General features: G+C 33.0%; 1 long non-coding RNA gene across 1 annotated transcript; it reads right to left on the bottom strand.

The window, feature by feature from the left end:
• Positions 1 to 5,458: 5,458 nt before the first annotated feature.
• LOC103791423 (uncharacterized) lies at positions 5,459 to 33,293 on the bottom strand. Its single transcript, XR_001910283.4, has 5 exons — positions 33,155 to 33,293; positions 29,995 to 30,132; positions 26,683 to 26,760; positions 7,198 to 7,286; positions 5,459 to 5,810 (listed from the first exon to the last, which is right to left on the bottom strand). It is a non-coding gene; the product is annotated as an uncharacterized LOC103791423 (long non-coding RNA).
• Positions 33,294 to 72,089: the final 38,796 nt, after the last annotated feature.

Here is a 72,089-nt window from a genome sequence, read left to right on the forward strand (position 1 = left end):
ATTATGCAGCAATCAAAAACAATGAGTTTGTGTCCTTTGTAGGGACATGGATTAACCTGGAGAACATCATTCTCAGCAAACTGACACAAGAACAGAAAATGAAATATCGCATGTTCTTGCTCATAGGTGGGTGTTGAACAATGAGAACTTATGGACACAGGGAGGGGAGCACTACACACTGGGGTCTGTTGGGGGAAATAGGGGAGGGACAGTGTGGGGTGGGGAGTTGGGGAGAGATGGCATGGGGAGAAATGCCAGATATAGGTGAAGGGGAGGAAGGCAGCAAATCACACTGCCACGTGTGTACCTATGCAACTATCTTGCATGTTCTTCACATGTACCCCAAAACCTAAAATGCAGTTAAAAAAAAGTCCATACCTATTCAGTACAGATGCAATTATTTAATGAATATTTTTCTATCCAAGAGTGATCGAATCCATTGATGGAGGATGAACCCATGAATATGAAGGACTAAGGCACATAACAAAATTGTACACTAAATTAAGTCTCACAAATTTTTGGACTCTTTAGCATTAGTGGCTATGGAATAAATTCTAATGAGGCGCTCATAATTTTGTATTTCTTGAAGAACTTTATTTACGTTTTTAACTTCGTGGTTGTTTTTTGTTTGTTTGTGTGTTTGTTTTGCTAATGTGTGCTCTAGGTTGAGGGTTACTGAACTTTAACAACAAAACAGAATGAAAGTATTCATTGGAGGATGTTAAAGCATAAGGATAGTATCTAATTGGGAATTTGGTGTACCCTATCATTTGCTTATCCTTTTTAAAATCTTCCTTGGCATTCTCAGTTTTGTTCTGTTTTGTTGTTTTGTTTATATAAAAAGAATATTGGCCTGTAATCCCAGCACTTTAGGAGGCCGAGGCGGGTGGATCACGAGGTCAAGAGATCGAGACCATCCTGGACAATATGATGAAACCCCATCTTACTAAAAATACCAAAAAATTAGCTGGGCGTGGTGGTGCATGCCTGTAGTACCAGCTACTCAGGAGGCTGAGGCAGGAGAATTGCTTGAACCTGGAAGGCGGAGGTTGTAGTGAACCAAGGTTGCGCCACTGAGCTCCAGCCTGGCTCCTGGTGACGGAGTGAGACTCTGTGTCAAAAAGAAAAAAGAATATTGGCGCTTTTTTAATACCTAATATTATGGGACTTGTACATCACATTGCATAGGTTTCTTATCCCTAACATCACAGCCTATCCCTGACTGAATTAGCAAAGGCAGTTTCCACATGAACTTACAACTAATATAGTAATTATCACTTTTGCCAATGTTTGTTCTTGTTCACATATGAATGTTAGCTAAAACACCTTTGATTATTGCCAACATTAACCCGTTAAATACATATTTGACTCTTAACAGTCAAAATAGAATTTGAGTTTCAAGGCATTTTCAGAATCTTTTTATCCACTGATATTCTATAACAATATCTTGAAGCTTGTAGATTTTAGCCAGAAAAGCACTAATTTCAGTAGCCATTGAGAAAACATGGTTTTTTTTTTTTGTTTGTGTCTGTGGCTTAAAAACTGGGAATAAGCCTTTGTCATCTTCTGATTTTCTTATTTCACTGTGGATAATTTTGTAGACTCCAGAACTCAGTAAATCATTACATATTGTCTCATTCGTGGCCACTTACAAGCAGAAATCTTGTCTCAATGTTTGGCCACAAAAATAGTAAAATAAAAATTGTTAAGATTCTCACATAGAGCTAATTGAATATTGACATATTGCATAGCACTCAGCAAAGAGATATGTTTATTTTTTGAAGAAATTGGTATTTTCTATTTCCTTTTAAAATGTATAAAACATTACCATTTCTGTGCATTATTGTTGCTGACAGGCAAATATATATTTATTGAAGCAAACTCATTTTTCACTCCACTATTTGAAATTAAATTAAAAATTTACTTATACAGCATTCAAGTGTACCTTATGTGCAGAGCAATACTTAGGGATCAGTTTTTACAAATTAAGAGTGGGTCCTTAAATATTTGTACAATGTAAAATGTCCATTGGCTGTAAAATGATGTTTCTCTCGAAGATAAAGGATTATATCAAGACCTGAACCAGTAGTAAGAATTGTGTAACTGTAACTATGATTTCCTTCTACTTTTGGAATTTTACTAACTACACACTTCGTCGACTTTATACATCCATATGACATCCTTTTCCTTCAAATTTTGAGGCACTGTGAGTCTGTGTCTCTGTGTGTGCATTTGCACACACAATTGCCACAAAAGAAGCTACCAAAAATATGCATCCAAGCATATTTAAAAACTTTTGTATAAAGCACTTTTAAACATAAATCAAAAAATATGTGGCTGTCATGACTGGTTATTACAACACAAATCATGTGCTGGCCTATAGCTGTTGAAATCCCTATCTGCTGAATGTCCTAGAAATTAAATTATATTTTTCTTTTCCTGCACTCTATGGAATTTGAGGCCGAACTCTGAGGTTAAATCACTGTTTTGACCTCAAAGATCTTTCAAGAAGTATTCATAAGAAGCTGTCTCTGGAGCCTTCCACTTTATAGTAACAAATGATATGAACTGTGTAGCTAGTAAAAAAAAAAAAATAGCAAGTAAAGTTTAGCTAATAGAATCTAATATCAGGTGAATGAGATTTTCTTTTGCCACATATTTGTTCTTTTTTCATTTTCATATCTAAAGCAATTATTTTACCAAAATCAAATAATATTCTATATCACCTTCAAAAGACGTATGATTTTACTTAAGGTAATAGCCAGAGATATTAGGGGAAACATCTCTCTCCCCTATATGACTTTTATGAAAATAGATTTTCTTTAAATACAAAAGTTTCAGTTGTAATTTTCACTTCTTTAGACAAAGATGCCCTGAGTTATCTGGTAAGTCAGCAATAGTATTTAAATTTCTTAATTGGTAAAAATTATTTTATAATTTGTCAAGAGTTCTGGATATGGAGTAAATTTGTTTTTCTGTTTTCTTAGATTGCTGTGAGAAGGAGCCATGTAGGTAAGGCCTACAAATAATTTTTTAATTGAAATTTACAAATACAGGGTTTAGTGAACATATTTTTCTCACATTAGATGATTTTTAACCTTAAAATCAATTTTATCAATAATATGTAGGTGATACTTGGATTCTCTGTTCATTTTTTTCTTATTAAAGTATATTTGAGGAAATGGTTTACTTCCTTTTTGTAAATTATACTTTAAGTTCTGGGATACATGTACAGAATGTGCAGGTTTGTTATACAGGTATACACGTGCCATGGTGGTTTGCTGAGCCCATCAATCCATCACCTACATTAGGTATTTCCTCTAATGCTATCCCTCCCCTAGCCCTCCACCACCTGATAGGCCCCCATGTGTGATGTTCCTCCCCTGTGTCCATGTGTTCTCATTGTCCAACACTCACTTATGAGTGAAAACATATGCTGTTTGTTTTCTATTCCTGTGTTAGTTCTAAGAATAATTGTTTCCAGTTTCATTGATGTCCCTGCAGAGGACATGAACTCATCCTTTTTATGGTTGCATAGTATTCCATTGTATATATGTGACACATTTTCTGTATCCAGTCTATCATTGATGGGCATTTCGGTTGGTTCCAAGTCTTTGCTATTGTGAATAGTGCTGCACTAAATATACATGTGCATGTGTCTTCATAGTAGAATGCTTTATAATCCTTTGTGTATATACCCCTAAGGGGATTGTGGGGTCAAATGTTATTTCTGGTCCTAGATCCTTGAGGAATCACCACACTGTCTTCCGCAATGGTTGAACTAATTTACACTCCCACCAACAGTATAAAGGTTTTCCTATTTCACCACATCCTCACCAGCATCTGTTATTTTTTGACTTTTTAATGATTGCCATTCTAACTGGCATGAGATGGTATCACATTGTGGCTTTAATTTGCATTTCTCTCATGAGAAGTAATAATCTTTTTTCATGTTTCTTGGCCACATAAATGTCTTCTTTTGAGAAGCATCTGTTCATACATTTCGCCCACTTTTTGATGGGGCTGTGATTTGTTTTGTAAATTTGTTTAAGTTCTGTGTAGATTCTGGATATTAGCCCTCAGATAGATAGATTGCAAAATTTTCTCACATTCTGTAGGTGGCCTTTTTGATTATAGTTTCTTTTACTGTGCAGAAGCTTTTTAGTTTAATTAGATCCCATTTGTTAATTGTGACTGTTGTTGCAATTGTTTTTGGTGTTTTAGTCATGAATTCTTTGCCCATGCCTATGTCCTGAATAGTATTTGTGTAATTAAAAGATTTTAAACAATATAGGGATAATTAAGTAAACATTTTATTATTATGATAAGTGCAGTGTTTGAATAGGAAGTAATTCCCAGTGAATAGGAAGTAAATGGAACAGAAGAGAGGCCTCAGAAATAACACATTTACTTGATACCTAAAATTAAAAACAAGGATTCAAATAAAAAGACAAGCTATACAGTAAGAATGATTTTATCATGCTGACTTTGATTGCCATAAAGCACTATACTAACAATATTACTACCACTGCTACTTCTACTAAGGAAATAAAAAGAGATATTTAATTGGGCCTATTTCTTAATGGTGATATTGTATTTTGTTATCCACTACCACTCAGTTGGGTTATTAAACATCACTTTGTCTGGCCTTCCAAAATTATTTATGAATCTAATCATTTTATCTTGTTTCATGATATATTACTGAGGCTCAGAGTTTTTCATAAAAAGAGCACCAGAATTTGGTTTTAATTCTCTCCGAACTGTGTGAAAATCTCAGTCAGAATAGGAATTTGATTTCTCCTTAATGAGGGAGTAAAATAGGATACAGAAATGTCTTAGCATGCCCAGCCTGTCATGATGATGCTCACTCCCTAAAAGACCTCCTGTGTCCACAAGCACCCCCCACAAGTGCATTTTGGAGTTTTTGTCCTGATAGTCAATGTTCTGCTCTTGAGGCTGGTGTTCATATTCAGTTCTTGGGCTGTTATAAACCTCTCGGTTTGGATTTATTATGTGGAAAGCACAGAAATTTGGGGTTTGGAGATCATAACTCAACATTGCTGTCTAATTTATCTTCCATTTGGGGAAATCAAAAATTTCAGTATATGTGTTTCCTATATTTTATACCTGAATTAATAGTGACTCATGGAAACTGAGATGAGACTATGGGGCCATACTTGTTTTGCTCACCATGTAAAACTAAGAAAGTATTCATTGGTGTTTAATTATTGCTAAAGCATCCTAATGTTTTGCACAGGTTTATTGTAATCAAAATAGCTTGTAATAGGAAAGCAATGACTTAGCAGATAGTTGAACTGCTTTAATTATAGGAAACAATGTCCCTTAGAAAGAAGTTAAAATTATATCTAAACCTATATGAAGGAGTGTGATATGATATTAAAATTTAAAAATTGAGCTGAAACAAAAATTATGTATTTGGAAGTGAATAGCTACCATAAAATATTTCAATATATTTTCTTTATTAAAACTTCTGAAGCTAGGCTAAGCTTGAGTTACAGAATATAATAGCATCTATTTCAGTTTCCCTTGCTTTTAGGCATAGCAAGATAAACAGGTTCTAGTAAATGGGATGAATCAATAACTGGAATTGTGTAGCTTCTGGAAAGTGTTCTTCGTGGGAGATAACTCTTTTATTCTCCTCGTTGCTGGATTTTCATATTCTCACCCTGTAGACTTTTCATGTGGTCTGAAGTCTGTCATGTGTTTTGTGGGTGGCCACTTCCAGATGCAGATGTCATTATGATTCCAGCCAATGAGGGCTACATTTACGTAGATGATGGGATAGAGAGCTGGAAGAAACACAGATCTTTAGTGAACCATTGATGTTGACTAGGTACCTTGTAACATATTACAAGAGATATATTAAGTTCCAACTTCATTTTTCTGGGGCCTTGTGGCAGTTACTACCTTTCCTTCTAGCTGGGGTGCCTTTGGAAACCCTATCAGTTTCTCTCTGCCACTTTCTGCCTCTGCTTTTCTCTGACTTTTCTTTTCCTTTCAAACTCTTTGGTTCTAATACACACTTAGGGGTTTCCTTATTCCGTCCATATTTTCTGAACTCCCCCTTCCCAGATTCTGTGGTTGAAATAAATAATCTAGAATGTTTTGGAAACATTTCCTGACAATTATTGCTGCCATTTTATATCCCCCAGGGTTCATTTACTTATTGGAAACTTATTTAATAAGCTAATTTTAGTGAAATTTTTATCAGCTGTTATTGGACAACTATACATTAGTTTCTAGATAACATTATAATGCTACTTTAGTCTTTATGTTCATTAAAAATAAAGGTCAGGGCCGGGCGCAGTGGCTCACTCCTGTAATCCCAGCACTTTGGGAGGCCGAGGCGGGTGGATCACAAGGTCAAGAGATTGAGACCATCCAGGCAAACATGGTGAAACCCCGTCTCTACTAAAAATACAAAAAATTAGCTGGGCATGGTGGCGTGTGCCTGTAATCCCAGCTACTCGGGAGGCTGAGGCAGGAGAATTGCCTGAGCCCAGGAGGCGGAGGTTGCGGTGAGCCAAGATTGCGCCATTGCACTCCAGCCTGGGTAACAAGAGCGAAACTCTGTCTCAAAAAAATAAAATAAATAAAAAATAAAATAAAGGTCAGATTAGTGTGAACATTTTAGAACACAGGCTTAGCAGCAGAGAGAATTAAATACCTCTTACTTTTTTTACAAAGGAATGGTTATCTCTTCTGCCCGTCTGTATGTCCAGAACTATTATAAAATAGGTGCAAATTAATTTAATAAATTTAAAATATAAATTATCTTGCAAATATGTATATACACAAACACATAAATTGACCTTCACCTCAGGACAGATCCATTACTCTATAAGTATTGAATTCTCATACTTCATGTATACAGCATTGACTGTTATTGAGGAAAAAGTCAAAGAGAACAGGTCCTTGTTTGGCAAACTAGATGACAGGAGAAATACTCAGTTCACCGTGACATAGTAGGCAGTTCTAAGATAAACAGCTCCTAGCAATGCTTTGGAAGGGAAATTTTCCTTAGATGGCTCTATAGAAACTCTGTGAAAAAGCTGTTATATCTTTTACAAATCTGCCAGCTACTTTTTATGAGCTTCAGTTGCTCTTTATGACTATAATAAAAGGAGAGTAGAAGCCATGTATATATCCCATGGTCCCCGAAGCAAGCATCCTTACACAGAAAAGGTAATGAGATCTTTGGATGTTCTTTTCCTTCAGCTGCTGGCTGCTCTCTTAACTCGTGTTTTGACACCATTTTATTGTGCCTGTAATAATAAAGTATGTGTGAAATATGTTTGACAGATTTCAGTATTGCTAATCTAGTAATTGGCAACATAGTATATCTACTATCAAGAAAGAATAAACAAATCAATAAGAAAATGAAAATTTTAAATATTCCATTCCATTTGATAGACACCTTGTCATTCAGATATGTATTTGTTAACAGTGTAATCTTAAAATATCTTCCACCTTTAAGCATAAATTCAATATAAATTTTAAAGGACAGTTAACACCATGTATATAAAAATATCAACTCATATTTTATAACAGTGATAGATTTATAAAATTTGTACCTTAAATTCTACATCAATGTAGATATTCTCATAATTTTAACCTCCATAGACATTTTACCAAACTATTGTTTGCCATTAACAAAGTAGATATAAGCAATTTCAAAAAATTTTATTAATGTCCTTCATAGTTACTATGTATCATAATATATTGTTTAAATAACATGTAAGAACTATGTCTTTTGGGGTTTAATTCCAAAAATTGGCATGGTTACTTTAAAACTTTTTATATTTTAGGGACAATGTTTTTTAATTTACTAATATTTATCTCTTTGACATCTTGAAAACCCACAGCTACATTATCTTCTTACAAATATATTTTAACCTTATTTTTCCTCATTTCAATTTTCTGATTTTCTGTTTATGTGTTTCCTTTTTTTTGCTTTTTAAAATCCTAGCAAATATAGTAGTAAGCATTTCTATGTCATTGCATACTTTTTCTGAATAATGTTTCGGTGTAATGCAAATAAAGATGTAAGAATTCAGCGCATTTTATTCAAAGCTATTTCTTTCTCTTCTGAGGTCAGCACTGTGGTGTTTATTACTCTCTACCTATGTCTTCATTTTTAATTAAAAAATCTAAACATGACAATTGAGGTAAAGGTAACTCTATGGCATCCTGGTCTCCCTTGCTACTGGACTACTTTCAGTTTGAACCATGCATTATACTTCAACATCATTAAACAACTTTTAAATCCTCATAGACAGAAACATTTTGCCTCCTTGTTCACCTTCCCTACATATATTCACTTCTCTTTATGGTTACATAGTTTTAAGATTTAATTTTGACATCATTTTTTTCACTAAAGATGTGACTTCGTTTTGAGCACAGTGTCTTGAGCACATTGAATATTTTCTCCTGTTGCTCTTATGTCTGTACAATCAGTGCTGTCACATTATTGGATACGTAAGTATTGACACAACTCACCCTATATCACCTTTGCCAAAAATAAACAGCATTTATTTTGTTTTTCTGCCTTTTCATTATCTGTTCATTTTACGTAAAAGCTTCATTTTACATAAATAAGACTTTTCTTTGTCTTATTTATCATTCAGATCTTATCTTCTCCATCAACTCTTCATCAATGTCCAAGATTTTTCTCTTTATTCTTCTGTACTCCTACGTCATTACTGGTTATGCTTTTCATCTGGCAATTTGAATCTTCTTCATGTTGTCATTAGTCTTGTTAATTGCTTAAAAACATGTCCTGTATCCTCAACTAGGCTGAAAACCCTGAAGGAAGAACTGGCTCTTAACTAAGTTCATGGCTGACCTGGGAATGTTCTTATGTAGACCTATGAATCTTTTGAACTTATAGGTAATACAGTGTATTTATGTACATTTCTAGGTATTTTTTTTCAAAACACAGTGGCTAAAAGTCTTTCTCTATATAATGAAGGCCTTCATATCTAAAATCCACTGACCTAAAATAATAAGAATCATAATTTATACTTTTATTTCTTCCATAAGGCATATAAGTTAAAATACTTAAAAAGTATTTGTAATTAATTCTCCAAACCTTAGGCTCCTAGTTGGAACCCCTGGAGTGATACTCTCTAGAAGTGTAGAAAAACCATAGCTAGACAAAACTAATAAGCAAATGCAGTGAAGCTCTAAGTTAGCCCCAATCCATAATGGTCCTGTCTCCTATTGGGTTGTATTGCTTATGTTATTTTTTTAAAGAATACTTTTACATATTTTCTCATGAAATTACAAATAATAATTTTGCAAAATATGTATGTATATTTTAAGAAATACTTGTAAAGAGAATATCCACATAAATACCATGAAGCTCAAGATCTGGATAATTGCCTACAAATCAGAAGCTTCCTGGAAGTCCCTCCATATGTAAATATTCTTCTTTTCTCCTAGAGATTTTATTCTTTCCAAATCTAGATATATTAATGTGTAAATAAACATTGATATGCCATAATTGCTGAAAGATTCCTCTTAGTAAAAAACTACTCATGCCCCTCTCTTGTTTCTGCGTGTTATTCATTCAGAATCATAAACTCTATTTTTTCCAACTATTTTAAGGCTATTTGTTATTATATTAATACAATAAATATCCAATGTAAAATTTATCATTCTATATAATAAAGATAATGTCCCCTTCTCAGGCAAGAGTTAGACAGGCTAACCTTTGCCCAGTATAAAGTATGAATTATTCAAGCCAGCATTCTTGAAACTGTGGCAGGCAAACTGGAGAGCAGACACATAAAATAAAATTTCAGACCCTTTAGAGTTCTTGGCAATCCTACCTTATAAAGATATTATGTCTCCACAGATTTTTATGTGTATGCAGTATAATTCCAGTCAAAAAATATTTTTGTTGAACTTGACAAATGTATTCATATATTGTATACATATAAATTCAAAAAAAGTCTATCAGGCAGAATATTTTTGAAGAAAAATAAGATGGAAGGAGATAATCTATAAGATATCATAACTTTTTATATAGCTAAAGTGATTAAGAAAATGTGGAATTGGCACAAGCATTTGGAAAACGGATGTTGGAACAGAAAAGAGAGCCACAAAATAGATTTATACTTATATGAACCCTTGATATATGAGAGATATATCATGGTAGATAAATAAGGAAAGAACAGATATTTTAATAAATTGAGATACCATATTTTTATATCAATATAAAAATAAAATTGAGTTCCTACACCACATCATTTCCACAGATTAATTCCATACTTATCTGAGAAAAATATAAAGATATTAAGCAGTTGTATAATCATGAACTTCTTTGGAATTGAAAAGAGTTTTTAAACAAGATGAAAAACAAAACTCATAAGGGAAAATATTCTAAATATGAATGTATATCTATATCTATATATTAGATGAATTCAAGGTTGGTATTTTTTAATTGATATGGGAAGTGTTATTAGTTATGCCATGTAGAAATGAAAGTCTTCTGCTTTGCTGTAGAGAGTAGACAATGGCTCAGTGACTTTGGCAAACATTTCGGCAATATTGATGATCCATGTATGGTATGACCCATCAATTCCAGATAGATACTCCAAATAATCTTTAGTCTTTGCACAGGTGCATCAAGGTGTTAGAAATGTTTATGACAAATTTGTTTATGAATATCCCTGAAGCTAGAAATGACTCAATGACTATCAGCAGTAAGATGGAAAATGAACTAGAGTATAATACGGCAATACTTTCTAGCAATGGAACTACGTGAAATATGGCTACATGCAACACAGACGTATCTCAAAACACATTTAGGAAACCAGTGCAGAAAAAAGGGAAATGGACAAGTTGTCTATATAAACCAAAACTTAGTGACAACTAAGTGCTATTATATGTGTATATGAGATAAAATGATTATGCATATTCTGTTAAACCTTTCAATCAATGGCCAAAGCATTTAGCTCATAGTCAAATAGAAATGACATTGGTGTGCATCTTTGTTTCATTCCTGATCTGAGGAAAAACTTATATTTCCTGGTTAATAGATTTACTATTGGAGGTAAGTATTTTCATATTGTGGAAGTTTCACTCTTATTGCTGATTTGCTAAGAGCATTTTCTGTATTAATACATATTGCAGTTAATCAAAAGCTTTTCCTGCATTTATTGTGACATATATTTTCCTATTTAGCATTTGAGATGAATTACAGTATTTGATTTTCTAGTGTAAAACTGAGTTGGATTTAAATCAAGGAAGCTATAATGTATGTTTTCTCAGTTTCATAACATTTTGTTTAATATTTCCACTGTGTTCTTGAATTGGTTACTTATAATTTTTCCTGCATTGTCATCTCAGTAATTGGTAAAAAGGGTATGTTAGCATGATAAAATGAATTGTGACATATTTTCTATTTTGCTGATACTCTGACAGGGTTGATAACGTACATGTGTTGCTTTTCCTTTAGCATTATTAGAGTTTGCAGGGCAAATCATATAGGCCTGTAATTTCTTTAGTGGCAAATATTTTTCATATTTCTGTCATTATATTAATATAATTGTTTTATAGTTGAATTATTATTTGCATTGTGAATCATTAAATAGTCCATATTTGTATATTTTTGGTATTACAAGGGTAAGGAGTTGAATTATTTTATAATTGAATTAATTTATAAGTTGTAAGATTTTATATATTTTCCATTGCATCTTTATTTAAAGTTAAGTTTTTATTTCATTAATAAAATATGATTCATAATATGTTTTCATTTTGGCAGAATCTGTTGCTAATGGCCCACTGTCTCCTCATTTCAGTTGTATGTGTCTTCTACCAACTAACCATGATCAGCCTTCCAGCAAAGGAATCGTTTTGTCACTTGAAAATGACAATATTTTCAATGATATATTTATGCTTAGTTTTCGTTTCATTACATTAGTTCCTACTCTACACGATTTTATTTTTCTTTTAAACTTTACTTTAAACTCTTTCTGGTATTTCTATTTGGATTCCATTTAATATAGTGAGTTTCAGTCTTTCCTTTTATAATACACACATGAGATGCCCCAAGTCTGTTAGGTCTGGATTTGGTTATGCTACAATGTTTAGCTGTCATTTAAAAATATTTTTTAATTTTCATTATAATTTCCTCTATGACTTATTTTCTATTTAGAAGAACGATGACTATCACAACACCTGAAGACCTTGTCTGGACATCAGCATAATTATTTTTCATTTCCTACAATTACTGCATACATTTTTTTATTATAATTGAAGTCCAGGGGTACATGTGATGTGCAGATCCTGTATGTTTGTTACATAAGTACTGTATACATTTTTAAACCTTGGAAGATAGCTGAAATTGCATAATGAACCATTAAATAATCAATATTTGCAAGTTTGGTGTATTATTGGTATAACAGGTAGTGATATTTTCTTATGTTTTATTGGATCTATTAAAAACGTTTCATTAGAATGATGAATTTGCATCTCTTTCTATTCTATAATTTTAATGATTATGTACTGAAGTGGAATGAATATTTTGCTAGCATATTTACCATTTGGTTTAATATTACCACTGTGTTCTTGAATTAGTTACCTAAAATTTTTCCCTGCACTGTCATCTCAGTTTTAGGTAAAAAGGTTGTGTTAGCCTCATAAAATGAATTGTGATGTATTTTCTGTTTTCTTTATACTCCGCAAAAGTTTCTAAAATTTGTGTTATTAGTATTAATTTATAGATTGATACAAATATTGATGGATATTATTAATTTATTAAAACAATAATTTTATTCAAATATTAATATAAATATGAATGCATTAATTATGGTGTATAAATAGCAATATTTAATATAATAATAGGACAATTTGGAATTATTCTATATTTTTTATATTTCTTTCTTAAATTATACTTTAAGTTTTATGGTACATGTGCAGAATACAGGTTTGTTACATTAAGTGTACACATTCCATAATGGTTTGCTGCATCCATCACCCCACCACCTGCATTAGATATTTCTCATAATGCTATTCCCTACCCACACCCAACAGGCTACAGTGTGTGATGTTCCCCTCCCTGTGTTCATGTGTTCTCATTGTTCAACACCCACTTATGAATGAGAACCTGTATTGTTTGGTTTTCTGTTCTTGTGTCAGTCTGTTGAGAATGATGATTTCCAGCTTCATCCATGTCCCTGCAAAGGACATGAACTCATCCTTTTTAATGGCTGCATAGTATTTCATGGTGTATATGTGCCACATTTTCTTTATCCAGTCTGTCATCGAGGGGCCTTTGGCTTGGTTCCAAATCTTTGCTGTTGTGAACAGTGCTGCAATAAACATATGTGTGCATGTGCCTTTATAATAGAATGATTTATACTCCTTCAGGTATATACCTAGTAATGGGATTGCTGGGTCAAATGTTATTTCTAGTTCTATATCTTTGAGGAATTGCCACACTGTCTTCTACAATGGTTGAACTAATTTACACTCCCACCAACAGTGTAAAAGCTTTCCTGTTTCTCCACATCCTCTCCAGCACCTGTTTTCTCCTGATTTTTTAATGTTCACCACTCTAACCGGCGTGAAGTGTTATCTCAGTGTGGTTTGATTTGCATTTCTCTAATGACCAGTGATCATGAGCTTGTTTCATGTGTTTGTTGGATGCATAAATGTCTTCTTTAAAAAAGTGTCTGATCATATTCTTTGCCCACTTTTTAATGGAGTTTTATTTTTCATTGCATATTTGTGAAGTTCTTTGTAGATTCTGGGAATTAGCCCTTTGTCAGATGGGTAGATTGCAAAAATTTTTTCTCATTCTGTTGGTTGTCAGTTCACTCTAATGACAGTTTCTTTGCTGTGCAGAAGCTCTTTAGTTTAATTAGATTCCATTTATCTATTTTGGCTTTTTTTGCCATTGCTTTTGGTGTTTTCATTATGAAGTCCTTGCCCATGCCTATGTCCCAAATGGTATTACCTAGGTTTTCTTCTAGGGTTTTCATGGTGTTATGTTTTATGTTTAAATCTTTAACCCATCTGGAGTTAATTTTTGTATAAGGTGTAAGGAAAGGATCCAGTTTCAACTTTCTGTATATGGCAAGCCAGTTTTCCCAACACCATTCAATAAATAGATAATTCTTTCCCCATTGCTCTTTTTTCTCAGGTTTGTCAAAAATCAGATGGTTGTAGAAGTGTGGCATTGTTTCTGAGGTCTGCGTTCTGTTCTGTTGGTCTGTATCTTTGTTCTGGTACCAGTACCATGCTCTTTTGATTCCTATAGCCTTATATTACAGTTTGAAGTCAGGTAGTGTGATACCTCTAGCCCTTCTTTTTCTTGCTTAAGTTTGTCTTGGCTATGCAGGCTCCCCAGCCTAGCAAGGCAGAACAACATTCAAATTCAGGAAATTCAGAGAACACCACAAAGATATTCCTTGGGAAGTTCAACCCCAAGACACATAGTCGTCAGATTCACCAGGGCTGAAATGAAGGAAAAAATACTAAGGGCAGCCAGAGAGAAAGGTAGAGTTACTCATAAAGGGAAGCACATCAGACTGACAGAGGATCTCTTGGCAGATATCCTATAAGCCAAAAGAGAGTGGGAGCCAATATTCAACATCCTTAAAGAAAGAATTTTTAACCTAGAATTTCAAATCCAGCCAAACTAAGCTTCATAAGTGAGGGAGAAATAAAATCCTTTAAAGACAAGCTACTGCTGAGAAATTTCATCACCACCAAGCCTGCCTTACAAGAGCTCCTGAAAGAAGCACTAAACATGGAAAGGAACAACCAGTACCAGCCACTGCAAAAAAGAACTAAATGGTAAACACCATGGATACAATGAAGAAACTGCATCAACATACAAAACAACCAGCTAGCATCAAAATGGCAGGACCTTTAAATGTAAATGGGCTAAATGCCCCAATCAAAAGACACAGACTGGTAAATTGGAGAAAGAGACAAGACCCTTTGGTATGTCATATTCAGGATACCCATCTCACCTGCAAAGACACATGTAGGCTCAAAATAAAGGCATGGATGAGGATTTCCCAAGCAAATAGCAAAAAACAGCAAGGGTTACAATCCTAGTCTCTGATAAAACATATTGTAAGCCAACAAAGATCAAAAGAGACAAAGAAGGGCATTACCTAATGGTAAAGGGATCAATGCAACAAGAAGAGGTAAATATCCTAAATACAAATGCACCCTATACAGGAGCACCCAGATACATAAAGTAAGTTCTTAATGACTTAAAAAGACACTTAGACTTCCATGTAATAATAGTGGGAGGCTTTAACACATCACTGTCAATATTAGACAGAAAATTAACAAGGATATTCAGGACTTGAACTCAGATCTGGACCAAGCGAACCTCATAGGCATCTGCAGAACTCTCCAACCCAAGTCCACAGATTATATATTCTTCTCAGAACCACATCACACTTATTCGAAAATTGACCATGTAATTGGAAGTAAAACACTCCTCAGCAAATGCAAAAGAATGGAAATCATAACAGTCTCTCAGAACACAGTGCAATCAAATTAGAACTCAGGATTAAGAAACAAACTCAGAATCGCACAACTACGTGGAAACTGAACAGCCTGCTCCTGAATGATACTGGATAATGAAGTAAAGGCAGAAATAAAGATGGTTTTTAGAAATGAATGAGAATGGAGACAAAATGTACCAGAATCTCTGTGACATTTAAAGCAGTGTCCAGAGGGAAATTTATAGCACTAAATGGCCACAAGAGAAATGAGGAAAGTTCTAAAATCGACACCCTAATGTAATGATTAAAAGAACTAGAGGTACAAGATCAAACAAATTCAAAAGCTAGCAGAAGACAAGAGGTAACTAAGATCAGAGCAGAACTGAAGGAGATAGAGACACAAAAAAGCCTTCCAAAAATTCAATGAATCCAGGAGCTGGTTTTTAAAAGATCAACAAAATAGATAGACCATTAGCCAGACTAACAAAGAAGAAAAGAGAGAAGAATCAAATAGATGCAATAAAAAATGATAAAGGGGATATCACCACCACTCCCACAGAAATATAAACTACCATCAGAGATTACTACAAACACCTCTATGCAAATAAACCAGTAAATCTAGAAGAAATGAATAAATTCCTGGACATTTATACTCTCCCAAGACTACACCAGGAAGAAGTTGAATCCCTGAATAGACCAATAACAAGGTCTGAAATTGAGGCAGCAGTTAATAGCCTGCCAAACAAAAAAAGTCCAGGTCCAAATGGGTTCACAGCCAAATTATACCAAAGGCACAAAGAGGAGCTGATACCATTCCTTCTAAAACTATTCCAAACAATACAAAAAGAGTGAATATGCCCTAACTTATTTTTATGAGAACATCATCGTCCTGATACCAAAACCTGACAGAGACACAACTAAAAGAGTGTGTCTTCAGGCCAATATCCATTATAAACATGGATGCAAAAATTATCATTAAAATACTGTCAAACTGAATTCAACAGCACATCAAAAAGCTTCTCCATCACGATCAGGTCAGCTTCATCGCTGGGGTGCAAGGTTGAATTAATATACGCAAATCTATAAACCTATCACATAAACAGAACCAAAGACAAAAACCACTATTAATTGATGCAGAGAAGGCCTTCTACAAAATTCAACAGTGCTTTATGCTAAAAACTCTTCATAAACTAGGTATTGATGGAACAAATCTTAAAATAATAACTATGACAAGCCCACAGACAATATCATACTGAATGGACAATAACAGGAAGCATTCCCTTTGAAAACCAGTGCAAGACAAGGATGCCCTTTCCCATCATTCCTATTCAACATAGTATGGGAAGTTCTGGCCAGGGCAATAAGGCAAGTAAAAGGAATAGAGGATATACAATTAGGAAAAGAAGAAGTCAAATTGTCTTTATTTGCAGGCAACATGAATGTATATTTAGAAGACCACATCATCTCAGCCCAAATTCTCCTTAAGCTGATAAGCAACTTCAGTGAAGTCTCAGGATATAAAATCAATGTGCAAAAATCACAAGCATTCTCATACACCAATAACAGAGAGCCAAATCATGAGTGAACTCTCATTTACAATTGCTACAAAGATAATTAAATACCTAGGAATACAACTTACAATGGATGTCAGGGACCTCTTCAAGGAGAACTACAAATCCCTGCTCAAGGAAATAAGAGAGGACACAAACAGATGGAAAAACATTCCATGCTCATGGTTAGGAAGAATCAATATGATGAAAATGGTCATACTGCCCAAAGTAATTTATAGATTCAACGCTATCCCCATCAAGCTACCATTAACCTTCTTCACAGAATTGGAAAAAAGGACCTTAAACCTCATATGAAATTATTTTATATTTTATTACTAAAATGTTATTCTCTTTAGTTTTATTGTTTGATGTCTCACTTGTGTGTTCAAAATATTGCTGGTGTGTTCTAACGTCTGGAGGTGGAAAAACTCACATAAGGCATTCACATCTGTTTATTTTTTTTCTAGCTTGAAATATAGTCAGTAGGAAAAGGGTACGCATTTTTCAATAATATTAAAAAGTGATTTAAAAACCCACAACATCTAGGAGAAAAATATTGTGATTATGGCATGCCATAGATAGTCTAAGGAGTAAGAAGAAAAGAGAGGATGTGAATTGAATTTTTTTCAGAAAATTATGGCTTCAAATGTGTTTTTCTTTACTGGAGAAACTGGAAAGCAATGTGTATGTCGTGGAGATGACACAGGCCAAAAAATGGCTTAAGTTTTCATCACTGGCTGATCTATAAGCTCAGTGTAAGCAGGAAGTAAAAGCTCAGGCCGAGGCAGTGTTACAAATGGCCTCATTAAGTGTTGACAGAGTGCTTTGGCTTTGGGTCAATCCTCAAAGATTTGGACGAGTGTTATTTGTCATATACTATTTTGTTTAAGCCCCTCACATTCAACAAAATATCTGTCAAAACACTGGCTGAGCAAAGGTGGCCTTCAACAATCATAATACTCAAACCTTGGGAAAAAGAGATAATCTGATATATAATGCTATCAAATTGTAACAGTCAAAGTTCATTAAAACAACCAGAACAAACAAAACACCACCACCACCACCACCAGCAACTATGACAAAACATTTAGCTACAAAGTATATAACAAATAATGTAGGACAAGAATTTATGACTAAGACCTGAAAAACACAAGGAACAAAACCAAAAAAAATAAGATTTAATTAAAAAGCCTCTGTATAGTAAAAGAAATAATCGACAGACTTAACAACCTACAGATTAGAAAATATTTGCAAACACTGCATCTGACAGGAAATTGATATTGAAAATCTATAAGGAACTGAAAGAACAGCAACAACAAACCAAATAATCCTATTATAAAATGAGCAAAGGACATTAATAGATATTTTTCAAAAGAAGACATACAAATGGGCAACAAAAACATAAAAAATACTCATCAACGGAGAAGTGCAATTTAAAGTCACAATGAGGTATTGTTTCATGACAGAATGGCTATGACTGCAGAGTAAAAAAAAGAAAAAAATTGGGGGAGATGCACAGCAAAAAAGAATGTTTATACACCATTGGTGGGATGTAAATTTGTACAGCCTCTTTGAAAAACAGTATGAGGATTTCTCAGAGAAATAAAAATAGAACTACCATTCAATCCTTAATTCCACTATGAGGTATACTCCCCGAACACACAAAAAAATATTAAAAAGATACTTGTATTCATATATCAGTAATATTTACAATAGCAGAGATGTAGACATAAACAGATGGAAACTGTTTCTCAATCTAATTTTCCTTCAAGAGATGAATAATAATGAAAATATGGTATATATTATATAATACACACACACACACACACACACACACACACAATGGAACACTATCCATAAAAAGGAATAAAATGGGTGTCTTTTTTGGAGCAACGTGGATGAAACTAGAATATCTTAAGCCAAACAACTAAAAACCTGAAATTCAAACACTACACAGTCTCATTTATATGTGAAAGCTAAATAATTTGTACAAATGGACATAAAGGGTAAAATGGTAGACATTGGAGATGTAGAAAGGTTAAAGGGTGGGAGAACAGTAAGGGATGAGAAATTACTTAATGGGCGCAATCTACATTATTTGTGTGATGATTACACTAAAATGCCAGATTTCACCACTGAATACTATAGCCATGTAACAAAACTGAAATTTTATCCCTTAAGTATATACCAAATAAAAGGAAAGAAAAAATAAATTGACAAAAACTGTCCATGAGAGAGCATAGGCATTTAACTTTCTAAACAATGACTTTAAATCAACTGTTTTAAATATGTTCAAGAACCTGAAGAACTAAACATTTTTAAAAAATGACTTATGAACAAAATGATGTAGTCAGTGATGAGACAGAAATGGTAGCATGGAACAAAACAGTCTAGAACTAGAAAGTAAAATAGCTAAACTTAAAATCACTACATGGATTCCACAGTTTTTAGTAGATTAAAAAAAATAATCAGTAAATATGAAGACTGAAAACTGATAATACAATTTTAGAGCAGAGAGAAAAATGAATTTTCAAAAATGTGATTAGAATTTAAGGGACATTTGGGACACTATCAAGAGGACCAACCTATACATTATAAGTGACTCAGAAGAAGAGGAGGAAAAAAAGGGAACAGAAAAATATTTAAAGAAATAGTGGCCAAAACTTTCTTAAATCTGAAGATATGAACTGCATATCTAAGAATCTGCAACTAGGACAAACTAAAAAACAAAAATCCACACAGAGAAAGATTATAAGCAAGTTGCCAAAAGAAAAAGAGAAAGAATCTTGAAAGCAGGAAGAGAGAAGCAAATCCTCACATAGAGAGATTCCCAATAAAATTTATAGATGATTCCTCAACAAACATCCTGGGGACCAGAAGGTAGTGGCATAACATATTTAAAGTTGTTACAAAAGAGAGAGAGAGAGAACCAATAATTCTATAACTTGCACAATTTCATAATGTAAAACAATAATTTTAAATCCATATTATATATCTATGTCTTGTTCAAGAATGAAAAATAAACTAATGCATGCCCAGATAGACTAAAGATAAGAGGGTTTATTACTGGTAGACTTGCCCTGTGAGAAATTTAGGCTGAAACAGAGGACATTAGACATCAACTTGAATGTGTATAATTTTTTAAACTATAATATAATTACAAATGTAAATGTAAATGGCAATATAACTAAACCTTTGGGTTGAAACTTCTCTTCATTTCCCATATGAATTAACAGAAAAAGTACAGAACAATAATTTTAAACTTATGTTAATGGGTATGTAATGTATAAAGATGTAGTCAATGAAAATAACAATATAAAGAGATGGACAAATGTATAGGAGTATTTGTATACTACTGAAATAAAGCTGATATTTTTCAAACTAAGTAGTTATAAATTTAAGATCTTTGGGTAGATTGCAAAATATTTTGCCCATTCTGTTGGTTGCTGGTTCACCCTAATAGTCTCTTTTCCTGTGTGGAAGCTCTTTAATCAGATTCCATTTGTCTATTTTGGCTTTTGTTGCCATGGCTTTCAGTGTTTTAGTCATGAAGTCCTCATCCATGCCAATGTCCTGAATGATATTACCTAGGTTTTCCTATAGGGTTTTTATGGTGTTAGGTCTTATGTTTAAATCTTTAATCCATCTGGAATTAATTTTTATATGAGGCTAAGGAAGGGATCCAGTTTCAGCTTTCTGCATATGGCTAGCCAGTTTTCCCAATACCATTTATTAAATAAGGAATCCTTTCCCCATTGCTTGTTTTTGCCAGGTTTATCAAAGAGTAGATGGTTCTAAATGTGTGATGTTACTTTTCAGGCCTCTGTTCTGTTCCATTGGTCTATATCTGTTTTTTGGTACCAGTGCCATGTGGTTTTGATTACTGTAACCTTGTAGTATAGTTTGAAGTCAGGGAGCATAATGCTTCCAGGTTTGTGGGGTTTGTTTTGTTTGGTTTTGTTTGTTTTTCTTAGGATTGACTTGGCTATGTGGGCTCTTTTTGGTTCTGTATGAAGTTTAAGGTGGTTTTTCCAATTCTGTGAAGAAAATCAATGGTAGCTTTATGAAGATAGCATTGAATCTATAAATTACTTTGGGTAGTATGGACATTTTCATGATACTGATTCTTCCTAACCATGAGCATGGAATGTTTTTCCATCTGTTTATGTCCTCTCTTATTTCCTTAAGCAGGGATTTGTAGTTCTCCTTGAAGAGGTCCTTCACATTCCTTGTTAGTTATATTCCAAGGTATTTTATTCTATTTGTAGCTAGAAAGAACTTAAATTTACGAGAAAAAAAAACAAACAACCCCATCATAAAGTGGGCCAAGGATATGAACAGACACTTCTCAAAAGAAGACATTTATGCAGCCAACAAACATATGAAAAAATGCTCATCATCACTGGTCATTAGAGAAATGCAATTCAAAACCACATGGATATACCATCTCACACCAGTTAGAATGGCAATCATTAAAAAATCAGATGCTGGCAAGGCTGTGGAGAAATAGGAATACTTTTACACTGTTGGTGCCAGTGTAAATTAATTCAACCATTGTGGAAAGTGTGGCAATTCCTCAAGGATCTAGAAATATGATTTGGCTCAGCAAACCAAAGGATTATAATTAGGAAAAATCAATATTGTGAAAATGGCCATACTGCCTAAAGCAATTTACAGATTCAATGCTATCTCCCTCAAGCTACTTATGACCTTCTTCACAGAACTTGAAGAAAAACCACCTTAAACTTCATATGGAATCAAAAGAGAGCCTGCATAGTCAAGTCAATTCTAAGCAAAAAGAAAAAAGCTGGAGGCATCACACTACCTGACTTCAAACTATACTACAAGGCTAAAGTAATCAAAACAGCATGGTACTGGTACCAAAACAGAGATATAAACCAATGGAACAGAACAGAGGCCTCGAAGGCAACGCCACACATCCTCAACTATCTGATCATTGACAAAAACAAGCAACGGGGAAAGGATTCCCTGTTTAATAAATGGTGTTGGGAAACCTGGCTAGCCATGTGTAGAAAGCAGAAACTGGACCCATTCCTGACACCTTACACTAAAATTAACTCCAGATGGAATAAAGACTTAAACAGAAGACCTAATACGATAAAAACCCTAGAAGAAATTCCATTCAGGACAAAGGCATATGCAAGGACTTCATGACTAAAACACCAAAAGTATTGGCAACAAAAGCCAAAATAGACAAATGGGACCTAATCAAACTCCACAGCTTCTGCACAGCAAAAGAATCAGTCATTAGATTGAATTGGCAACCAACAGAATGGGAAAAAATTTTTGCAATCTACCCATCTTACAAAGGGCTAATACCCACAACCTACAAAGAACTAAAACAGATTTACAAGAAAAAAAACTAGCCCATTCCAAAGTAGGCAAAGGATATGAACAGACACTTTACAAAAGAAGACATCGATGATGCCAAGAAACATATGAAAAAATGCTCATCATCACTGGTCATTAGAGAGATGCAAATCAAAACCACATTGAGATACCATCTCACGCCAGTTAGAATGGTGATCGTTAAAAAATCTGGAGACAACAGATGCTGGAAATGATGTGGAGAAATAGAAACACTTTACACTGTTGGTGGGAGTGTAAATTAGTTCAACCATTTTGAAAGACAGTGTGGCGATTCCCCAAGGAACTAGAAATAGAAATTCCATTTGACCCAGCAATTCCATTACTGGGTATATATCCGAAGGATTATAAATCATTCTATTATATAGACACATGCACATGAATGTTCATTGCAGGACTGTTTACAATAGCAAAGACTTGGAACCAACCCAATTCCCCATCGATGGTAGACTGAAAAGGGAAAATATGGCACATATATACCATGAAATACTATGCAGCCAAAAACGATGAGTTCCTGTGCTTTGTAGGGACATGTATGAACCTGGAAACCATCATTCTCAGCAAACTGACATAAGAACAGAAAATCAAACACCACATATTCTCACTCATAGGTGGGTGCTGAACAATGAGAACACATGGACACAAGGAGGGGAGTATCACATACTGGGGTCTGTTGGGGCGAAAATGCGGGGAACAGCAGCAGGTGGGGAGTTGGGGAGGGATAACATGGCAGAAATGCCAGATATAGGTGAAGGGGAGAAAGGCAGCAAACCACATGCCATGTGTGTACCTATGCAACAATCTTACATGTTCTTCACATGTATGCCAAAACCTAAAATGCAATAAAAATATTTTTAAAAATCATTCTCTTATAAACAGACATGCACACATGTTTATTGTGGTACTGATTACAATAGCAGAGACTTGGAACCAACCCAAATGCCCATCAAAGATAGACTGGAAAAAGAAAATGTGGCACATACACACCAGGGAGTCGTATGCAGCCATAAAAAAGGATGAGTTCATGTCCTTTGCAGGGAAATGCATGAAGCTGGAAACTATCACTCTCAGCAAACTGACACAAGAAGAGAAAACCAAACACTGCATTTTCTCCCTCATAGGTGGGTGTTGAACAATGAAAACACATGGACACAGTGAGGGGAACATCACACATGGGGGCCTGTCAGGGGTTAGGGGGTGAGAGGATTGGGGAAGGATAAATAGGGATTGGGGAAGGAGAAATACCTAATGTAGATGACAGGGTGATAGATGCAGCAAACCACCATGCATGTTCTGCACAAGAATTTAAGTATAAAGAAAGTAAAAAATAAAAAAAATAATGAATTTAAGGTCTTAATATAATCCCTAAGGTAATGATTAATACATTAAAATACACATAAAAGAAATGATGGAATCAAAGGGGTATACTACAAAAAATCAAGTAATTACAAAAATGAAATGAAAAAATTGAGAAACAAAAATATATACAACAAAAAGTAACAAATGGATAAATGTTAAACAGTTCCTTTCTGAGAAGTACGAGAAACCTACTTTAGATGCCACAACACGAAGAGCCTAAAAGTAAAACAATAAAGATCGTCCATGAAAACAGTAACCAAAAGAGCATTTGGATGTCTCTTAATAATGAAATGGACAGAAAGTCAATGAGAAAATATTGGACTTGAATGATATAATAAACCAACTAGACCTAACAGATGTATACACAAACTATTCCTCCCAACCCAGAAGACACATTTATGTATTCAACATAGAACTGGAAGTTCTATGATAGAGCAAGAGTTACACAGAATATTCTTCAGTATATACTGTAAATTCAATTTTCAAGCAAACCTTAACAAATTTAAGGAGATTGAAATATTACAATCATCTGTTTTTCCTCTGAATACAAAGTAACTAGAAATTAGCAACAGAAAAAAACTGAAAAACTCATATGAAAATTAAATGACAAACTTTTAAATAAATGGATCAAAGAATAAAGCACAAGGGAAATTAGAAAATATCAGAAAATACCTTGTGATTAATGAAAGTAAAAGCACCACATATGAAATCATATGGAACATAGTAAAAGCAGTATTTAGAGATGCATTTTAACTGTCAACATCTGAACTTTTAAAAAGAAGAAAAATCTTAAATTTATAACCTAACTTCACATCTTAAAGAAAAAGAAAAAATTAGTATGAAGCATGGAAAATGACAATCTATCAAACAGATAATTGGTGTTCATGAAGTAGGAAGTGAACAATAAGGACAAAAATATGCAGTAATTTTTAATAATTAACTTTTTAAGAAATAAATTTGTTAATCACAGGGTATATCAGATCACAGTACAAGTTTAAAAAATATTAAAACCTTTGGTTAATAAAACACATTATTAAGAGAGTGAAATAATGACTCATTTGTACAATGAGATAACATACTGTGAAGTATGTATCTTGTAAAAGATTTATATCAAGACATTAAAAACCTGTAAGTCTACAACAAAAAAAACAAAACAACCCAATTAAGAAAAGGCAAAGAAGTTGACTAGGCATTTTGCTAAACATATGCACATGGATAATGAGCACATGGAAAGTTGTTCAAAACCGTTCATTATTAGGCCATCAGAAATCAAAATCACAATGACATGTCATGTCAGCATGTAAAATGATGCAGCTGCTATGGAAGACAGTTTGGTGATACCTTAAAATGTTAAACAGAATTACTATATGAGCTAGCAATTTAATTTAGTACCCACATGCTAATGTTTATAGCAGAATTATTCACAATAGCCAAAAGGAGGAAATAACCAAAGTGTGTCTATTATCAGATGAACTGATAAACAAAATGTGGCATGTGTTCATACTGTGGAATATAATTGAGCCATAAGAAAGAATGAAGTTCTGATACATGTCACAATAAGGATAAAGCTTTTAAATATCATGCAAAGTGAAATTAGCCAGACACAGAGTAAATGTTATTTGATACCTGTCATATAAAATATTTAGAAGAGGGACTACTTCCTATAGACAAAATTTACGTTAGAGTTTTTGGGGTTGAGTAACAAAAAATATAGGGAGTTGTTGCTGAATGACAGAGGTTCTGTTTGGAGTGATGAAAATTTTTGAAAATAGTGGTGATGGCTGCACAAAACTGTAAATGCAATTAATGCCACTGAATTGTCCACTTCAGAGGTTAAAATGGCAAATTTCATATTACATGTTTTACCATAATAAAAATGTAAAAAACATGAATTATAATTTAATTTTTATGTAGCAATTTTATTTGTAGAATTTTCTACAATCTTATTTTTTGTATATTTTTCTGATCTAAGATAGTGTAAATTTTAAAATTTTTCTTCAAATATAGTATTAAAAGATGGTGTGTAATATGGAATGAGATACCAAGACCATGAAAATGTTTTTGCTGATTTGAAGAAATAGACTCCTGGTTAAAATTGTCAAGAAAAATATCTGATTTTCTAACCAATTACTGATGTTTAAATGAGAGAGAACCCTGTATTAATGGGAATTTGTTGACTCTGAGATAAAGGAATCTTCCTCCACTGAGGGTTTATTAAAATTTATGTTAGTAATTCAGGCACCTTTGGGTATTTGAAAAAGTAAAGAAGATTTACTTGTATTTGGGATGTGTGTGTGTGTGTATATGTACCTATTTATTTTAAGTCCATCCTTGCACCATTTACATAGGGATATTATCTTCCTGTTGATAACTGAGTTTTAGAAATAGCACAGTTTATGTCTGTGTTTCGATGTAATTACATACCTCCATTGCATTCTCATACTGACTTTCCCACCACATACATCTCATTCTTATGTTTGATGAATATTGTTTTGGAGGCAGAGGCAGAACTAGAATGACTGGTATGCCAAGTATATTTGATTAATTATTGAATGTTTTAAATGTGTTACTTTGATTATAATAAATTATTTTTAAATTTCATTTTTAATATACATTTTATATAATTTTATTTTTCTAACACATTTATAATTTATATTTACTAAATAATTTATCACAATAATATATCAAGGTGGTAACATATAATTTAAATTTAACACTAAAAATTATATTACTTTCAAATGTTATGACCAGTTTCTTGGTTTCCACCAGTTATTACTAGTATAAATTATTAAATATTCTCAAGAACTTTGATGATGTCATTATATTTTACAGTAGGGATTATGGCTTTATCTCTTTACTTAATTTCCTTTAATTTTGCTTTGTATTACCTTCAAGCCACACAGGAATTCCTCAATCCTCCTTTCAATTGGATAGAGAGGATGCTTGTTTCTCACTGCAGTTTTTATCTGGAAAAAATATTACATATGTATTAATATACTATTTGTCAGGTTACATTGAGCCAAAAGCTGAAGGCATGCTTTACCAAATTTTTCTGATGGATCAATAACAAGGTAGGTAAGTTATCTTCTACATTTTTTCCATGTACTAAATATTGAGGGTGGCTCTATCCTCATACTCAAGCTGCTTTTCTACTTGCTAATATTGGATACTTCTTGCCAGGCTCTTCAAATTGTGCTATAACCTGGAAGAAACCTTCCTATTTTGCACAAACCCGGAATAGCCCTGATAATTTAAACCTCACCTAATTATTCTTTATCAGTTAGAAACTAGAGGGGTGGAGGATTGAGAGAGGAACACTATAAAATTCAAAACCAATGATGCACTGGCTGAAAAACCCTGACATGAATTGTGAGAGCAAAGAAACCACAGCTGGTTTTGCAGATGCAGTGCAGGTGGGCTTTGGCAGATGATATTGAACTGTATAAATTGTAGCTCTAATATTTTCTGGGCTATGGCTGATATTGTAGGTTCAGCTAAAGTAGTAAATTACTAGGAGGCATCATTACTTTCCAATTAAGATTCACTTTAAAACAGGTAGATCTTCAATCTGAATTGTTTTTCAAATACAGCTTATGTCTACATGCTTTAAAGTGTGCACTAATACATATCAGTTATGCACAATTTGTGGAGCCATTAGTAATAAGATTTGTAGGAATGCTATAATTCCAAACTCTGAAAATAAAAGAATTGCACATTATTTGTACAGATACTCTGCCACCATGATAAATTCCTACTTTTAAAATGTCAGCTGCACAGAGTGACTTCATTTCGAAGAGCACTTTATGAAAACCAAAAACACAGAGTAATTATAAAGTTGAAACTCTGACAAATAATGTCTTAGCCAGGTGATCAAAGTTAATATCAACAGTGATAAGCCCTTCTGATAGTATGTAGTATTGATGTGAAAAGAATGTCTCTCTATCTCTGTGGCCTTCCTCCCTAAAATGCATATCCCCAGTTTTCTCAGGAGACAAGCATCAAGCAAAGCCCAAGTGAAGGACATAGTACAAAATACCCGATCACTACTTCTCTGAATTCTAAGGTGGTCAAAATCAAGGAAAATGTGAGTCACAGTCACAGCCAAGAAAAGCCTGTGGAGACCTGACTACTCATTACAACACTGTATCCTAACATCATGTTGGATCTCATGACATCCTTGAAAAGACTCTGGAAGATAAAAAAAATATTAAATACAATCTCAGGAAATTTGAATAAGTTCTGAAATGGATTTAATAACATATCAGTATGGGTTCAATAATTATTACAAGTATACATGAGACAGGGAAACAGCATGAAAGATATAGAAGCTCTTTGTACTATTTTCACAATTTTTCTGTAAGTAGAAAACTATTCTAAAAGAAAACTATTTTTAAAAAGCATTGTTATAGTATAAATGACACAAAACATGTGGATTCAGATTCAGCAGATGTGGGTTGGAGCCGGAAATCCTGCATTTCTAATAAGCTTACGGTGCTCGTTACGTTGCTGGTGCTGCTGTTGGCCTGGGTCTCATGTAGTGGCAGTCATAGAGTGGCCTCCAAGTCAGGAGAATGGATAAACTCTTCTTAGCCATGTTATTGATTCTTGTTCCCTAGCCAACCCAAAACACTACCTTAAACTTTCCATTTCCAGGAGAATGGGCATCATCTGGAACTTATTAGAACTGCAAGTCATTTCATGTCAGATCTATTGAATTAGAAAGTCTAGGACTGGGACCCAACAGTATATTTTGTAGCAAGCCCTCCAGAGGTGCTGATGCATGCAAATACCTAAGGAAAATCAATCTAAAATCCAGCACTAGTATGTTATTCTTTCCCTCTCTTTTGTTTGAGTGGGAGTAGAAGATAAGTTGGAGGTAGGGTTGTGTGAATGTGTGCAAGTTGAGTGGTTAATTCACTGAATAAATTGTTACACAAAATTTACCTCTTTATCTTGAGAGTGAATTTAATTCTAAAGAAATGGATTTATGTAATCTGTCCAAGGATGTTAGTCACTGCTTATGCAAGCTTTCCATGGCTGTTCAGTGACAGAAGGAAGGCTGATTTATATCCAACATTAAAGAGCATACATACTAATGTATCAATCATTTGTATCTCCCCAAAGAACTACAAATTATATTTTACAAATTAAAAATAAATTACTATGGATTCCTGATTCTAACTCAGTCATATAGAGATTTAAATGAATCTTTTTTATTGAATTTTTTCTTTAGTTACTAGATACATAAGAATTTTTGTAAATATATGGCATAATAGCTTTTAATTTCATTTTTGTTTTTCTTGTATGGATAACCTATTCTCTCTATTCTTATGTATTTTTGCTTAATATTATGTTTAATAATTCATGTTGATATGTCCACAAATATATTGGAATTTTATAAAAATTTCTTGTACAAGTAGGGCATGACTTTTCTGTTCTTCAGAGGATTGTTCTTTTTTAATTACAACTTATAAATATATTGTACAAGTCTACTTTTGTACAAGGGTGATGATTTCTATAGGGCATATAACCAGGAACAGAAATGCTGGACCAAAAGTTAATGACAATATTTTATTTTCCTAGATATTGCCCCAATTTTCTCTCAGTGCATATTTTAATTGATTTCTCACTTACCAGTTTTTGAGGTATCCTATTCCACATATTCACACATCTGATTTCATTCGACTATTTAATTTCAACCAATCACAGGGAATTGAGGTTACCACATACATTTCCAAAGCATATTAACTTGATATTATGAGGTGACTATATGTTCAAACATTTCCTGACTTTTCAACTTCTGATCTATCAATTATTTCATCATGTTGATTGTTGATTCTTCTTTCAGCATATATATATGAACTATATATATATGAACTATATATATATATGAACATTTATATTCTAACTCTTAATCTGCATGAATGTGTGCACTACAAATATATTGTGCAGTCTGTGTCATGTATTTTCAATTTTTGTGTTGTCTTTTGAGAAACAGGAGATTTTGTTTAACTTCATTACTTTTATAGTTCATACTTTTTTCCTCTTCCCTTACTCTTTTCTGTGTTTAGGTTGGCAATAAGACTTTTCCCATTTAGTTTTCAATTAGGTTTGTAAGGCAGAAGTAAAGCCATTAAGCTATGACTATTAGTCCAAATAAGTAGACACTTGCACATCTTGTAGTTTATCTGGGGACACACCTGATTGGTATAGAGCAAAAGTCAAAGGCTTTAGTTCAGTCCTCCACTGCTCATCAGATCTCCCACTTCAGCTTCCTGGGACAGGTGCACGTGTAGATAGATCCAGCTCGAGGAATATGTACTTCTCCTGCTGATCATCTGTCATATCAAAGGTAGAGACAGTGAGAAACAGATTTTAATTTGTCTTTATGTGTTCTGATATTACTCTTCTCACTTCACATATATCTTTCCTTCTTGACTATCAGCCACCATACAGTGACTCCAAGTCCACTACCAGACTTGAAGACAATCATCTTCCACAGACTTCTTCACTAGCACCAGTGTGGTGTTCTTGGTTAATGGTGTCTCTTATATTCTAATCAGTTCTTTTTAGCTCTTTAGCATCTTAGCTTTCCAAAAAACATGTAAGATTTACTCTCCAAAAGAAACTTTTCTTATCCATATTATTCACATTGATTATTGTTACCTAGCCCACCCAAAACACTACCTCTAACTTTCCAAGTAATGTGGCTTTACACACGTAGATTTTTAATACACAGATTATTATTCAATGTAGAATTTATATTTTTGCATGAAATAAGGCATTGAGACTTGGTTTTCTTTTAAGTTCTATAAGAAAACAATTGACCCAGCATCACAAGCAAATAGGTTATCAAATGGTAATATATCTATGTCTTTCTCTATTACTTTTCATTGTTAATTTATATGCCTGGAACTATTCTATGCTGTCTTAAACATTTTGTAATTTGTAATGATATGTATGTGAATATTCGATAGCATATATCATGCTACCTTATGCTCCTTCAAGAACATCTTTTTTCACATTCTGTTGCAATACATATATGTATACTTTTGACTTATGATACTAAGTCTTCCTACTACTATATATACATGTGACATGTAGCTCAGTTCATTTAGATCTTTGTGTGCTTGTATCTACATGATTTATTTATTTCTGTGTATAAAATAAATGTCATTTTTATTTTAAATGACATTTCATATTTTCTGTTTGATACATTTTTCTCTACCTTCAAAGAATAATTTAGCAAAGGTGTATCTTCCATTCAAATTCAAAATTTCCTTAAGGTGGTTGTTTAATGACCTATAATGTTGAATTGGTTAGAAAGTTAGAAATTTCAATTTAATTCTTACTCTAAGCTAAATTTAGTATATAATCATCCTCCATTTCTACAGCACATATGCTTGTTATATATCAGTTGACTCTGTTTTCTGGAATTCCAACTGGTGCAGAATTCAACCAGGCCAAGTTAACGTAAATGTTTACCCCCTTTTAACATCCCAATAATAAAAATGACATATAGACATCAACATTTTCCTGTTGAGACAGAGATGGTAACAAGCCAAGTCTCTTCTAACTATAAGAAGGATTTTACTCAGATTTTCCAACCAAAAATAGGTAATTGTATAGTAATAAAGAGGTCAATTCATAAAGAAGTTATCCAATTGTAAACACACACACACACACACACACGCACACCAGTAACATCAGAACACCTAAAATATAAATATTAATAGAAAGGAGAGACAGGGTACAATACAATAATAGTAGGGGACTTCAGTACCCAGAGACAGATTTTCAGAGATAAGATAATGAGGGCACATCATATTTAAACTACGCTATAGAACAAATGGACATGATAAACAAATACAGAACATTCAATCAAGAGCAGAAGAATACAATTCTTCTCAAGCACACACAAAATATTCTCCAGGAGAAATCATAGGTAAGAAAATAAGTCTTAACAAATTCAAGAAGATTGAAATCATATCTAGTATTTTTTTAAACCACAATGTTACAAAACTAGAAATCAATAACAAAGAATTTTGGTGAATTCACAAATACATAAAAATTAAACAACATGCTCCTGAACAACCAATGCATCAATGAATAAATTAAAAGAGAAATTTAAAATATCTTAAAAGTAATGAAAATGGAAATACAACATACCAAAACTTATGGGATGCAGAAAAAGCAGTTCAAAGAGGGACATTTACAGCAATAAACACATAGCTCAGAGATTCCAAACCCAAATAGGTAATTATATAGTGATAAAGAAGTGAATTTGTCAAGAAGTTATTCAGTTCTACATATACATGCACCTAACACAGAACACCTAAAATATAAATGAAATATTAATAGAAAGGAGAGACAGAGTACAATTCAATAATAGTAGGGGACTTCAATACCCAGAGACAGATTTTCAGAGAGAATATATTTCACAGAGTGAAAGATCTTAAATAAACAACTTTTTAAACAAACTATAAAAAGAAAAACAAATTGCAAAATTGGCATAATTTAAAAAATCATAAATATCAAAGTAGAAATAAAACAGATACTAGAAAAACAAATTATCAGTGAAACTAAGAAATGCTTTTTTAAAAAGGTAAAAAAATAAAAAATAGTTCATCTAAACTAAGAATGAAAGAAAGAAGACTTAAACAAAATCAGGAATGAAAGTAGTAACATTATATACCTTGGAAATACAAAAGATGATGAGACTATTATGAGTAACTAAATGTCACCAAATTGGATAATCTAGAGAAAATGGATAAATTTCTTGATACATACAATCTAACAAGACTGAACTGAAAGAAACAGAAAATCTGAACAGAAACTATCAAGAAAAGATTTAATCAGTAATAAAAAGGTCTCTCATTAAAAAATAGCCCAGGACCCAATTACTTCACTGCTGAATTTTATCAAAAGCTAAAGAGGAACTAACGCCAATCATTCTCAGTCTCTTAAAAAAAAAAAAAAAAAAAAAAAACTGAAGAGGGAATAATTCAAAACTTTTTTACAAGGCCAGAATTATCCTAATATCAAAACCAGACATGGATATTACAAAAAATAAAAGTACAGGCCAATATCCCTAAAATGGATGAAAAATTCTTTAACAAAACACTAGCAAACCAAATTTAACAACACATTAAAAGTATCATTCACTATGACCACATGGGATTTAACCCAGTGATCCAAAGATATTTTAACATAACTAAATCTATAAATGGGATATACCATATTAACAAAATGAAACATAAAAATCATATGATCATCTTAATAGATGCAGAGAAAAAAATTGACAAAATTTATCATTATTTCATGGTAAAAAGGCTTATATTAGGTATAGAAGAAACATACCTCAACATAACAAAGGTCAGCTTCAAGAAACTCACAGGTAACATGAAACTGGTGAAAAGTTGAAAGTGTTTCCTCTAAGACCAGGAACAAGACAGAGATGCCTACTCTGCCAATTCTATTTGACATAGTAATAGAAGTCCTAGTCAAAGAAATCAGGAAAGTAAAAGAAATAAAAGGCATTAAATTGGAAAGTATAAAGTTAAATAGTCCTTGTTTCAGGTGACATAATTACATATAAAATACACTAAAGATTCCACTAAAAAATGTTTAGAACTAATACACAAATCTGGGAAAATTGCAGGATAAACATTAACATCCCCGAATCAGTGATGTTTCTATAAACTAACAACAAACTCCACCTCCCCAAAAACAATCAAATAATCAATACCAGCTAAAATAGCTATAAAAAAATAAATAACACACTTAGAAAATAATCAACCAAAAAAGTGAAAGACCTCTATACTGAAAACTATAAAACGTAAGTGAACAAAACTGAAAAAGACTCAGATAAATGGGAAGTTATCCCACATTAATGGATTGGAATATTGTAAAAGTGTCCACAGTGCCCCAAATGATCTACAAATTCAACACAAACCCTATCAATATCCCAATGTCATTTTTCACAGAAATTGAAAAAATATCCCCAAGTTCATATGGAACCATGAAAGACTATAAGTAGCAATCTTCAGTGAAATAAGCAAAGCAGGAACATCACACTACTTGACTTCAAACTATACTACAAAGCAACAGAAACCAAAATAGCCTGGTAGTGGCATAAAAAGAGACACATAAACCAATGGAATAGAATCGAAGCTGCAGAAATAAATTCATAAATTTATAATCAATTGATTTACAATACATTGATGAGAACACACAATAGAGAAAGAACAATATCTTCAATAAATAGTGCTACTGCTGGATATTCACATGTGAAAGAATACTACTAGACATTCTTTTCACATCATAAACAAAAACCAACTCAAAATGCCTTAAAGGCTTAAACATAAGACCTAAAATTGTAAGACTACAAGAAGAAAACAAAAGGAAAAACTCCATGCAATTGATCTGAGCAATGATATTTTTGAATAGGAAACAAAACTCACAAACAATGAAAGCAAAAATAGACAAATGAGTTAGCATCAACCTAAAAACTTCTGCACAGCCAACATAAAAAAGAGTGATGAGGCAAGGCACAGAATGAGAGACAATATCTGCACAACATACATTTGATAAGGGTTAATATTTAAAATATACAAGAAACTCAATAGTAAGAAAACAACCTGATTTTAAAACTGGGCAAAAGATGTGACTAGATATTTCTCAAAAGAACACATATTAATCACTCACAGATACATGAAGAAATCATCAACATCTTTAGTCATCAGGTAAATGCAAATTAAATCTCCAGTGAGAAATCACCTCAGAACTGTTAAAATGGCAATGATAGATAGATAGATAGATGATAGATAGATAGATAGATAGATAGATAGATAGATAGATAGATAGATCATAGAGGATAGATAACAAATGTTAGTGAGGATGTAGAGAAAAGTAAACCCTTGAACAGTGTTGGTGGGGGTATAAATTAGCACACCCATTTTGGAAAATTGTATGGGGATTACTAGAAAACTAAAAATATCACTATTATATGATTCAGCAATGTGACTACCAGTTATATATCTAAGGGAAATGAAATTAATATATCAAAGATATCTTCACTCCCATGTGTACTGCAGCATTATTTTTAACAACAAAGATATGGAATCAGTTTAACTGTCTATCAATGAATGAATAAAGAAAACATGGTATACATACATAATGGAATACTGTTCAGTCATAAAAATAAATACAATCCTGTTATTTCTGACAGCATGGATAAACATTGAGGACATTATATTAAGTGAAATAAACCAGGCCCAGGATGATAAATGCAAATCCCCAAGTATATGAGAAATTTTAAAAGTTAAACTTAGAAGTAGGAAGAAGAATGATGGTTACCAGAGGTTGTTGGTGGGAGCACGGTGTGGTACAAGAATTACCTGTAATTTTAGTAGACACCAGATGAGTGTTCTTTTCTCTACTTTTTCTTTGTTCTCTACTTTTTCTTCCCAAATGAGAAGCACATGAGGAAAGGTTTCCTACTTTCTCACATGCAAAAATCAGATACAGTGCAAAAGACAGGAAGAGTAAGTGGTATACAACATTTCTAAAGTTCACTTAAGTCATAAAGCAAAATTCAAATCATTTCTATCAACTAAATTTTGGATTAATTTCAGTTATTATTGGTTATATGCAGTTCTGAATAAACAGGAATTTTAAAACATACACATATGCAATTAGTGTAATTCAAATGAAATTCATATACCATTTAACTTCAAATTAAGTATGTGGAATATTATACTTAAAAGACACATAAGCCATTAAGAAAAAAACCTGAAACAAATATGAGAAAACATATTTATGCTAATTTGATGCTCTAAATTCCATAATAGTCATAGCAAGAACCACTAAAAATTTTATGATCATTTTTTAAACTAAATATTGTACCTTAAATAGAATGTTTCATAAACAATTTGTTTCGTATGCATATTTCCAAGCTCATATTTCAAACAAGTTCCTTACGCATGGATACAGGCAACATTGTATAGTTTCTTGCTGACCGTCCCTGCAGTAATTCACAAGCTTCAGCTCCTACAGTACAGCTGTGAAGTCAGTAGGGAGTCATTTGGTTATTTGTGACTTTACACATCTGTCAGCTAAATCCAAGCATCAAATACAAAACTGTACACATGGGGATATTATGGGGATTGTGTCTCTCCCTGGAAGATATTGGATCTGTATATCTACAAAAGATCCATAAATGATTCTTTGCATAAAAAATACCTATTTCTTCTTACTAATGCTTATGCTATACTAGGGCTGTGAAGTTCTTAAACAGAAGGAGGCCCTGTAATCATGAAAAAACTGAAAATGGATCATACAGATTACTTTGGCATCTTTAGAAAATGTGAGATTTCTGAGCACTGTGTGGCATCAGAATGAATACCACTTCTTAATTGGAAATATTTTAGAGTACCAGAGGAAATAAAATTAGATTGAAAATTATTCAGATCCATATGAATTTTAGTGGAAGACTTCAAAATAAACTGAGCATCTCAGAGGTCTGCATGTATGTAAAACACGAAAACATACCTCACTGATTGCACAGAATTATCATACCTCACTGATTGCACAGAATTATTGTTAGTGTAATTCTTGCAGTGTATTTCAATTTCTGAGAGAACAGTTAATTGCAAAACTTAACACTTAAAAGCTTTCAGTCACAGATACTGTGAAATTTTGTTTTGTGTATAATTAAGAAAAAAGTATGGATCATTTATCCTATATATGATACTGTTTCAACACTTTCAGTTTACAATCAGCTAGAAATTTAAAGGATGCCTGGCTTCCTAATCTAAAATGTACAATTTTAAACAGTTTTGAGATATTGATTATTCTTACCTTTTTGAAATTTTTTTTACTTTCTTTTCTTAGCATCATATAGTATAAAGGATCATGGGCCAGAAAAACTTCTTTAGCCTTCTAGCCTTCCACTTATGAAATTTGTGCTTACATTAGTAATTTACCACTCAAAAATCAATTTCTTCATCTGATTTTCAAAAGTAATGAGGAGAGCTCTTAGAATTCAAGTTACTGGTAAACAAGAAAACATATCCATGTATGGTTACCCTATTGATAATAAAACAGCAGGTCTCCTACTCTCTCTAGTTAATATTAGCACAATTAGTGTTAATATATTAATATCTTTTCCACGATCAGACCATATGTCACACTGAGATGTAAACATCAATTACCCTTTATGCCAATCTAAAATAGTCAATATTCATGAGACTGAATTTTTATCCTCACAAAATTCATATGTTGAAATCTAACCCATGATATGAAGGTATTTAGATGTGAGGTCTTTGGAAGGTGATTATATCATGAGGACAGAACTCTCATAAATAGGATTAATTATCTTATGAACGAGACTCCAGAGAGCTCCCTTGTCCCTTCTTCCATATGAGGAATATATTGAGAAAGGTTTTTGTGAACCAGGAAGCAGTCCCTAACCAGATATGAAATTTGCCAGAATCTTGATGCTGGACTTCCCAACCTCTAAAACTGTGGTAAATAAAATTGTTGCTTGTATACCACCTAGTCTGTGGCATTCTCTTACAACTACTCAAAGCACTAAGATACCATAATAACAATGCAGAAATTCTACACATGTATTTTTTTAAAATCTTACTAAAGGAAACGCCAAGTTTAAAAAGAAATCATTTAAAGACGGTACTCAGGAGAGATCTTGAAACAATAATACTTCTATTAATAAATATTTTTTTGGTTATCAAACTTTTTTAAGGAACATCTTGATTCCAATCCAACCCATTGTTTTTGTAGGCAGATTGAATTTTGCTGCACAGTTCTCTATTTTGCATAACAGTACTTCCAATTTGGTGAGGATAGTTCTGAACTGTCTTCCATTTTGGAATTAAAAAAAAAAATAAATGGAGGGTAGTAACTGACCCAATAGATTAGTAACTCTCATGATTTTCAACTATCAAGTTGAAATCCCATTATCAATATTTATGGGCTAGGGAAGCCATTCTGATACTACCTCCATATTTAGAAACTCCAAGAAAAAACATTTTTTCTATGTATTTTAATCTAGGGAAATTAAAATCAAAATAAGAATATCATAATTTAGAACAGAAAGGCTTGAATAGACACAGAACTTATCTACCAAGTTAGAACCTCAGAATCTGAAATAGTTTAACTGAGAGGTCAAAATCTGCTCTTCCATCTTCTAATGGGAGATCTCAGGCAGATGCAAGTATCTGGGTCGAATTACCTTACAAAACTTGGGGCAAGTATCATGCTCATCTATGTAGCTTTACTAGGTATTGGTGCTCAATATACAGTAAGGTCCAGCATAAGGATGTTCTAAGCTTGAAACTGGAGGCTTATGATGTAGAGGTAAACAGGTCTAAGGTTGAGTATCTTCAAATCGAAGTAGTGACTGAAGATATTAATTTGCAGATCCATTGTCTTTGCCTGATTTCATAATTTCAATGAATATTATTATGTTTAAACAGGGTGTAATGCCTCATCCATTTTAAGGAGATAATTGGCTGTTTGCTCATACCTCAGTTCCAATTGGCTAAACTATTAGGAAACAGAAATTGTTCAAGGCAACCGCAATAGTAAACATTAGACAATACAAAATTCCAGAGTTATAATTCTTAACTCTGATTAAAGAAGTGGTTGTAGCAAATGCTTTTATTCTCAGTAACTCTTTTTTTTTAACTGACTTCTGACTACTATGCTAACCTGATACTTTTATGCTAGAATTCTGATATTTGATATAGCTAGTTGTAATCCATTTGAAAGACTGTGAATAGGTTGTTATCAGGTATGGTCAAAAAGACTCTCATCAACAAGGCAAAGTCATCTGATATTTTTAAGAGTAGAAAACTGATCATGTTCTGCACAATGTTAGAGAGGTATCAGGAGAGGGCAACTCAATGAAGTTTATTTGCAAAGTGGCAGTATTGTATTCAAAAATCTCTAAGAGAAAAAGCTGGCAAAAGGAACTGCCCATATACAAGCAGGTTACTTTACTTTCATTGAGGTCAAATATAGGGGCTGTAGGAGGTCGGTCAGGGAGGTGGAAAAATTTACAGGAAAGATGCAAACCTTACTGGAAGGCTGAGAGGTTTTGCAAAAGCTTCAGCAAAGGGTTATGGCTGGAGGCAGCCTAATCTTACCTTGAGCTAAAGGCAGAGAGCAACTAGCAAGGGAGTGCAAAAGAATTTATCTAGATGTTTGTTTACCAATTTCTCCAGAAACCAACCTTTGATCATCTGTGCGTCGGACTGCCCCCTACTGAGGGGTAGACAATGTTAATTACCCACAAATGGTGTTTGCTCCAGGCCTTTATCATTAAATCTCTACCAAATAAATGCAAGAGTCCCTGGTTTATGGAGCACATTTTGTCCTCCGCTTAGCTGTGGGGTCCCTTAGCCTCGCTCATAGGCAAAATACCTTGTCTGTGTACTCCGTTCATCCGTTGCCCAGCCAGAATCTGCTGGACAGACTCAGCAAGGGGCAACCCTTACTACATGGTCTGAACCTTATGTTTCTTTGTCAGTAGAAACAAAAAGCTGCCCATTTAACAGACAGGAATGCCTGAATTAAGAGTCACTAAGTGGCTGGCTGAGAGGATAAGTTGGAAACAATTTCACACTGTGTCCTCAACTTATACAGGTTTCACTGAAAGACTTCCATAATCTTAAATTATACTTTCTTTTTTTCAGAAACACAATGTATGATCCTAGAATTGTACATCTATGTGGAAGACAGGCATTAAAGTGATTCCTTTTCTAAAAGACTGAACTATAACTTGGGAATGATCATAAGAGAAACTGAATTATTTCAGGAAACATCATCTTTTGATCCTGTAGTCCTAAGATGATTGTAAAGATCTCTCTAAGGGCCACTCTGGTTTATTGGTAGCATTTATATAGGGATATGTATTTTGTGGGAAGCAATCCCTGCAATGGAAGTCATGCAACTGGACTTTAAATGCTGTAATGAACAAACTAAATATATTTGGTTCCATCTCTGTCACAAAAACAGAATGGACAATAAAGTGGCATATTCAAAAAACTGTCCAGAAGTAAAGACAGTATAGAAAGACAAAGTGGATATTTTGAGAAGAAAATTTTCAATGGGCCTCTCTCCTGTCTGCTGTTTGCAAGTAAGGCACCAACTACATTTTGTTCTGAGAAATCTTTTTAAGACTGTTCGTGTAGGGAACTGCCTTGGAAGATAGTGTCTCTCTCAGGAACAAAGAAAACATTTGCTGGAAGATAACAGATAATCTATCCCTTTGGAATAAAGAGCAGAAATATTTACACATAAAGATGCAGATTGCCTAAAATCAGAATTCCATTTATATAAAAACTCCCTCTGCATCAGCATATGTCAACTGGCTCTCCTTCCATCATTCTATAGGAATTGGGGCTCAGGGAATGAATACAGTCCCTGATACTCAGGTGTTTGCCCTCACTAAGAGTAAGAATATCTCCTTCTGTCTCTGACCAAGGAATCTTATATCTTTTACTAGAATCCATGAAATTTTTACAGGCATATGTGTTTGTTGCAAATAGTGTAAAATTTCAGACTGTTCCCAGATCTGTACAACTAAAAATTCCATCTGGACAATTCAGATAAAGAAATGGCACCCTTCCACCATGACATACCATTGTCTCAACTGACCAGTATATGACTACAGCTGCCATTTAGTTTATGGTTTATAGGCTATGAGTGGAGACATTAATTGGATAATTACTGTAATTGAACATGATACCATTAGCAATGGCAACATTCCTAAACCATCACACAGCAATAACTATTAATATTCTAAATAGTATGTAACAAATATTTTTAAAGTGTAGGCTTGCTAGAGGTGCAAAAGTTGATGATCATTAATGGAAACACTACAGTAAATCTCAGGGCAGAACATCTCTGAAAAATGTAGTCTTTAATACAGAATTACTTGGTTAACATAATTTGAAAGGAAATTTGACTTCCTATAGCAATCGCCTGGTAGTGGACGGAGAAAAAAAAAATCACATTGTTGTTATAAGAGTGGATGAATCGTGACCAACACAACACCTGGAAATCAGTATCTATAAAAGCTTGTAGAAGATATCTGAGATACGCTTATCCTCACAAACTTACTGGTCAACACTGTTTGGTCAAAGGACATGTCACTGGAATTCTGCTGCAAAAATATTGAAGAATGGTAGTGTAATTTTAATTGATGTATGTAAAATGTTACTTTCCTCTCTGCTACATGTATGTATTATAACAAAAAGGTTATAATTTTATGTCAAAATGAACTGCAATTCAGACTTACGTGTACCATGAACCATAGAATTAGCAAATATTCCTGGTAGATTATTTAAAATCTCTAGTTAATGTAATACTCATGAAGAGTTACTGGCTAGAAAAATAAACTTGGCTTTAAAAATACTGCATGTCCTAGAATAATCTTACAAATATTCAAATGACTACAAATAAACAACAAAATTAATTGAGCTAGAAATACACAAGTAAAAGGCCTTAGAAGGAACACAGCTATTATTAAAATGATTATAGCATTAACTCCTGACCCCTGTTTTATGTTTCCAATCCAGATGTGGATTGGGTTGTGAAGTATACTTTTTAAAATAAAATTGTGAGGAAACTTTAAGACACATAAAAACACATTTGAGACATGTGTCAAAGAGATGTTGGAAGAGCTTGGAAAGTGTATCCAGAAGAAAAGAGTTACCCAGAGCCGTATAATCCCTTCTGATCCAATCCTCTTGAAAATGTGTTAGTAAAAGACATTTAACAAATATACTGATGGTATTTCCTAACAGAATGTACATTATCTGACTAGGAGTTCTTACGACAAACTTATTATCCATACATTTTGGAGAGAAGGGAATATAGCTTCCTGTAGTATGTCACAAAATCTTTGATATGTAAAATAAGCTTGTTTTACGACGAAAAGGGCTATCTTTTATGTAAATGATAACATATAGCACTTAGAAAACGCATATATTATAGCTGGACCTCACTAATGAGGTTTCCTAATGAGGCTAGAAGGAAAACAGGAAAATATATCTGTAGCTCTGGACTTGCTGCTTCATCTATGCTTCATGAGTACTTCCACTTTGAAATTAATATTAAAGTTTGATTGTGTAAGATCTGAGATTCCTGTATGTGATTTGATGATCTGATATTTTCTGTTATCTCAATGTATATACATCTCATTGCATAATTTTTTGAAAGGCAAAATACATCTTACCTGAATAATACAAGCTTCCATTGGAGTTCTGTTTTGTTGTGTTTTGTGTCTCATTAAGGGAAAAGAAAGGTGGGAAATAAACTGTCAAGCAGGGCATGAAAGATACAACCTTCTACCTCTAAGTAAAGTTTGAGTTCTCTGACTTGAAGCTCGTGATATTTTGTTTGCTCAAAACTGGGAAGGATGGGGTTAACGGACTTCTTGTCAGAATTATTTAACAGAGTTATGTAATTTCCTGAGTCTATTTTTTTCCATGTTTTGATTGTGTGATGGGAAAGTGAGTCATTTTTCTAAGAACTAAAATACAATATAAGAATAAGCTTTATAAAACCGAAGTGTTCGAAGAAAATATATTTGATCAAAAATAGGAACATTTCCCCTTCATTGTTGTCACCTAGAAACATTCAAAACACTTTTCTACTTACGAGGTTCCTGTGTCTTGGTTTACACTGTTTCTTTCTATCCCTTCACCTCCATGGCATCAATAGCCATATGGAAAAGTTGTCCATAATTCTGGTCTCCAAATCTGTGTAGCCTGTCAACTAAATTAGCATTTATTTTTTACCTTTATCCCCTAAACTCATAGTCATACTTTTAAACCTGTCAATATAATATCATAATTTCTGAAATATCTAATTCAAATATCCTGTGATTTGAAACTCCCTCTTATATTTCTTGCTCACTTAGTGGTCACACTTTCAAAACCTTCAGACTATAACTCCAAGATGCTAAAACTTTTAAAAATGAAATGGTATTTTCATAACTTTGGTGCTAAAACTCACTCTGTGGTAAACTCTGACATGATTCACTTTATTCATCACTTTTTATAGTTACTATTTTCTTAGTTGATGTGACTATGCATTTGTTCAGAGCAGAAAAAGAATCATATTTGATTAGGAGGTTCTTCTCCAATCCTTCTTGGAGGCATTACATAAAATACTTAATTATTTAAGTCTGAAATATGCTGAATTATAAAACACATTTGGTTGCAAGGATTTCAGATAAGTAATTGTATACCAGGAATACACTATTTATTTGAACTCGCCAAGACTTAAAAGCCTGCATTCAGCTACTTTTTCATCTTCTTATCACCATACATCATCCTTCACATCTCCTATTTAGAAAAACAAGTCAATCATTACAAGAAAAAGTTGCATACACAAGCAAATTCTTCCTCTATTAACAAAACAAAACTAAAGCTTGTCTGTGTTTTTCCTAAGTGCATCTCTGCAGTTGAAATATCATGACCATGGGTTCTCTTTATTCATCTTAAGAGAGGAAACCACAGGCACTCAGCTTGCTTTCTAGCAGAGGCAAACTCCTTAAACCAAGTGTTTCCTAATTGCTTTATTCTCCTTTGAACTCACACACTTTCTCTCCAGTTACTCTTGGTGAATGATCAGATGCACTCACCCCCACCTATTATTCAGGCAATTGAAGGGCTCAAATAGAAGATGCTATACTTCTCCCTGACCAAACCCATAAGTCTCTCTTCAGTTCCTCCCTCTTACACGATTTCATTTTTTTCACAACATATGTTAACCTGCTTGACTATTGTCATCTTCATCACAGCTGAATTTGAAATAAAGAAAAAACAAAACAGCTTCAGCCTTTTTCCTTCTGAGATTCCCAGGTCTAGAATAGTTCTTATCACAGTATAGGTGCTTAATTTAATAATATAATTTAATCTTAAAATTCTGTTTCATTGCAATCTACTTAAAGTGGACTCCTAGTTGTAGGGGAATGAGCCTAAGTTGAAATAAAAAGTTTTTTTTTTTTTTTTTTTTTTTCCTGTGCTAACGATCTATCTTAAAATACAAGTTTAAAACTGTGCCTTCAGTTTTGCTTCTGGTTAAATACAAAATTGGTGCTTGATAAAAGAAGTTATATTTACTTTTCTTGGAAACATTTGTATTTGAATTATGCCAAATTACCTGAAGCAACAGAGCATTTTCAAGATACAAATTTTTTTTTAAAATTAGATGTATTTCTCATGCCAGATTGAAATTCTCCTCTTTATGCGTTTAACACTTTATGAGATTGCCAGGTATAGAATTTGGTTCTCTATATCTAATCTGAAAGTTAATTACTGTTTATGTGAGAAAGCTGATTCACCTAACATGTCTTTGCTCAAAAATTGCTAGTTTTAGATTTGAGACTTCAAGCGCTGGGAGGGCAAGACGAGTGGATGGTGAGGTCAGGAGATAGAGACCCTCCTGGACAACATGGTGAAACCCCATCTCTACTAAAATACAAAAAATTAGCCAGACCTGGTGATGCAAACCTGTAGTCTCAGCTTCTCTGGAGGCTGAGGCAGGGGAATCGCTTAAACCAATGAGGAGGAGATTGCAGTAAGCTGAGGTCGTGCCACTGAACTCCAGCCTGGGTGACATAGCGAGACTCCATCTCAAAAATAAATAAATAATAAAGTAGCAAAGTACATTAAGCACAATATGTTTTGCAAGGGTCCTTCCAGATGCCTATTTTTATGATTATATTCATTAAAGAAGAAGAAAGGAAAGAAACAAGAGAAGAAGAAAAAATGAGAAGAAAGAGGAGAAAGAAAAGAAGAGTGAGCAGGAGGAAAGAGGAAGTGGGTGACAGCAAAGCTAAAGCACACGGTTTCCAGCATTGGCTTGTGTACTGTAAAATGACAATCATGAAGTTTTATTTCACAGTTTCTTTATATGTGCTGTTCTTGGAATATATGAAGCTTAATACACATTTTAGGAGGTTTTGTTAGCACCCTAGATGCTGAATTAAGGGCTAGCACAATTTTGCATTGCACAAAACTGCCACCCAGGGCTCCAGTCCCCTCTTTTAGTGTCCTTTTCCTGAGTCAGTGTCTCACATTTCCTGCTTATTCCCTCTCTCCCAATACTTGACTGTACTTATTACTGATTCACACTTTAGATTCAAAGTATGTTTTTTTTTCCATTTTCTAACAAAACTGTGCTTTCCTCTATAACTGTAATCCTTATACTAAGATAAGGACTCAGAGTAAAGTTGTTCTAATTACTTTGACCAAACCTAAGGAAATGAAAGGGGAAAATAGAAAATTCAAAAGTTGCTCCCTCCATACACATAAACAGTTTCTTGACCAAAAAAAAAATAGAAAGCCTGGGAATTTATATTTTTGCATAAGAAGCCATCATGCAATCAGAGATTGTGTAGAAAATAAGCCATTACAACAGAGAATCATATTTATTTCTTGAAACAATAAATATACAATACGGTAAAAGTGTAATGAAGATTGTCCCTTATCAATTTCTATCTACCAACAACTGTGACAGCAATTACAACATTTAAAATAGTGATTCATTACAATTCACTCTATCATGGTAGTCTCCCTAGAAGTACTCACACTTTTTAAAGAACACAATAATTAGGCCTCCTTGGGCTTTTATCACATTTCATTAGGCTTGAGTACATGTGGTTCGAAGCACTCAATTGCCATCTTCACTGTAATGTGTGCTTTAACATCAGTGAATGTTTTTACCCTAAAGACAGTTACCATGTGTGTTTTGACTAAGTGTCAAAACTTTTCTGAGTGTTTGTTATCAGTTCTTATCACAAATAATATTCTAAACAGTTAAAATAAAAAAAGAGAGAAGGTATCACAAAACATCTTAGACATTTGTAAATTTCCCCAAAGCTTAGGCCTACAAATTAAATAAGATCAGGCCTTGAAAATTAGTGAGTACAAGGGTGGGGCAGGGGAATGTGTTCAAAGGTAATATATTGAGCTATTATATCCTTTGAGTAAGTTCACCAAAGTAATTTGACTTTATAAAGTAGGGATTTTATTTAGTTTTGAATGAATTGACTTTCAGAGAATTAACATCTAAATTGGAGTTCAAGTCCAAATTACTTCTTGGTATAACCAATGGTTATTGGAAGTAAAGTTTTGAGTCAAATTGAGCTAAAATCATCAAAAGGAAACAGGTAGTAAACAACTAAGTTTACTTTAAGAAAACTGAGTAGGATCACCAAAATAACAGTTTAACATTGCTAAAATTTTAGGTTAAATTGTAAGGATTTGGTTGTTAAAATTATTTAAGCAGAACAAATAATTGCAGAAGTAAAAAAAATTATCTATCACTTCAGAATAATACTACAACGAGACAATTTTCTTAAAAAAAAGCGGTGTCTGTGGCATCCATTAATATCTTGTGGTATTTTTTATATTTAATTCAGAGAGAAATAAAATGATCTTATAATTAAGACTGAGAAGCGTAATCTGTAAATACAAAATCTGGAAATGCATAGGTAACTCTAAACAAATGATGACATGAAAACTGAAATGTCCCCCTGTATTGATAATTTTTAAATAAAATAAGAGTAGTGGGTAATAAAATTTTCTTGAGTAATAGAAAAAGAGATATTTAAATATAGTGTTTTGAGGCATTGCGTTCTTTGTAAATAAGTTGGAGATATTTATTTTCTTCAAATTTTAGTGAAATACATATAATTTTTAATAACTACTTAGAAAAGAAATAAAGTACAAAACATCAAAAGGTAGGAGGAATATGTAAAAACATGCAGTATATATGACTGAAGAGAAAAAATAAAAACATTGAAATATAATATGGATAAATAAATCTTAACATGTGTTTCCATACTAATAAAAATGTTTAGAACTTAATTGTAATGCAAATGTTACTGATATATATTGTTGGATGCTGACCAAATGGTACTTAGAATAATATTTACCATTTTAAAAATCTTGTAAAAGAAAAAAAAATGTATTGTGCTTAGAAAGTTACATTTGAAACCATCATCCTCAGCAAACTGACACAAGAACAGAAAATGAAACACCGCATATTCTCACTCATAGGTGGGTGATGAAAAATGAGAACACATGGACACAGGGAGGGGAGTACTAAACACTGGGGTCTATTGGGGGGAAAAGGGGAGGGCCAGTGGGAGGGGGAGGTGGGGAGGGATAGCCTGGGGAGAAATGCCAAATGTGGGTGAAGGGGAGAAGAAAAGCAAAGCACACTGCCATGTGTGTACCTACGCAACTGTCTTGCATGCTCTGCTCATGTACCCCAAAACCTATAATCCAATAAAAAATTTAAAAAAAAAAAAAAAAAGAAAGTTACATTTGAATAGTAAATAGGCTAAAATAATATAAAATATGAATGTCTTTTAAAGAAACAAGAGAAGAGATAAAAGAATGAAGCAAGGACATTATAAACAGATTATTTAAAAATTGCTGAAAAAAGAAATATTTAATAGAGATGAACAGCAAAGTCAAAAGTTGGTTCTTTGAATAGAAAAAAGCAACTAAACTTGTGAGCAGCAATTTTATGTTGTCAATGTCAGATTAGTTTTTGCTAATATTACTTTGGATTTCTACATGATGTGATGAAAATATTTATGTTCTTCCATTTGTTCTGTTAATTTATAGTGACATAATTCATCACTTTATATATTCTTCCCCTCTACCCGTCATCTGAATCACGATAGTAACTTTTCTTACCTTTTTTTTCCTGTAATTGACAATACTTTAAAAAACAGAGATGGTTGGATCACGGGGCAGTTCTGTTTTTAATGTTTTGAGAATTAGCAGTTATGTAAGAGGCATACAGCATGGTATGTGGTACAATCAGAATATTTTTGTTATTAAAATTATAATGATGTTTATAGTTATTTAGCAAGAGTTCCTAGTGAATGTACTGTTATGATACCCCATTTCCAAACCCATGTATGGCAAATTATATTTAAACATCAAATATAATTTAAACCCCCTTATCTTATTAGTAGAGGATTTCATTTTAATTTCACAATGTAGTAATAACCTTATTTAAATAATGATGTTAATACCCCATTTAAGAAAACCTTTGTTTCTATTTGCTTTATAAATTATTCTTTTTAATTTGATTTCTATTTAATTTTCAATGCTTAAAGTTGATAATAATTGGTAGACTTTTTTGATCTCTTTATTATGTTCTGCTTTCAAGTTAGAAGGTTAAAAATAATTTAAAAATGTAATTAATGGCAGAATATATGTGAAAGAAAAATTATGAAGAGCTAAAATAAAAATATGATTATAGTCAAAGAAAAAAATGTTGTTAAATTAAATAGACTAAATGATTTGTTGTTTTTTTTACTTCTGTGGTTTTCTTATACACATGCCTTAATGTTAGATATGTTTCCTGTAAAAAGGAATTGGTGGAGAAAACATCATATAATTAGGATTATTTGTCAACTCAGCTTTTCTAGTTTCTTATCTATAATCCCATCTTTTTAACCAATGAAACTAAAGATATCATAGTCTTCCATTACAGTTGCACAAAACAAAATCTAGGCAGAACCAAAGAACTCTTCTGTGTGGTTAATGATCAGATGCAGGGATATATGTAGACAAACCAAGGCCATTATATAAAAACAAAACAAAACAAAGCAAAATGTAAAATAGAAACAATTTATCAAAATATTTTTATGTTCTGAACACTGGTCTGAAAACAACATGGACAATTAAGTTATAGACAATAATGTGGCAAATTAATAAAACTCAGATAGATAAATTTAAAATCTTATGGGGCCTTTAGGAAACGTCCAGTTTCAGCTGAGACATGCAAAGAGCTGGGAAGTCACTGCTTACATCCTTACAATAAACAAAGACAGGACAAAGAGAAAATCAATAATTTTCTTGGACCTATCAGATAATTGAGTTGGAAAAGCAAATTCATTGGAAAAGCAAATCACTACCCCAATATCAAGAGAGACAGACAGATCCAGAGAATTACAGCCAAGATCTATTTACCTGGGGTATAAACCACTGCAAAGAAAAACTGTTAGGACATATTATACAAAAGTCCTAACATATATATTCTATCGATATATTGTATCCTTTGTCAAATTATTTAATAAAACATGAGCATTACAAAACAGCGAACAATAGAAAAACTGGCATGGACACTTAAATAGTAGTTATGACAAATTGCTGAAAGATGATTGTGAACTGGGTGAGAGTGAGAAAATAATTGAGGCAATATTTTTAGGGGTCCAACACGTTTTTATGGGCATTACATCCAGAACTTGTAGGAGATTTCACATTAAACATTCGAGAAAGATTTCATGACTCTGATAGGGGAAAATGAATAATATCTGTGACATGCTAACAGAGTTATCTGCAAAGTAAAGGCATTCTCTCCAGAGAGAAAGACTATATAAGCTTTGTCCCAAAGTCATTGATAAGATACAAGAAAATGGGCAATGTAAGTAAAAAGATTTAAAACAATCTAAGAAAGGATCAAAAGAAAAATTTGGAAATACAAAAATAATGTACAGATAGAATATGTTTTTAGACTCAATAGACTAGACATGACTATGAAAAGAATCACTGATTTGAGTAGAGGCCAATAGAAACTTCCCAAAATAATGTGCAAAGAAAATGAATGAAAAGAAAAGGAACAAAATCCCCAAGAACTATGAGAAAATGTTAAAATGTATATATTCAAAGGAAATTAAATCAGTATGTAGAAGATGTCTGCACTCCCATGTTTATTTCAGTAGTACTTCCAGTAGCCAAGACATGCAATATTGTGTCCATCAAGAAATGAATGGGTAAAGGAAAAATGGTATATATACAATGGAGTACTATTCAGCATTTAACAAGATGGAAACACTGTCCTTTGCAATAACATGAACCAACCTGGAAGATATTATGTTAAGCAAAAAATGCCAAGCACATGAAGACCAACACTGCATGTTCTTACTCATATAGGAGAGTTTAAAAAGTTGATTTCATGGAAGTAGGAAGTACAATAATAGTTGAGATTGGAAAGGGGAGGGGAAATTATAGATGAGGAGAGATTGGTCAAGAGATACAGTTAAATGTGAGGAATACATTTTGGTCTTTATTGGACAGCAGGATGACTATAGTTAACAATGAGGTATTATGTATTTCAAAACAGTTAGAAGAGAGGATTCAGAATGTTCTCACCACAAGAAAGTCTTAAGTTCTTGATTTTCTAACCTCATTTGAGTAATATACAATATATAAATATATTAAAACATTACATTGTACCCATAACTATGAAAAACTATGTGTCAATCAAAACTGAAACAAACCTTTAAAAAGTGGAAAACATCAAATTTGAACACCAGAATGAGAAGAGAGAAAAAATCAGAAAAAAATATGTAAAATTCTAATGGGTAAGAACTCCTTTTCAAAACTGATGACAGACACCAAACCACAGGTCTGGGAAACATAGACAAATCAAAGCAGAACATGTATCAAAAACACTATTCCTATTTATAGAGTATTCAAACTGCAGAAAAAGAAAAGACAAAAATAAAATTTTGAGAGATATTGGCACAAGGTGGGAATACTTTATTTTTAAAGGGTTAAAGATAAGGTTGGTTTCGTGCTGATGTGTGGTCAGAAATACAAGCCAGCAGAAAGTTGAGCAAACATGTAGAGTTGAAGGAAGGAAAAAAAAGAGAAAGAGAAAGCAAAAAGAAAATTAGAATTCAAAATAATATGTCCAGCTAAACTAACTGTCAAGAGTAAAGGAGAAATAAATGATTTGTTAGACAAGTAAACACTGAAGGAATTGTTTTCCAGCAAACTTGATTTGTAAGGAATGTCCATAGACTTTTTTTAAGGCATGAGGAAATGATATAGGTCCTTAAAAATGGTTTTACATGAATAAAAAATATATCAGAGAAGAAGTAAATGAAGATGAAGGAAAATCTTTTCTTATTCTTATTGATGTTAATGATAATTTTTTAAAAGTATTAAGTGGAAACATATCATGTGATTATAGCACATGGATAAAAAAATGGACGAGTACAATATCATGAGGAAGGAACTTGGAACTCTCCAGTATAAGACACATAAACTACACACAAAGACAAGTAGTGTTACTTAAGGGTTGAATTAGATTCATTAAAAATATTGTAAATACTAGAGCAAACCAGCATAGAAATTTTCTTTAAACTGTGTAGTTGACACACTAAAGGAAAAGTAAAATGAAGCTATACAAAACACCCAAATCAAAGAATGCATAAATATATGCCTCTGACAAGGAATAGAAAGTGTAATAAGCATGGCTGTTATTAATCCAACCATATAATTTATAACTTTAAATGTGAACAGTCTAAATGCAGCAACTAAACAATAAAGATTATTATAATGAATAAATAACTATGAAAGCTTTATGTTGTCTATTTATAAAAATACTTTTTAATTTGAACGCTCAGATAGTTTGAAATAAAGAAATGAAGAAATGTTTGCCATGCTAAAGCTGATAAAAGGAAAGCTGGAGTCACTATGTGAATTTTGAAAAAGCAGACTTCAGAACAAGAAAAATCATTAGAGATAAACAGAGGTGCAACATAATAAAAGTGTCAATTCTACAACAAGATATAATTCCACATGTGTATACACGTAGCTACAGTGGTAAAATAAACTAAAACAATTAAGATAAGTTAAGAAATAAGTAAACATTCCACTATTATAATTGCAGTCTTCAAAATACCTGTTAAGAAGTATGAAGTTTAATGAATGGCATTATAAAGCAATCTTATGTTTATGATATTTATGAAAATTTCCATCCAACAAAAAATGCACATTTTACTCAAACCCACATGAAACATCCACCAAATGAGAACACATTCTGGGTCATAAATTTTATTTAAAAAATTAAAAGAATGAAAATCATCCCAAATAAATTGTTATTAAACCATTGTGACATTAATTATAAACCAATAAGAGAAGAATAGGTGGAAAACTCATATATATTTTTAGATTGATCAACTCAATTATAAGTAACAAATGGGCAAAAAATATTTTTTGAATAAAACTATTTTGAAGTGAATGTAAATAAAAATACAACTCATTAAAGTTTGTGTGATGCAATAAAAATCAGTGCTTAGAACGTAGGGTGTCACATTAACTGCATAATTACAAAATTAAAACCCTATAAAACTTGGCATTCTAAATTAGGACACTAAACAAATAGCAATTTAAAATGCAAACAAGAAGTAAAGAAACATCAAAAAGTGGGATTCAATGAAATTAAAAATAATATAAAAACAATAAAGAAAATTAATGCAACCAAAAGCTGGTTTATTGAAATTGTCAATAGCATCAATCAGCTAGTAGTCAGAGTAACCAAGAAAAAAAAGACAAGACAATATTGACTAATTTCAGAAATAAAAAAGATATTATAGCTACTGCTCCCATGAACATTAAAATAGTCCATTTCTTCCACTCAACAAGTAGATAAGTAAACCACCACAAAAGCTAGTCCTGGCGAAGGAGTGATGGTAAGCATCCATAATTTCTAGAATATATTACTTATAATGTCAGGTTTTAAGCAAATGTTATAAGCTTTGCAAGTAAACAGCAAAGTCTACCACATACACAGAAAAAAAAAAATTAGAAGTTACTCCGAAGGCCAACATGTGAAACTCAACAGACAAAGACATTAATAGACTATTAAAATATATGTAAAAACTAGACAAATTCATGCTTACAGGAGTACAATGACAATGTCACAAAATAGAGAAAAAATAAATAAATTACTTTATATAAGAAAATTGCAATATGAAAATTAAAGCACACAATCCAAGTAAAAAATTTACTAGAGTATCTTAAGGTAGGAGTTGAGCTCCTGGACAAAAAGAGAGAGAGAGAAAGAGCAAGAGAAAATTTAAAGGTATATAGAGACTATTCAATAAAAGTCAGGGAAAATAATGAGTGCAGATATAGGTGACGGGGAGATGGAGGCAGCAAACCACATTGCCATGTATGTACCTATGCAACAATCCTGCATGATATGCACATGTAACCCCGAACCTAAAATACAATAAAAAATATTTTAAAAGTTTGTTTAATGCAAATAAGTAAATTATAAGATGAACAAATATAAACAGGGTTCAGGGAAATGTAGAATAACAGAAAGCACCCTAATGTACTAGTGTGAGTACCTAAAAGAGAAATTGAAAAAAGAAAATAAATTTTTTAAATGATAGAAATTATTCTAAATTTGATTTAAAAGAATAGTAATCTACACACTCAGGAAGCTCCATAAACTCTAAGTACAATAAGCCCAAAGAGATCTGCACACAGACATATTGTAAAAGTTTATGAAAAGACAGAGGCCTATCTTTAAAGGAGTAGGAAAAAGCAAATGACTTGTTACCTTTGAGGCAATACCACTAACAGTTGACAACGCATTAAAAAAATGAAAAATAAAAGTGTCCAGAAGGCAGAGAGGATGTGAAAAAGTAAATGCTGTCAACTAAGAATTGCTTTCCAGCAAATGTATCTTTCAGAAACAAAGGTAAAACCTATCCCAAATAAATAAAACTGAGACAATGTGTTACTTGGAAAATTGCTTTAAGAGAATTGGAAGATAGTCAGGCTGAAAGCAAATACTCTTGTATGATAATCCAAATCTAAAACAATAACAACAAATCAGAGAACTGATTAAAGTACTTATGTAATTACAAAATTTTTTCCTAAGTGATTTCAAAAGCAGGTGTATAAATTAGTACACATGAAATTGTATCATTGGACTTTTAGCATTTAAAAATATATCAGATAATAGAATAAAAGAGGTGGGTAGTGGACCAGGGGCAGTGGGTCATGCCTGTAATCCCAGCAATTTGGGAGGCTGAGGTGGGCGGATGACCTGAGGTCAGGAGTTCAAAAGCAGCCTGATTAAAATGGAGAAATCCCATCTCTACTAAAAATACAAAATTATCTGGGCATAGTGTCACATGCCTGTTAATACCAGCTACTCGGAGGCAGAGGCAGGAGAATCACTTGAACTCAGGTGGTGGAGGTTTCATTGAGCTGAGATCGAAACATTACACTCCAGCCTGGGCAACAAGAGCAAAACACCATCTTAAAAAAAAAAAGAGGTGGGTAGGTGAAAATCTATGCGGGATGAAACAAAATTATACTAAACTGTGACTTGAATCTGTAGAAACTAATGAATAGAATCAGAAATGATAAATTAATTAATATGAAAATTTTAAATTATATATTTACTCTGCTTTTTATTTGGCTTCTTTAAAAAATAAATGTATGTATAGCAATAATTTTAAAAACACAGATTTGGGTTCTTTATATATATAAGTGTAATATAAAATATATACAATAATAAAGGCACAAGAAATTGAAGAAACAGAACTATGTTTAAATAACCTTTCTACATCTCATGATGATTTAGTATTAATATAAAGTAGACTGTTGAGATGTAAATAGTAAACCCTAAAGAAATCACTAAGAAAATATTTTTAAATAGAGTAAGATATTATTAAATACATTTAAACATTACAAATAAAATATATATACTCAATGCAAAAGAAAGCAGTAACAAAAAAGTAACAAAACATGAGACATACAAGAAACAAATGCAAAATTGCATACATCAGTATTCCACACCTTATCAGTAATTATATTAAAGGTGAACAAATTAAAAATCCAACCAAAGGCAGACATTATCAAATTAAATTTTTTAAAAGTTCCAACTATATTCTTTCTATAGGAAACACATTTTAGATTTAGACATGCAAAAAATCAAAAGTAAAAAAATGGAATATTGTATTTCATGTTGAGAACACAAAAAAGCTGGTTGCTATACCCATGTCAAATAAAGTAATACGAAAACAGTTAGCAAAAGATAAAAAGGGACATTTGATAATCATAAAATAATCAACTTATTAGAAACAGATTACAATTATGAATATATATATATACCTAAACAGAGATAACACTATGCTAAGCAAAACTGACAGACCTGAGTGGAGAAAAGACATTTCCACAATAATTGAAGACTTCAATGCCCTTCTTTTGATGGTTAGAGCAACCATACAGAAGATTGACAAGACAGTAGTAAAGTTAACAATCAACAAGACCTACTAAATATGCATTGGACACTTGACCCAACAACAACAAAATACACATTCTTCCAAGGTGCTTATGGTACATTTTCCAGAATAGACCAAATGCCAAGCCTTAAACAAGAATAAATAAATGAAAGGCAGGAGAGATCAATCAGGAATGCACTCCAAAAAAAACTGAATAAAATCAGAATCCTCAACCAAAAAAGACCCCTGGAAATTCACAAATATGCGCAAATTAAACGACATACTTCTAAATATCCTATGGGACAAAATATACCACAAAACTCTAAATGCCTACCTCTGTTCAAACAAGGAAGCTATTTTGGCTTTTAGGGAGGCATCTTTTGGTGAGGCCAATTCCAATGGCATGTTAATGCATCAATTTTGGAGCCAAGTTGTCCTCTTTCTTACAATCTCCTGTATTAGGATTAGGGAAACATATTTAGTGATAGGATTACCTCAGCAAAATGGAATAGCCAGATTCAACTATCATCTCTCCATAAAACCATTGAAAAAAACTGTAACCAGTCAGATTCAACTTCAATAGACTTTTGAAAAATGGTTCCAGGTTTACTGTAGCAAAGCAACAAAGCAAATGCCAACTCAAAACAAAGCTGATATAAGAAATAAAAATATTTGTGATATTTTTTTCTTTCCCTTGCTCCACCCACTTCATAGCATGGGAACAGTCTTGAAGGCAGCCTAAGCTCCCAATATAGGACCTTGGTTCCTGGGTCTGGAGAGAGTAGAACAAGCCTCCTTTGCCAATTATTGTGCATGCCTGCTATAAAGTCTTGGAAGACTACTTGAAGGATTGAGGCGAGGTGCTCATCACTTTCACCTAATTCAGAACTCAGGCTGGAAAAAGAATAAGCATCATTCAAAAATACTACAAGATGGGATGGGTGTGGTGACTCATGCCTGTAATCCCAGCACTTTGGGAGGCCAAGGCAAGTGAATCACCTGAGTTCGCGAATTTGAGACCAGCCTGACCAACATGGAGAAACCCAGTCTCTAGTAAAAATGCAAAACTAGCTGGGCATGGTGGCACATGCCTGTAATCCCAGCTACTCAGGAGGCTGAGGCAGGAGAATCCCTTGAACCTGGGAGGCAGAGGTTGCGGTGAGCCGTAATTGCACCACTGTATTCCAGCCTGAGCAATGAGTGAAACTCCATCTCAACAACAACAACCACAACAAAACTACAAGATAATCTAATAAATCAAAAATGCCTGGGACAAAATGTTATGTTCTAGACATGTAATAAACTACCTAAGGCTGAGGAGGAACAGCTAGGGGAGAGTTTCTTTGAAAAAAATTAAGACATTCAAAAGCATCCATGCATACAGGGGAATTAAGAAAGCCACATGCATGTCAGGGTAAGACACATGCTCAACAAGGCCCAAGGCTTTCACCTCAGGCTAATCAATAGACTTAATGCAAGTCTGGCTAAATGTGTCTACGGCACAAAACTCATCTCAAACATTGGGCGAGACATTTTCTTTGCTTGTTTTAGATTCTGGTAATAAAAACAAAAACTGGCAATACAATAGCTGAACACAAGCTAAAGAACAGACATGTCAGACATGTCCAAACAAGTAAAGGAATCATCTGCAAAAAGAGGTTAGAAAGTAGTTAAACAGACTACTCAACAGTTTCAAACAATCAGAAAATAAAAAACTTTGAGGAGAAGAGAGAATCTTCAAGTTATTGTTCAGTAATATCCAAATACCCAGGTTTCTATGACAATCACAAGGCTAATAGAAAAATATGGTCCATGTAACAGAACAAAATAAGTCAACAAAAACTGTCCATGAGGAATCCAACATTGGATATACTAGACAAAGACTATAAATATACAGTCATATGTCGCTTACCAATGGGAATGTGCCCTAAGAAATGCATTATTAGGCAATTTCATCAATGTGCACATCAGATTGTACTCATGCAAAGCTAGATGGTATAGCCTACTACATACCTAGACCATACGGTGTAGCCTGTTGCTCCTGGACTAGAAACCTGCACATAATGTTACTATACTAAATATTGTAGGCAACTGTAACACAGTAATAAGTACTGTGTATCTAAACATATATAAATGCAGAAAAGGGTCAGTGAAAATACAATACTACAATCCTACGGGTGGACAATCATAAATGGGACAGGTCCACCACTGACTGAAATGCCACTATGTGGTAAGTGACGATCCTCACAGAAAAACATAAAATTGAAAACTAAAGAACTAAAAGTAATCATAAAAATGATGCACAAACAAAACAGAATGTAAGAAAGAAATATATTCCGAAAAGAGCTAAACATAAATTCTGCAGTTGAATTCATAGTAGACATTTTAAAACACAAAAGATATGAGCAAGCAGAAAATATAGTTTGAGAACAAAAATATAGGATACTTGAAATTATGAAAATGTGTGGTGCAATATAAAATCCAGCATTATTGTATTTTTTGTTCATATCTTTGTGATTCTTAAATGATACCTAGGAGAAACAATATCAAAATAATCGTATCAATCATTATAATTCTCAACACAAAATGTAGAAACATGTAATTTGTAAGAGAAGCAACATAAAAGGGAGTGAAGCTCCACAGGAGTAGCGTATTTGCATGCTATGGATGTTAACTTTAATTGACAGTATATTGTTTTAAATATAGGACGTTAAAATTTGGGGGGAGGGTTCTGATGTAAAATATATCTCCTATTGTGGGTTATCTTTGTTTTGATGTTGAATATTATACCTATAATAAGCACAGAGAAAATATCCACAAAATAAGATGCATAAAAAAGGGGGGGAGGAATTAAGTAGCTCATTAAAAGCAAACAGAAAAGGCAGTAATAGAGAAAATAACGGCAAAAAATTATAGGTTATGTATATATAAAAAGCAAAATAGCAGAAATAAGTCCTTTGTTATCAATGATTACTTGAAATAGAAAACTATCAAACTCTTCAATCAAAAGGGAAAGGAGAATGAATTTTAAAAATGACATAACTTCAAGAGACTCACATTAGACCTAAAGACTCAGATTGAAATGTAAAGGATATAAAAAGATATTCCATACTAATATCAACCAAAAGGAGAGCTATGGTATTATCAAAGTAAATTTATAACTGATATATGAGGAAGAGAGAGGTATATATTTAAAAAGTGTCCATTCATTAAGAAGATATAGTTATAAACATATATTCTCAAAACTACATATTCTCAAAATAATATAAAGCAAGTACTGACAGACTTGAAGGAAAGAATAGATAGTTCTACAATAATAGATGGAGACTTCGATATCCCACTTTCAATAATGGATAGAACATCTAGATGGAAGTTTGATTAAAAAATGTATTACTTAAAGACATATAAACCAACTGATCCTAACAGATATAATGTGTGTGTGTCTGTGTGTTTTTGTGTGTGTGTTTTATACACACAAACACACATATATATACATACATATATATATATATACATATATATACAGAGAGAGAGACAGACAGACAGACAGACAGACACTTGGTCTATGACTCAGATTTAGAAGATGTCTCTGCTTAAGATTTTCAAAAAGGAATGCTTGACAAAGTAGACACCAAGCATGGGTCTCACTGGCTTCTAGCAAATAACAAACTCATTTACACATTCATAAAGTTAATGATGTGCTTCTAGGTGGTTTCTTATAAGTTACTGAGCACAAAATGTAAAAACATGTAATTTATAAGATAAACAACATAAAAGGGAATGATTTTCTACCTAATATTAGAACAATGAGACAATTGTTCTGTGAATTGTAAAAATAGAAAATTTAAAATAGTTCTAGAAAACATAAACTTTGCCAATGTGTGAAAATTGAAATAGATATTAAAAGTTAATACAGGAAGAGTAATATATGGTATTATTATAAATGCTTTATACATCATAGTTTATACTCTTTATAATCTGTATACTATGTACTGTGCATACACCCTATAAATGTTATACATTATACTAAATTTTCTATATGCTATTGTACGTGTATATATGTAATATATTTTTCTGAAAGTTAAAGAAGATATTCATAAGGTTTTAAAATGTCTACATAAATCTGACTGTTCCTAGAATTCTAATATCTTATTTCCTAAGCATAAGGAGTTATGAAAATAATGACATAACTGAGTTCTTTTACACATTGTTTTTTATCTTCTCTAATGAAAGATAAATAAGTAGTTTGTGATTCTCTTAATAACTTCATTTGCCCATAATAACACATTTGCCCACTTTAAATGAGTTACAATAAGCCCATATTTTTCTAAGCAGTTTTCTTAGAATGAAGGCTAAACTGATGGGGAAGAAAAATACAACAGCTTAAGTAAGAGTGACCTTTATCTCATGCACATAAGGCAGCTTTTCTCTGTGAATTTTCATCGAGTCCATTTTCTTCCTCCATCAACCCCATGGATGTTGTCTTCATCAGCAAGACTGATGCTGCACCTCCAGCACATCAACATTTCAGTCTGCAGGAAGGGAAAAGTGAGGAAGACCGGAGCAAGAAATCTCCTTTAAACCAAATGAACACATTTGTTCATATTTCATTGATGAGGACTTAACGACAGAGCCTAACATGGCTAATACATGTGAGGACAATAGAAATTGTTCACAGCTCTGTAGCCATGTGGCAGGGGTGGGGGGGTGGAGAGGGAAATGGATTTGAAGGGAATGACTGGTAGACTGCCAGAGTCCTTCATATGGCAACCACTTATCAGTGCACACTGCTTCCAACAAAGTAAACTCATTCTTTTTCCAAAGGACAAAGCCCAAGATCTTATTTCATGACCTCTTCCAGCACAAATCTCAGAATCTGTGGTTAGTGGGCATCCCTCTCTATTAGGTTCCACACAGATCTTGTATCCTGGAAACTTACAAACTAATAGAAAAATACTCGATTCTTTACAACCAACCTCACTTTACACAGACATATTCAGGTATGTCCCAATATTTATGGGGGCAAGAAAAATACTACAAATGTAGTCTTACATTTCCTATACCTATGTAATCATTTGAATGTTTATGTTCCTCCAAAAATCATAGATTAAAACCTAACCCTCAATGTTGAGCTTTTGAGAGATCAGGAGGTCAGAGCCTTTGTGAATGCAATTAGTACTCTTACAATGAGACCTCAAAAAGCTACCTAACCCCTTTCACCCAGTGAGGACAGAGTGAGAGGGTATCATTACAGGAAAGTGGGCCCTCCCCAGACATCAAATCTGCTGGGGACTTAATTGTGGATTTTCTAGCAACACAGAACTGTGCAAAATAAATTTCTGTTGTTTATAAAGAGCATGATATATGGCTAAGACAAACAATATTAAATCATTACAAACAGCCTGGGTGCAGTGACTCATGCCTGTAATCCCAGCATTTTGGGAGGCCATGCAGGTGGATTCATTGAGTCCTGCTGTTTGAGATCAACCTGAGCCACATAGTGAAACCCCAACTCTACAAAAAAATTATTAAAAATTAGCCAGGCATGATGGCTTGTTTCTGTAGTCCCAGCTACCCTAGAGGCTGAGGTGGGAGGATCTCTTGAGCCAGGGAGATGGAAGTTGCACTGAGCCCAGATCGTGCCACTGCACTCCAGGTTCTCAAAAATAAGTGAATATATAAAATTAAAACTGTATAAACCAAACAAATTAGACCATTACATAAAATACATTCAATTCACTTACTTTGACAAATTCAGAGTTCTCAGAGTCTTGTTTTTCTATCCTAGAATATGACAACACAAGGAAAGATGCCCCTAGCTCTGAATTCACAGCCATGACCCTCTCTTCACTTCCCTCTCTTATGATTAATTTGGTGACACCCCAGTCTGCAAGACAAACTACATTGCTGCCCTTAGCCAGTTCTTGGGTGTAAGTTAAGGCCAGTAAATTTCAGGAGGATGATGTGAGTAGAAGGTCTGGGAAATATCTGGAAGCCAACTAGGGGCTATTTGAGCAGGGCTCTGTGGACTATCAGGCATCCAGAGAATGGCCTAGAAGGAAAGCCTATGCTTTCATTAGGCATAGGCATCACTGCCTCTTGGCCTGTGCAAGTCTTAACTTGAAAACTGGGGTGAGGCTGGGGAAGGACAGAAACAGGTTTGCAAAATATGGGGTCCAAGGCAGCACCCCTTCTTGCCTGAGTCTGAAGTTGCTAATGGGAATAATACATGAGAGTAGAACAGAAACACAATTACTGTAGTTAAAAAGAATTCATTCAGAAAATATAATGGGAAACAGGTCAGTCAGCACATAATAATGATGCCTTTCTGGGAAGAAATAATAAAGGCTGACTGTTGAAAGTTGAGTAAATTCATTGGGTAGACTCAGATTCTGAGCTGTGAGGAAAACTGTCTTGTTCTCTGTCTTCCATGGCACATGGCTCTGCCTTCTGGGAGAGTCATCATTGTGTGCATTAGCTTCTGTGGCTACATCTGAAGACTGCATCTGTATTCCCCTCGGAGACTGTATACTTTCACAAACTTCTTTTTGCAGATGCAGTTCTGGGAGCCCGAGAATTGTTTCAGAGATGAACAATCACAATTTTTAGACCAATCTTGTGATTTCTTTGTAATTGCTCTCTCAAAACTTTTTAGACTCATGGTCTATTTGCTTCCCCTCAGTACTAATATGCCAGGAACAAATCACAGTGTTCTTTAACAGGCATATTTCCTGAGCCCGACTTGTGATTTTCTTGTGTGTGCCTCTTTCTAACATATTTGGATTGAGGTAATTTGAAGTTCTCTGACACAGTCCGTGGGGGTGAAAGACAATACTCTGAATCTGATGTTTGCTACACACTTAGATGCCTTTATGGATTAGAAATCTTAATCAGACGTCTCAGTACATGGTTTTAGACTGACACTTTTATCTTTCTGTTTTGGAGGAATAAAAATAAATGATTTGGATATTGCAACCCAGCAAAGCCCCATATTTTTGGAGCTTCCCTTTCATTTTGTTTTGAAAGTAAGTCAGATATTATCTGAGGTCCTTTGTAGTAATTTGCATAAAGCAAAAAGAAACAGGCAATATATATTAACATTATGAATCTTTGCAATAATTTTCTCAAAAATATAGGCTCAATTGTCACCTGATTTTCTTAACAAGAATGTGGCTTAGTTACCTTTTCAAAGACAACAATTGATCAGCTGTAATGGTATAACAAGGGTTAGCAGCTTTCCAACCTTACAGGTCTATACTGCCTGAGCATTATTCTAATGTCATGTGTTTTCAGTTTCCCTCACAGCAACAACTCTCCAGTGATACTAATGTCTGCTTTAGTTAAAATAAAGTTTAGGTTGCAATAGCAAGAAGACCCAAAATACAGTGGCATGAATAAATTAAGAATGACATTTTCTAGACTCGACAGCAGCTAGATGCAGCCATATTCCCATAAACACTTGGGGAATGTATTTTGAGATGACAATTGGCATTGCAATTTGAAAACTGAAAATGCCACTGTCACTTCAAAAAGCACTCTATTAAAGGTCAAACAATAGGCATCTAATAATTACATTTGATAGTATCCTTTTGCTTTAATATACTCCCCTAAACTCCTTTCCCATTTTCACTCAGTTTAATTAAAGTATCTCTGTGTTTGACAGTAACCCCTCATACCTTGAATATCTGTTTAATTCATCACAGAGTTCTTTTCTATCAGAATTTTTGTCCTTCTTATTTTTTAATCTGTAGATCTGACTGTTTTTCATATTCTACATTGTGATAAACAATTGTTATCTGTTTATTAGATGTCTCTTCAAATACTCACCTATTTTAAACTATGTGCATAATGTCTCCACATTATATTCCCATTTATCTGGTTAAATACCCCACTTTTCCTTGCAGTATCCAGTAAAGAACACTGCTCCCTCTTTCCAATTCAGATTATGTGACATTACTTGTGGCATTCCTTTATTTTACCTAAGATTGTTTTTATCTTTTTGTCAACATTTTACACTCTCTTCAATTTTTATGTCACATGCTAAAAATAAAACATTTATAGGTACTCATACTTACATGAACATTCCATCATTAAACTTCCATACAACCCTGTAACTTTTTAAAAAATGGGACTCATACTCATATTATACTGTAACCAAAATCCCTGTCCCTATTCTACTCTTCTAAAGTCATCATCTTATAAAATGTACTGGAATTGTAAAGTGTCTCAGGATTTGTCTGACATCACTCCAGACACGCTGTTTTAAGTTACACATTCTTATTCTCTGCTTCTATCTCTGTGATGAGTTAATCCATTCAAAGCAAATACTTCAAAAGACCCTCAAACAGATGATGGTACCTCCGTAAAGATGCCGGTAATGATTCAAGGTAGACAGACTCACTTTCCTTGATGCCCCTACAATTTTAGTGACCACAGTAGCAATGTATAAGTTTGTCAAAGGTACAGTTTTGGAAGTGGTACAAATAATTAAGGAAAATAAAATCACAGGAGAAAAACACTTTAGAACTGTTCGAAATTACCTACACCATCCATAAAAAAAGAATATACATATACACTAAACATTATATGTGATTATCTCTGATGCCAAGCCCCAATTCAAAGACTTGCTTTTCTTTCCTCAAGTTCTCCATCTTACTTCAGTTAGTTCATTTTTTCTCTCTTAAAAGAGTTCTCATAACTGGTTTGATTTGTCTGTTTGTATTTTGATTAATGCAATGACTATACTCTCATGTATATAGAGTTTCTAGTTTTTAATATGCCTGATTTTAATGTCTATTTTTTCCTTTCAGGTTCTAGTTTATTTTTCAGTCTGATCACTTTATACATGCTTAAAATATCTTTTACAGTTCTCTCTTATCTCTAGTTATTTGTCAGCTCTTCAGGATATACCATAGAAGTTGTTTTCTGTTGTATTTGAAATACCTCATATGCAAACTTTCCTATAAAACATTTTATTTATGTTTTGTAACCTATATGGGTTGTCTAAATTCAGACCATTTAAAAAAATTAATTTTTGAATTGTAGTTTCTATAACTTACTGGCAATTTAAACATGGACTCATATCCTTAAAAGCCTCTTGTTTCCTTACTTCATATCCAAGACATTGGGGTAAAAATTGAGTCTCGTTTGGAAGCAGAGTTAGCATTTCCTCAGTCATGATCTTGTGCAGGGTACTCAGTTTCATCTCCCTCTAGCTACATGTGAAAGTGTATTGTATGGCCAACTTTTTAAAACAAATTGAAATATTCTGATCTAACAATTCTACTTCACTCTATTTTTATTTGTACCTTGAAATTGTTGCTGTTGTCATTTCTTTTGAGCTTAATCATGCATATTAAAACATGATTCCTGGAGTGCTTACATTTTTCAATGTGTGGGACAACCGTTATTAGTTCAGTCCACCATTTTGACAAGAATCCTCTCCTTTCCTTCCTAAGGCATCATTTTTACAAACAGGTGGCTATAAATCTTGGCTCTCCTTTCACAAAATTTGTGCCTTACACACATGACTTTATTTTATCCTAAGCTTTAGGTACCTGCCATCAGTAATATTTGTCAGCATATCTGAAATATACATTCCAAAATCACATATAGCAGTGCTAGACAGCACTTGGGACTTCAGATGCAGAGAATGTTTCAGGATGGGGAAGGGCATTTCAAATCCCAGCTCTTCCAAAACATCCTTGTCAGCATGAAAGCTCATATCTTCCCTGTATCTTGTGAATTAGATAAAAAATTAAATAGCACATTGACAAACGTTAAAGCAAAACACTCAGCCTAAGATGAAATGCCTTGTAAATCTCTATGACATGGAGAAATATTTTTCTATTTGTTCACAAAACGTGTGGTAGCTACTGCTATGAAACATGATTTAACTTTATTACTAGAGAAATGTCCAAGTTTTCCCTCTTTTTGTTATTAAGGTTTGTATGCTGTGTCACTGGGCAGACATATTTGAATTCAATTCCCCCATCAACTGGTTATGAAAAAGTGTAAAAATTTTTACATGATTGTTCATAGTGACTTTATTCGTGGTGACTAAAAACAATCTACATTTTTATTTTAAAGCTGAGCCAATAACCAAATTGTCATATATTTATATAATTGAATACTGCTCCACAACAAAATTGAGTAAACTATTGATACTGCTTTGTTTTTCTACTTCAAACCATAATCTGAGATTATGCACCATCTCCTCATATAAGGAATTGGAATTTTATAGTAGGCAGAAACTATATGTTAGTGAAGCTATAGGAAGAGAATAGCTTTTTAAAATTAACTTTGATCTTTATTATAATTTGGGGTGTTTATCGGAACCAATCTACTAGATTATAAAATTTGAATATAAAAGATTATTCAACATTTGCCTTCTAGACATTAGTTTCTCATTAAAATATATATTCATAAAATTTCAACTGTTATATTACTTTAGAACCATATCAATTTCACAGAACTGGGAATTCAAGCCCCACAAAAACTATGTTTAGAAATGAAGAGTTCAGAGACTTTTTAAAACCACACACATTGTCAATAAATGTTTATCTATTTGGTAAATATATAATAACATATTAGTTTTTTCTACAATTTTATAAAGTCTAAATTCTTCTACTCATTTATAAGATGAAGACTTTCAATCTTTAATTAAAATAAACAAATAATCTAATAAATTAATAAAAATGTTACTTCCAAATGTTTATTTTTAACAAGCTACATTTAGTGTTGAAGAAAAAATATTTATTTGGGTTGAAAATAGGTACCCTTTTTATATCATCTCATTTCTTTTAATTTATTTATTATACTTTAACTTCTGGGTACACATGCAGAACTGCAGATTTGTTACATAGGTATACACATGTCATGCTGCTTTGCTGCATCTATAACCCTGTCATCTACATTAGGTATCTCTCCTAATTCCCTCACCCCCTGCTATCTTTCCCATATCCCTCCCACCACCCCAACAGGCCCCAGTGTGTGATGTTCCCCTCCCTGTGCCCATGTGTTCTCATTGTTCAAAACCCACTTATGAGTGAGAACATGCAGTGTTTGGTTTTCTGTTCTTGTGTCAGTTGGCTGAGAATGACGGTTTCCAGCTTCATCCATGTGCCTAGAAAGGACATGAACTCATCCTTTTTTCTTATATATATATATAAGAAAATATATATATTTTATATAATATATATAATATATATATATTTTATATAATATATATAATATATATATATTTTATATAATATATATAATATATATATAAGAAAATATATATATTTTATATAATATATATAATATATATATATATATATAATATATAACCAGTTGATGGGGGAATTGAATTCAAATATGTCTGCCCAGTGACACAGCATACAAACCTTAATAACAAAAAGAGGTTCATATGTATATATATATTATATATATATATATACATATGAACCTATTTAGAGAGAAAAAGTCATCATTATTTATTGCAATAAAATATCTTGAAGAAGAATAATAGCTAATGGTAGTTTGCTAATGGCTCCATAATTGGTAATATTAACTTAGTATTCACAAACTATGTTAATATAAAATTATTTGTTCCTTTTGTCATTAATTGATAATTTATGAGGCAATAATTTTAGGCTTTGTGAATATCTCAGCATCTATAATTTCGTTACTTCACATTGACTAATGGATTTTTTGTTCTTATTCAGTTTTTACTACGATGATTATTAAATAGTAATTTTTCTGTTTTTATTATTGCTTCTAAATTTTTAATTAGCATTATTCTACAAATAAGATTTTTTTCTTTCCACTTTCTAATATTTTTACTGTTAAATGTCAATATTTTGCAAAGTAATTAATGCCATTAATCTGGGAAAACTTGAGAGTAACATAAGAATATACACATATTATAAATTTATACCTATAATGCTCATGTAAATTTTATTTAAAAGCCTTCACATTTTCTTCAGAGTTAATCATTGTTTAATGAATGGAGAAAAACTGAAAGCCTTTCTCTAAAATCATGACAAGGATGCCCAATTTCAACACTGTTTTCAGCATAGCACTGGAAGGGCTAGCTAGAGCAATCAGACAAGAGAAAGAATTAAGGGGCATCAAAATTGGAAAGGAAAAATTCAAATTGTCATTCTTTGCTGATGATATGATCTTATATTTGGAAAAATCTAAAGACATCACATATATGCACACATAAAGAAACTATTAGAACTGATAAAAGAAAAGTTGCAGGGTACAAAATTAACATACAAATATCAGTAAAATTTCTACATGCCAACAGTAAACAATGTGGACAAAGAAACTTAAAAGTAATCTCCTTTGCAATAGCCACAAATGAAATTAAATTCCTATGAATTAACCAAGGAAATGAAAAATCTCTATAATGAAAACTATAAAACACTGATTAAAGAAATTAAAGAGGGCACTAAAAATGGAAACACACTTCATGTTTATAGAATGGAAGAATCAATATTTTTAAAATGTTTGTACTATCAAAAGCAATCTACAGATTCAATGAAATACCTATCAAAATACCAGTGACATTCTTCACATACATAGAAAAAAAGAATCCTACAATTTATATCAAACCACAAAAGACCCAGAGTAGCTAAAGCTAGCCAAAAAAAAAAAACAAAAATTGTAGAAATTATATTATCTGACTTCAAATTATACTACAGAGAGATGACTGTAACCAAAACAGCATGGTGCTGGCAGACACACAGAGCAGTGAAACAGAACAGAGAACCCAGAAACAAATCCACATGCCTGAAGTGAACTTATTTTTGATAAAAATGCCAAGAACATACATTGGGAAAAAGACAGTTACTTCAACAAACCCTGCTGGGAAAACTGGACATCCATATGCAAAAGAATGAAACTAGACCCCTGTTTCTTGCCATATACAAAAATCAAATCAAAATGGATTAAAGAGAAACCTAAGGCTTCAAACTCTGAAACTTCTACAGGAAAACTTTCAGGAAATCCTCCAAGACATTGGTCTGGGGGAGAAAAATTGAGCAATCCTCCAAAACACAGACAACCACAGCAAGAATGGACACAAAGTTAAAAAACTTCTTCCCAGCAAAGGAAACAACCAGCAAAGTGAAGAGACAACACACAGAATGGAATAAAATATTTCCAAATCACCCATCTGACAAAGGATTAATAACCAGAATATATAAAGAGCTCAAACAAATCTATAGAGAAAAAAACCTAATAATCTGATCAACAATGGGCAAAAGATTTGCTTAGCAATTTTCCTAAAGAAGACATATATGTGGCAAATAGGTATATGAAAAGGTGCTTAACATCACTGATTATCAGAGAATTGCAAATCAAATTACAGTGAGCTATTGTCTCACCCTAGTTAAAATGGCTTTTACCCAAAAGGCAGGCAATAACAAATGCTGTTGAACATGCAGAGAAAAGGGAACCTTTGTGCACTCTTGGTGGGAATGTAAATTAATACAACCACTATGGAGGACCATGTGGAGGTTCCTCAAAAAACTAAAAATTGAGCTACCAATGATACAGCAATTCCAATGCTGGGTGTGTATCTGAAAGAAAGGAAATCAGCATATCAAAGAGATATTTGTGCTCCTATGTTTGTTGCAGCAATTGTTTACAATAGCTGAGATCTGGAAGCAAACTTAGTGTCTATTCACAAATGAATGAATAAAGAAAATGTGGTACATGTACCCAAGGGACTATTATTCAGCCCTGAAAAAGAATGACATCCTGTCATTTGCAACAAGGATGGAACTGAAGATCTTGATGTTAAGTGAAGTAAGTCAAGCACAAAAACGCAAACACTGCATGTTCCCACTTATATGTGGAATTTAAAAATCAAAGCAATTGAACCCATAAACATAGAGTAGTAGAATTGCTACCAGAGGCTGAGAAGGTTAGTGGGGAACTGGAAGAAGATAAGATTGGTTAACGGGTACAAACATACAAATGAAAAACAACAACAACAACAAAAAAACAGAAAGAATGAATAAGTCCTCCTCTTTGATAACAGGACAGGGTGATCATAGTCAATAATTGTACATTTTAAAATAACTAAGAGTGTAATTGGATTGTTTGTAACCAAAAGCATAAACGCTTGAGGCCATGGATACCCTCTTCTCTTTGATGTGATTATCCATCTTGCATGCTTTTATTAAAACATTTCATGTATCCCATAAATATGTACACCTATTATATACCCACATAAAACTAAAAAGTTTGAAAACATAATCATTTTAATTATTGCTTTAAGATTATACTTTAAAATAGTATATTAAGTACAATATAAGTGAGATTAATTTTAGAACAACTCATTTAGAATTAAAGTAAAAGTAAAATTAGGAAAACTTAAAACAATCACTTCGATTCAAACATAGAAAGGGAAAATTGTTTTTATTATTCCTTCCAAAAACACATGTAGTAAATAAATGGCTAAAGTATTCAAAAGAAAAGTACACAACAAACTTTTAAAAGGTGCAAACGCAGTAGGTTGCAGCAGAAACACAGGAATTTCTTTTCAGCAGATGAGAGTAAATGAATAAGAGAACACAATAACCTCAAGATTCATGCAAGATATTAACACCATATGAAACTGCTATAAAACACAAAATTTAAAAAATACTATCATTGGGGAAAAGAAAATAAAGCTTTCCAGTTTAATTTCTGCATGGACTAAAGGAATATTTTTATTAGATGCTAGCAAGAAATAAATGAGAAATATATTTAATTGATATTTTAATTTACAAGAATGTAAAAAAGATTATATATTTTTAAAGTACATAGAAAGCCAAACTTTCAAGTGTAACATACAGCTATTAAAATATTCATATTATGATCCTTTTTAAAAATAGGTTCTAATAATAGAAGTATTTAATGTACTTCTAATAGATAAAAACAATGCTATTTAATGTATCTCACAATAATGAATCATAAAAAACCTAACACTTTATATATACATCAATTTTGATGTTCTTGAACACTAAAAAGTGATTGAATGTGTGAAACAGAATTCATTTCATGAATATATTTTATTGTTGGAATAATTGTGAAGACATTAGAAAAAAAACAAATCTTATTCCTCAGCGGCAAATGCACAATAGAGCTCTAAGATCATAGCTAAATGAACACAGTCCCTATGTTTTTCACATAAAAGTTTTTATTTTTTTATAAGCCATTATTTCCTGATAACAAAGTAAACAAATCACTTTATCATATTCCATCCATGTGATATCTGTTTTTATCAAGGATAGGTAGCATATCTAGTAGCTATTTACATATTTATAAATGAGACAGTTTTAACCTTTATGAAAATTTCATGAAATAAATTTATATAGACTCAAAATATAAATCTATAAATACCCAGGAAGTTAATAGCACAAGTGTACAGTCTTTAAAACAAATTGTTTGAAACAATATTAAATAGGAATTGTTGGTGCTTCCTATTAAGCAAGCAAATATTTCAGCTGTGCTGAAATTTAAAAAAATGAGAGTAACTGTTTGGACCTAAACTACTAGAATCAGGAATATATGTGAAAAAGATGTGTAAATGTACGGGTAACAATAGTCCTCCTGAGGCTGATTCTTGTTTTCCTTGGGATCAATTGAATCTAGAAAAAGATGTTTACTTGTTTCTTTATACATTCTCATGCCAATAATTTCAAGCTGTCTGCAATGTTCTTTCTCTTACACCATGCACTGGGAGTACAATTAAAGAGAGGACAATCGTGTATATATAGAAGGAAGTGTTTATTCAATAAAGCTACTTGTCCTGACAGCCTGCCTTGTCAAATTAGCCCTTGCATATTCTGACCACTTCCACTTAATTACAAGGGACATCAAAAATTGCTAAGATAGAGCACTTTTAGTTTGAATTGAGTATTGTTACAGGATTTTGCAATAGCACTAAAGTTTCATCAATAAAGATAATATGTATTGCAGGTTCTTAACAAATATATTTGTATATTTGTTAAGGAACATTCAATGTATGAATCAGTAAGTGTTTCGTTTCTGTCTTTGCTTTTACTTATGAGTAATAGCTGAATTTTTATCAAATATTTCAATGCAACAACTGAGATTATCTTATTTTTTAATGTATAAATATACTGACAATTTTTTATAAGAAAGCTCTTTGATACTGCTAGAACAAATTTAAATATGTTTTATTTTATTTTATTTATTGCATTTTAGGTTTTGGGGTACATGTGCAGAGCATGCAATACAGTTGCATAGGTACACACAGGGCAGTGTGTTTTGTTTGCTTTCTCCCCTTCACCCACATTTGGCATTTCTCCCCAGGCTATCCCTCCCCACCTCCCCCTCCCACTGGCCCTCCCCTTTTCCCCCTATAGACCCCAGTGTTTAGTACTCCCCTCCCTGTGTCCATGTGTTCTCATTTTTCATCACCCGCCTATGAGTGAGAATATGCGGTGTTTCATTTTCTGTTCTTGTGTCAGTTTGCTGAGAATGATGTTCTCCAGATTCATCCATGTCCCTACAAATGACACGAACTCATCATTTCTGATTGCTGCATAATATTCCATGGTGTATATGTGCCACATTTTCCCAATCCAGTCTATCATCGATGGGCATTTGGGTTGATTCCAGGTCTTTGCTATTGTAAACAATGCTGCAGTGAACATTCGTGTGCATGTGTCCTTGTAGTAGAACGATTTATAATCCTTTGGATATATATACCCAGTAATGGGATTGCTGGGTCAAATGGGATTTCTATTTCTAAGGCCTTGAGGAATCGCCACACCGTCTTCCACAATGGTTGGACTAATTTACACTCCCACCAACAGTGTAAAAGTGTTCCTGTTTCTCCACATCCTCTCCAGCATCTGTTGTCTCCAGATTTTTTAATGATCGCCATTCTAACTGGCGTGAGATGGTATCTCAATGTGGTTTTGATTTGCATCTCTCTGATGACCAGTGACGATGAGCATTTTTTCATATGATTGTTGGCCTCATAGATGTCTTCTTTCGTAAAGTGTCTGTTAATATGTTTTATTTTAAATGTGATTAATGTGATTTATTTTATATACAAACAATGCAGGTTTTACTTTGGTAAAAGTGTGCATGTTTTCTACATCTATGTTCACAAATGAATTTGCTGGACAATTGTATTTTCTTGTACTACTTTGATGCAGTTTTATCATCGAGGTTATACAG

Source organism: Callithrix jacchus, chromosome 1 (genome assembly GCF_049354715.1).
Source record: "Callithrix jacchus isolate 240 chromosome 1, calJac240_pri, whole genome shotgun sequence".
Classification (NCBI taxonomy): domain Eukaryota; kingdom Metazoa; phylum Chordata; class Mammalia; order Primates; family Cebidae; genus Callithrix; species Callithrix jacchus.